This window comes from Camelus dromedarius, chromosome 20 (assembly GCF_036321535.1).
Source record: "Camelus dromedarius isolate mCamDro1 chromosome 20, mCamDro1.pat, whole genome shotgun sequence".
NCBI lineage: Eukaryota > Metazoa > Chordata > Mammalia > Artiodactyla > Camelidae > Camelus > Camelus dromedarius.
In genome coordinates this window covers 1,218,028-1,285,620 of record NC_087455.1, presented here as the reverse complement: position 1 = coordinate 1,285,620, position 67,593 = coordinate 1,218,028, and the positions used below count along the sequence as shown (strand labels likewise).

Here is a 67,593-nt window from a genome sequence, read left to right as displayed (position 1 = left end):
GATTTCCTGGCAAATTGTCATTGTTGGAGTTGAGGAGTTGAGGTGACATGTGGAGACTGGCGGACACAGCCCCCCCGAACGCACGTTCCTGGGAACTGCGTGAGTCGGAGCACCCATGGTTCCCAAGGAAACTGGAAGGCGGAGTCCCATCCTCAACCTGGGTGCCTACAGTCCATCCTGGTTCCTCCACCCAGGATCACAATGAGAATGACTTGCTGTCCCAAGCAGGGACACCAGAGGGAGGTCCCTTCCAGGAGACCGACCTTGGCAGGAAGTGAGCTTGGAAGACCAACAAAGGTAATGCACTAGTCAGGCGGTCACACCACCACCAGCCCTGGGGAAGCGCCGGCCGCCCCCCACTTGGGAGGGCTCTGCGCTTTCTCCTGTGGCACTGGTGCCTTTAAAGGTCAGGGGCCAGGTGGTGTTGGGGGGCACTTGCTGGACATCACTGGTCAGTGTGGCCTCTCTCCTTGTTCTCTGATGACCTGAGAACTGCCGTGTAAAGGAAATTCAACTCTGCTGTCCTTGAACCAGCCGGGGTGAGCAGTTATACCCGCGGGAAGGCAGGTGTCAATGTCCAGCATTGCCTAGGACACCTGGAGCCTGAATCTGCAAATATCTGTGCTACCACCTGGGAAATGGTTACGTCTACAAACCAGGCGGAGCACAGAACATGCTGAACAGCCTCCCACTGGCACCCAGCTACTAGGACCATGGGTATCATACGGGAAGGTCATTTCTGCTGCAGAGGAAGGAGACGAGGCTGTCGTTTTAAGTGTCCTGTAACAGATTTTTCAAAGGACTCTCCTGGGCTGCAGACAGTCGATTTTCATTATTCATAGAGGTTCTGTTCTATGAAGTCAGCAAGAACACAGAATTGCGGGGTACAGAGTCACTGCTCCCAGGGAAACACAGGGCTAGGTTCCTGGGAACCTGTGGCCTCCTTTCCACCAGCCGATCAACACATAAATGTCGGCCAATCACACATCTGAGTAAGGGTTAATATCCAAAATGTGGAGAGAACGCATACAACTCAAAAACAAAAACCAAATAATCCAATTTAAAAATGGGCAGAGGACCTGAACAGATTTGTCTCCCAAGGAGACATGCAGATAGCTAGCAGGTACGCGAGGAGACGCTCGGCATCACTAGCCATCGGGGAAAGGCAAGTCAAAACTACACTGAGACATCGCTTCACACCTGTCAGACTGGCTGTTGTCAAAAAGACAGCAAATGACAAGTGTTGACGAGGCTGTGGAGGAAAGGGACCCCTCACACACTGTTGCTGGGAATGTAGACTGGTGCAGCCACTGTGGAAAACAGTGTGGAGGTTCCTCAAGAATTTAAAAATAGAGCTGCCATACGATCCAACAATATGACTTCTGGGTGTTTATCCGAATGAAACAAGACCACTATGTTGAAGAGACACCTGCACCCCGGTGTTCGTGGCAGCGTTATTTACAATACTCAAGACAAGGAAGCGCCATAAGTATCTGAGGATGGATGAACAGATGAAGGTGTGAGACGCACACAGTGGAAAGTAACCCAGCCATGAGGAAGAAGGACGTCCTGACACTTGGGAAACATGGATGGGGTTTGATGGCTTCATGCAAAGTGAAGTAAGTTAGACAGAGAAAGACAAAGACTGCATGATCTCATTTACATGCGGAACAAAAAATAAACACTCATAGACACAGAGAACAGATTGGTGGCTGCCACAGGCAAGTGGTGGAGGGTGCAGGACACGGGTGAAGCTGATCAAAAGGTGCCAAGTTCCAGTTATCAGATAAACAAGTCCTGGGATGTAGCGCCCAGCGCAGCGACTGGAGTTAGCAACACTGTGCTGCATGCTTGAAAGTTGCCAGGAGAGTAGATCTCAAAATTCCTCATCCTTAGAAAAACACAACCTGTAACTGAGGTTATGGATGCTAAGCACACTCACTGAGGTGTACGTGTATCAGATCCCCACAATGTATACACACATCCAGTCACGATGCCACGCACCTTCAACGTAGTAACGCCGTATGTCAGTCGTAGCTCAGTTAAACTGGGAAAAACATAACTTTGTTTTGCATGTTTATTTAACATATACCATTGATTCATTAACGATGAACTCACGACCAGCAGCCCTGGAACCCACATCTGAACGAAGCCCATCTGACACGCGAGTTTTCTAAGGCACAGCCCCGCTTCCTTCTGCTCAGGACACTAGACAGCACCTCAGCTCCACCGCCAGGGGCCATTTTAAACAGCATAATCACCAACAAAAAGCACAAAAATGCAAAATAAAATGACACGGCACCAAACAGACCAGGAAATAAGAAGATAAAAGTTTCCCCTGTTCAGCCTCAGCAGGGAACGCACATTGATGGCTCTGACCTTTGCTGCTCGGGACACGTCCGTGAACAGCCGTGAACGTGCCACAGATGTTGGTTTGGGGTTACAAATAAATTTTAGAAAGTAGGCAAACTCACAAATATGGAATCTGAATAAGTGAGAATCGACTGTAAATAAATCTCAATGGGCATAAACGGTGGTCCCTTGGGACCCAAAGTGCTCTCCAAGAAAACCAACCACCGTGCACCGAAGTAGCTAAGATAATTGATGTCTGGAATTATCAGCCAAATCCAGGAAAAGATTAGGAACAAGTACCAAGAATAAATCTTAATTTTTGCTCATTTAGCCTCTAATCCTTCCTTCTGGCCCAGTCAGAAGCACTCAGTCACACCAGCTGTCCCCAGCTGCGACTTCTGAATCTAGATGCCAACCCTTTATTTTCATGTCCAGCTCCAAAGCACTTCTCACGCCCTCCCACAGGTCGCCCCTGCCACCAGCCCCCAGTCAGCACCTGCTCTCACCTGGACACCTGCACTGGCTCCCAGGGGCTCCTTTCCACCATGCTTACCCCTCCACCGCACCCTCAGTGCCGGATCCTGAGTGGGGTGGTCCAGGAGGGAGGCCGTTGGATGGGGCTGGAGGTGGGGGTCAAAACCCCTACTGGGTGAGTGGGAAAGGGGACTGAAGTGGAGGAAAACAGGGGTCCAGGGAGGGAGAGGCAGGAGGGCTAGGTGCTTGTGCCCCCCACTCCATGAGAAGGATGGTGTTCTGACCCTGAGGCTGTCCCAGGTGCATGGAGCCAGGTGTGTCCACTGGGCAGGGTGGACAGGACACAGCCGGTCGAGGGCTGAGCCCCCAGGTGCTGCTGCCCACATGGGGATGTCGTATGTGGGGGGGGGGGGGCGTTTATCGCTCTTGCATCCAGGGCGTGGCATGTCCCGCATGTGATGCAGGTGGTCAGAGACGAGCCCCCACTTCCTAGTGCACCTAGTGGCCCCCGACTCTCAAGATTGATCCTGGTTTGAAGGGTAGGGGCCAGAGTACACTTTCCAGACAGACAAGGGGTAAGGCTGTGACCGGGGCTGGTTCAGAGAAGGTGGGAGAAGAAGCTGGTTCTAGAGCAGACGGATCCCAGCTGTGGACGCTAGGGCATAGGGTGCAGGGTGCACTGAGGCCACAGCAGCCCCGTCACCCACACCCACACCCACACCCACACACAGCACCTGGCGAGCTCAGAGGGGCTCCCCACACCCTCACTTTGGAGCCATGTCTGCTCCCTGCTTCATCAGCGCCTTGGGGCTCCTAATTTGGCCCCTCTTTTCCCATCCTTTTGATGTTCCAGCTCTCTCAAGTTGTTGCTTACGGGAACTGTCAGCAGATCAGAGGGGTCAACCAGCTTGTGAGGCAGCATCTTCTCAAGCCGATGGAAGGATTCTGGAATGGTGGGGGGCCAGCCGGTGAGGGGGTTTGGAGTCCGTCCAAGACACCCACCCACCTCATCCCCGCTAACAACAGCACACTGTTAGAAGGATGGTGCCCTGAGCCACAAGAAAGAGGAGGGACGTACTTGGAAAACTCCAGGGGAAGAAATGTGGTTCAAGGGCTTGAATCCAGCAACCTCGAAAAACAGGGAATTTTGTTTTCATGAGCCATTCCTGAGGAATCTCCCAGAGGAAGAGCTCCAGACAATCGGATGGAGCGCAGACACAGCGAGGTGAGGACTGGGTGGCTGCCTGAAGACAAAGCACAGGGAGACCCACAGCCACGTGAGCGTCAGGGGCAGCCGGCGCGGCAGGTGGTGACTACGCGCCTGCAGCAGGGCCGAAGAAGACGTGAAGGGGACGCAAAACTCGATTTCAAATGTTCTCAGCAAAGGTCGCTGGTGATGGTTTTAGTGCTGTTATTCTGAGACTACTGTGTGGGGGTAGGGGATAAAATGAATGAGTAATTACAAAATATACTAATTCTAAAAATTTCTAACAATTTTATTTTCCTCTGTGTTCCAGAATGCTCAGTGTGGAAGATGAAATACGAAAAAAAGAAAAGAAAAGAAAAGAAAAGAAAACCCCAGGGTCCAGATCTGGGCTGGAGGAACCCGTATAAAAGCATGAGGTTTTACATCTCTAGAACTCAGACTGCGGTCCCGAAATGCCACTTCAAACTGAAAGAAGCCAGAGCTTTTCAGAGAAATGGCTGATTCTAGGTCTGGTGCAGAAAATGTAACAAGGGGGACTGAAACAGCCTGAGAATCTGTGACAACGGAAGAGGTAAAACGAGTCAGAAATACCCGTGTGAGAGAGTTTCTGATGCTTCAGGTGCATAAAATCAGATCTTACTCAAGACCTTTGGCCTGTGACACCCAATCATCACTGGTCCCTCGATTCTTTCTTTCTTCTTAATAATATAACAACCCTCCACGAACTCACCAACCAACAGGAAGACTAGCATTGCTGATAACCTGCTGCTCCCTGCAGGACCCTTCTCAGGCCCCCGTGGCACGCTGCAAGCCATACCTCCCTGTCCTGGGGCAGCAGCTGCAGGTTCTGGACTCTTGAGTTGACTGTTCTTGCTTTCTCCAGATGCATGACTGATAGATGATGATGAAGATGAAGACGAAGATGAAGACGGACAGGCAGGCAGGCAGATGATGATGAGGATGGTAATGAGGATAGTTGACAGCTGACACAGTTTTATTGTCTATAAAGCGATTTTTTGTCACATTTACGTAAACGACAGTATAAAGTAATGCATGTATGAGTATCAGCTTTGTGTAACCTGCTGGGACTTAGCTCCTCAACTTCGCGTTGCCAACGTGCATCCAAGTTGATCTGCGATGCTCGTTCACTCCTTGCAGCTGTTGTATAAATACCCATCGTGGCCACATCGCGCCTCACCAACACGTCCTCCCGTTGGTGGGCATTCGGCCCCAACACGTCCTCCCGTTGGTGGGCATTCGGCCTGCTTCAGGACGTCTGCTCTTGTGAACAGTGTGACCGTACGCATTCTCCTGGTGGACACGCTGGAGACATGGCACTGGGTGAAATGCCAGGAGATCACTTGATCACGGGGAGCAGGACATCCAGCCCCAGAGCCCAGCCACGCTATTCTCCCAGGCGGCCGTCCCCAAGCATCTCCAACCTGGGGTGCGCGTGGTCTTCCTCACACGGCTTGTCAGACCGCCGCCCGGGCGCCCAGGGGCCGCATCCCTGCGTCCGTGCCCGTGGTCGGCGCGTCCCCGCTGACCCGGACGCTGGGCCTTCGCCCCTGGGGCCTGTGCATGTCTGTGACCGTCACTGAGGACTTTCCTTGGCCTCATCAAACCTCCACAGGGTAGAAATGGAATGGCTGGCTTGAGCGGGAGGGCTCTGCCTGGAGACTCCGGGGATTTGGAAGCCCGGTAACCATGGTGATCACTGCAGTTAACACTGGGGGACATTTACCAAAAAATCGCTTGATTGTTGATTAGCTAATCTTTAAGTCTTTCTCCCAGCTGTGCTCCCTCAGAGGGAGCAGCCCTCCCCTTCAAGGCCTCCCTGGATCAAGACCCCGGGTCACCACAGGAAGGCAAATGCCTGTCTTTCTGTCCATCTTGAAGTCTGTCCATCTCATTGCCTGGCTGGGGCCACCTGCTGCCCTGGGTCCCAAGTTAGAGGACAAGGGCCCCATGCTCTGCAGGGGTGGAGCCGGGAGCCCCAGGTTTCCCCCTCAGCCCAGGGAGATGGGAGAAGCGGGGGGAGGGGGGATGCTGACCCTGGGGCTGCAGCCCTCGGGCGGGGCTCACTCCACCACCCACAGCCACTCCCCAGCGCTTCCAGGAAGGCCTCTTCTCATCAATTCCTGAGTTATCCAACTGTCACTCTTCATCCCTCAATCACTCATTTTTTATTTTACTCATTCATTCATTCATTCAGCAAAATTACTGACTGCTGGTCCAGGCATTGGCCTGGGAGGCCTGAGTTCCAGAAGTCTCTGTCCAGGGAAGAGGCTGGGGTCCCTGGTCCCAGAGTGCAGCCCACCTGATCGGGGTGGAGGGCAGGGAGGTGGGGTGCCAGCCTGGCCTCCAGTGCACACAAGCCAGACCAAAAGGCTAAGTGCTTCCTGGAACGGGCAGTGTAGAGACTAAGCCCCAAGCCCGCTCCCGCTGCTCGGGCTCCAAACCCTCCCGCGCCATCGCCAAGGCCGCCTGGCTGGGTGCTCAAGGGAGGGTTCCCAAATCCCTCGCTCTCCCCACACGCAGTGCCCTCTGGCGGCTTCTGGTCAGCCCAACTGGCGCCAAGGGAAAGAGCTGCTGTGAAATCAGGGGGACTTGGGCACAGCTGGGGCAGGGGTGAGGAGGCTTGGCTTTATTCTAGGAATTCGGAACTTCGCCCAGGAGAGCCCCTGGCAGAGACTAAGAGCAAGTGACACGACGCCGCCCCCACTCACAGGCTCTCAGCCCCAACCTCTATCTCCCTCGAGCTTGCCACCAGTTCCACCTGCCCCTGCTCCTCCCGTGTCCCTCTCCTGTGTGACCCATCCCCCAGGCCAGGCCCAGGCATCCTGAGCACCTCCAGGCCTTCGGTCAGCCCCCACTCCCTCCAACCCAGCTGCCCAGTGTCCCCTCCCGGTGTCTCCGCACCCCGCTGCCCTAGACGGTGCCACTATGCCTGATGCGCACCCCAGGTCCTGACCCTCCAGTCCACATGCCCCCCTCCACGTCACAACCAGCGGCCCTTCTAAGGACCCGAGACTTGGATACACGGTCACCTCTCCACTGCCCACAGGCTGGGGCTCAGAAATCCAGCCTCCTCGGGCTTGAACTTGGTCACTCATTGCCCATCCTGTCCCCTAGCAAGCCAGCAGGAAGGCCCACTCAACAAGCCCTCCCCAGTCCAGGGCGAGAGGCTTGTGGTCACCCTATAAGAGCCAGCGGGGAAGGGTGTGGCCCGCTCGGCCCAGCCCAGTCTGCGGGGGCTCTCAAAGGCGTCTTGGCCAGTGGTGGATTGAGGAAGATTCCTGTCCGGCTCTGCCAGGCACGGCCCCTCCCTCTCCTCACTCAGGTCACTTTATTGTAACTGTTCCTCTGTGCACGTCTCAGGGACACTTGCATAAACCACCAACAGGGAGGATGGATGAGTGAAGGCTCTCTGAAAGTATAAACACTGCCCTCGATCGCGGGGTCCAGCTGTTGGAGAGACCCTCTGGCGGCTGGAGCGTTGCTGGTGGGAGTGGGCCTGGCTCCACCCTTGGGCAGGTAAGACGGTGGCAGTGACAAAGGCCCAAGAAGGCCAGGTCCAGGGATTTGTTCCCCAGACGTGCTTGCTGGTGACACATCATAGCGCTGGGACAGGAGCACATGAGAGGCAGCCTCCATGTGTGCGTGAGCAGAGGCGGAGGACCAGAGCTGAGAGCTGGGTCCCTCCCGGGGGTCGTGGGGACACCTGCACAGCTCTTCAGGACCACGCATCAGAGGTGAACGTTGTGTGTGAAAACGAAGGGAGAACAAGACCCTGTATCTGCGTAAAAACACCTTGAAGGGACGCCCAGGAGGGCTGGGGGTGGGGGCGCACTTCTCCCCTGTTCCATTAGCTTTGAGGAAGCCCCAGGCCTCACTCTCAGGTGCCCCCTCGCCACCCCCTCCCCTTAGAAGGGGATTTGGTCCCCCCCAGCATCCTCCACGGGGACAGGACGGGTCACGTCACCTGTCCCGCCTCCTGCTCTATCCTCGCTACTCCCGGGGCCTAGAGCCTAGCCCTCGGCTCCCGAAAGGTAGTGCCATGAATAAGTAACACATAAAACCCTTAACTCCTCCTCCCTCCTCTGCTGACTGTGGGGTGTGGACAGAGCACATTCCTGGAGCAACACCAGGCACTTTGAATTGGGATTTCTGGGTACAGGGCCCAGACCTCTGCGTCAGAAACCTCACCTGAAGGAATTCTGCGGCGGTTTGAGAACCAGTGCCCTGAACGACGGCCGTGGGAGCTCACAGGGAGGAAGGTGGCTTCCTGCACACCACCTTGGGGTGGAGGTCTGGAGGGGTGGGAGAGAGATCCAGCCCGGATCAGACAGGGCAAAGGCGTCCTCCGGGGGCTGGGAGCACAGGCCAGGAGGGCCTTGCCTAAGAGCCCTGAAGTGCGAAAGGGGCTTGGGTGGAACAGGGGAGGGGTCAGGGAAGCCTCACACCCTGCGGAGGGAGCTGAGGGGCGTTCATCTTCTCAGACCCCCACACGTCCACCACGGTCATTCTGCCAGCCAAACAGAAGGGGTCAGAGGCCTGGATTCTAGCTCAGCCCTGTGAGCTGGGTGTGTCCCCACCTCACAGATACAGAAATCTGGCTCAGAGGGGAAACAGAACGTAGCCAAAATCACCCAGCAAGCAAGAGGCAGAAGAGACGCTTGAACGCGGGCATTTCCTGCAGGCCCAGTGGAGAGTCTGGTACGGCAGTGTCTCACCTCCAAGTCTGCTTCTTAGGTGTCGAGTGGGCGTAACAGGATGTAGAGTTGAGCTGCTCCCAGGTGCAAGCGGGGGCGAGACAGACAGATGCTCAGAAGGGCAGGCACAGCGCCCACCGGGCAGCGAGGGAGGGAGAGGGCGCAGAGCGCGGCCCCGCCCCGAGGGGGCACTGGAGAAGGTGACCTCCACGGACCCCGGGAGCAGACCGCTCCAGAGCGTGGGTGGTGGGAAATCGCCCACCTGTTCTGCGGAGCTGCCAAAATCTTGAGCTCTCCTCCAGCAAAGACACCCAAAAGCAAGCTAGAGACAAACCTCAATCAGGAATCTGATGCAACCGTCGCATGACATAAATGTCCTACCCAAATATTGGAGCCTTGAATCTGGCAGGGGTTTAAAAGTGTAGTCCCCCTGACCCACTGCAGTTGGGTTGTGTCCCAAACACCATCAGGACACGGAACAAGAGAATTCCCTGTATTAGCTAATTAAATGAGGGCCTTGTGGTTGTGTCAACAGACCGTGAAAGGGGATCTCCTTTAAGTTTATCAGCAATTCCTAATAAAAAAAATCTAATTGAAATATGAATAAATAAAGAAGCAAAGCTGAATAAAGACTGATTTCCAAATCCAAGAGCAAATATCAATTCAAGGTGCGACAGGAAAGACCTTCCATTAACACAGAGGCCCTGGATCGCTATCATCATTCAACGATGCTTTACAAGTCCTGGCTAACGCAACAGAAGCTGAAGTTAAATAAGCAATAGAAACGCTGGGAAAGCACAGTCAAAACCATCTGCATTCGTAGATCGCGGTACGCCCTGAACGTTGAAGAGCCTCTGCTAACGGGGGAACTAGGCAGACGCACAGAGGGAAGGAAGCGGCTTTCCCACAGTGTGCTTTGTGGCTGCTCTGAATCGCCCGGCACCCTGTACACATTGCTGATAGTCCCTGTGCTGTGAACCCCACTTTTCTAGGTCTCAGGAGCTACATTCTGCAGCTTCCCAGCCCCGAGGGTGTCGCCGCATGACCTCGGTTCTGCCAGGGAGATGCAGCGGGCAACACCCCAGAGAGGCTGGAGGGCCGAGGGCAGTGCCCAGCCCGCCAGCTCCGCCACCCGGAGTGGCTCCTCGCGCCCTCCCAGTGGAGTCCGTTCTGAGATGCTCTGCCAGCTCGGGCTCAGGGGTCAAGTGTGTGAGCACTGCCCCAACTTCAGGTCACCAGGGGGCATAACTAACCTTTCTTTGTCTCTTGAGACCCATCTACTGGATGGTGGAAGCCTGATTGTCTTGGCCACGTCTTCTTTCACAGGGCTGCATCCAATCAGTAGCAGCGGGCACATTTCCTGCAATGCCCCTTTGGTCCTCAAGCACCCGCCAAGACACACTGGCTGCCCCGAGTCGCCCACACCTTGTCTGCAGGCGTTGCCCCCAGCCTGTGCCCAGCTGACAGGCCCGAGGCTGTCTGTGGCCCACCTGCCGCCACCCTTGTCCATCCCACTCTGAGGCCTCACCCCTCAGGAGTCTCTCTCTGGGACCCACACCACCCTCCACTCCTTCCAACCCCCTCCATCCAGGGGCACCTCTTGCTTACTTTCGGGAGGCCCCCCTCCCTCCCACTCTGTGTCTGGAAGTGTTCTGAGGATCTTCTCAGCAGGCGTGCCTTCTCTGTCTCTAAGTTTGTCTCAGATAGGCCCGTGGCACAGTGGGTTGAAGATTTTGGAAACAGATGTCAGCCATCAAAGGGCCCCTGTGGCTCCCTCAACCCCTTCCCTGATCACCCTGCTGAAATGGGAACCCATGGGGACAGGTACTTCTGGAAAGAATGTCATGAAGAAAATGAAAAACATCAGTTCGCCACACCACAAATGACCTGCTTAAAGGAAGTGGGGGGAAGGGAGATCCAATCCTACTTACGACACCACAAAACTGTAAATTACCTGGCAATAAATCTACCAAGGTGGATACAAGACCCGCACAAGGAAAACAATGAACTTGTGCAGAGGGACTAAACACACGGTGAGACACACTGCGTCTCTGGGCGGGAAGAAGCCCAACAGTGAAGCCATCTTCCTCTCCAACTTCATACCCAAGTGAGCAAAATTCCAGTCGAAACCCTGAAGACTGCTGTGTGGAACTGGACACATGGGTTCTAAAGTTTATCTGTAAGAACAAACTGTGAGAAGCCCCCAGAATCTTTTAAAATGAAGAGCCAGGCAGACACGTGCCTTACCAGTTGCTGTATCTGTCTGCTGGAATCAAGCAGCTTGGTGGGGCCCAGAGGGGCTCCCAGTGGTGGCAGGCCCAAAGCGCACATGCGTGTGGGCACGCGCACGCGCACTCACACACACACACGTGAATTCATAGTTACCAAGTGGAGCTCAAGTCACTAGAGCAAGATGGCTTGTGTAACAAACGGCATTGAGAGACACTGCCCACGGGTGTGGAAGAAGTCTGCCTCCTGCCACGTCGTAAGGAAACCCCAGGCGGCTGGATGTCTGAATGCGTCAGGCAATCCGTGACAACGTTAGAAGAAAACACAGGGACTCTTCCTCAAGTAAGGGTAGAGGACATTCTCCTAAGACCTGAAACTCAGAAACCATAAAAGGACAATTAGATTTGACCACACAGAACTTGAGAACATGCGTAGGGACAGTAAAGACACCCAAAACAAAGATGCCGGGAAATATGTGCAAAACATACACCCTGGGGAAGACCGCGTCCTTAACACACAAAAGGGGCTTACGGATCATAGCAAAAGCAAATGCCACAGCGGAAGAATGGGCTAGGGGTAAGATCAGGCCATCAGAGAAGGAACAGAAGTGGCTGGGAAGCACATAGGACGTTCAACCTCACCAATAACTTCTTAAGCGGCAATCAGAGTAAGATTCTACTCACCAGACTGGAAAAAGTCCTTAAAGCTGGACAAGACCCACAGCGACTGACATGGAAGGACTGCAACTCGACCTTTACTGAGGCACCTGTTTCATTTTTAAGTAGATGTCCTCCCTGGCTCAGCTCCCCCATCTCAGAATCGACCCGACAGAAATAACTCCCCAATCCCATGAGGACATGAGGACCAGGACGGTCATGGCAGCGCTGCAGACGAAAACGCCTGAGTGGACCCCCGTGCCCACCGACAAGGGTGGCTGACTGAGCCCCAGCTCGTTGGTCCAGGGGGCACTCAGCAGACACTGAGCAAAAGGTCTGTCCAGACGTGCTGGCCTAGGAAGGCGCCCTTGCTGAACGGTTCAGAGAAGGAACCCGTGGCACCATGGCTTTCCAGTGCCACGCACGTGCCCAGGGGCCGAGCGCTTCACACAGAGGGCGGGCTTCGACCCTTCTGCCACAGCTCGCAAAGGTGAGGACTCCTCAGAGGGTTTTGGAGGTGGGGCACACACTCAGGTCCACAGCTGAGGTGTCGAGGCCGGGTTATCAGGGCCACGCTGCCCTCCCTGGAAGCCCCCATCCACTGCTAGTCGTGTCTTTCTTAAATAGCTGGAAGAACTTCACTCCTTTTTACGTTTTAAGCACTTCCCTTAAATAATCAATTCAGCAAAGATGGACGTAAAGGTTGGTGTGAACCCCAAGCCTGTGGGGTGGCAGGTCCACGTCCTCCCAGCACCACCAGGGTTTCCAGTGCTCCACATCTCCCGTGGCTTCAGCTCCCAGCCTCCTCCGAATCCCCAGGTTCTCTCCAAGTCTCCCCTGAGCCAGCTGCCACCTTCTACGCCACCCGCCAGCACCACCCCCTCCCCACGCTCTCGAAAGCAGCAGACACATGCGATGGGTAGAGCGCTTTACTGAGGCTTGGGGGGGTACATCGCAGAGCAGCAGAGCAAACTTAAAACGCAGCAAGAGGTGCCCCTCTGACAGGTCCCTCAGCCATTTCCACCAGCAGGAAATTGACACCAGTCTCCAGCAACCCCACTCTTCTCTCTGGTTCACTCACCCGGGACCCCCAGACCCCTCTCCATCCCTCACACAGAGAAGCCAGGGGACGGATGCCAAGGCCAGCTCATAGAGGAACTATCATTCTTTCCAAGGGGTCCAGGACCCAGGAGTGACCACAGGCCGGGCCAGCCACAGAGGAATGAAGAGGAAATGGCCAAGGACCAGATCCTAGAGAAAGCCTGGAGTGATCACTGGGTATCACGTGGTGAGCCTGGGCCACAGGACAAGCCACATGGCCAGATGGTGTGGAGTCTGGGCTGGACTCGGGGTACAGGGATGAACCGCAGACCCACTGCTGGAGCAGGAAGGGCCGGAGAAGCAACACCCTCAGGTTAACCTCCACTGGCCCTCCTCTGCTCCCTCCCACCATAAGTGCCCAGGCCATTTGTGCCATCCCACACAGGGGCGTGGGCTTCCTCAACCCTGGTCAGGGGACTGCCTTTGAGACCCTGCCCATGGCACCCAACTCAGGGCGGGGTGGGGGGATGTCTGGTTCCCAGGCCGAGGGAGGGCACACGAGGTCTGCAGGTGAGCCAAAAGCGGCCCGGAGAGCTCTCAGGGGAGCTGACACCCAGGGGCGGAGAGACCTACACACGGGGCATGTTTTGTTCCCGAGTGTGCACACGCACAGGGGGCGTGGCTGTGCCTGCGCTGGGGCGTGCTGGTTCAGGAGCTGGTGCGACGTGGACGTGTTAGTTTGTGCACACGGGGGCGCCTGTTGGCGTGAGCGTGTCGTGGGTGGGGAGCATGCCCTCTGCGGACATGGGTGTGAGTCTGCTCGTCCCATGTCCCTAACGTTTGCACACAGGGCTGCAAGGCCTCGCCCTCGGGCGCACCCTGTGATCCTGTTCACCTCAACTCCCACTGCCCCTCAGGCTGTTCCCAAACCTTACCAGGTGCATGTCCCCAGCAGCCCACCGCACACACAGCCTGCAGAGTACCAGCGCCTGCCCGCCCTGCCACTTGTGCTTTCTCCGCCAGGAAGCCCCCCAGCACCCCCACCCAGGCTCAGACCCAGGTCTCTGGACTCAAAAGTGACTTTATTTCTCCATAGAGGAGGCCCTCACAGCCAGGATATCGGGCTGGGCCTGGCTCAGCCTGGCTGCACTCACAGACCTAGGGTCCCAGCACCCTGCCGTCACCCCCAGTCTCCTGCTGGACGCCTGATTACTGAAGATGTCCTGCTGGCTGAGATTTGGAGCTGTTGGAGAGACAAGGAAGTCACGTCTGGGGAAGGGCGAGGGCCACAGACTGTGGAGCAGAGCCAAGGCTGCCCCCCCTGCCAGCCAGGCCAGGCTGGGGAGGGGGCAGCCACAGGCTCGGGGGATGCGGACAAGCTCAGAAGCCCTGCGGGAGAGAGGGGACCTCAGGGCCCAGCCCAGAGGAGGGCGGGCCCCAGGCTGAGCAGGAGCCCCCCGGCCAGGGCCCAGGGGCTGCGCCCCGCCCGGGCCACACCGTTGCACAAATCCTTCTCACAGCAGTCCACGTCTACTTTCAAGATCCCAGAGTTAATGAAGCCCATCAGGTAGTCTGAGAAAAAGTGCCGCTTCACAAAGTCGCAGGACGAGGCACACATCTTGTTCACGGAATGATCCTTCCTGCCTGGGGAAGAGGGAGGGGAGCCTGGGACTAGAATCCCACCCAGACCTCTCTGCCTTGGGCCCAGGACCCAGCCTAGGGCCCTTCCAGGTCAGCTCAGGACCCCAAAACAACAGAACCCAGGCTTCAACCCACCCACACTGTCCCCAGCTACATGGAAAGGGCCACAGAGGTGCCAGAAAGGGACAGGCACCTGCTCGCTATCACACAACAGGGCAGCGTCCTGCCACAACCCATGCTCTTGCCTAAGGGCAGAGGGGCTCCAATGATACCGCCGACCCTTCCCACCCCAGCCTGGAGCCTGACTTACTGCTGCTGGGGTCTGTGATCCGGACACTGGCACACACCGTGTCCGACGGCTGGCACTGCTTCGGGGTGCAGTGGCTGGAGTTGGTGGTCAGTGTGCAGTCCTGGCACCACAGACCGTGAGCTGGGCAGGGCACAGGGAGGAGGATGAACTGGGGCCAGGCCAGTCAGCCCCCCGCAACCCCTTCACTTGCCTGCTGCAGGCAGTCCTAGGAGAAGCATGCAGCCCTAGGAGGCCGGGCACCCCTGACCGGGAGTGACCAGGCCGAACTGGCACCGGGAAGTTGTGGAGCAGGGCTGGGAGAACCCGTGAGCCTTGGGCACCTTAGGGCGAAGGTCCCACCACTGGGACTCTGGAGGCCCCTAGTCCCCTTCCCTGGCCCCACACACGTGCATAGTGTGTGAACACGTAGCCACACGTATCACACCTATAGTGCCCTAATATCAGTTGCACACACACACACCCAGAATCCGATTGGCTCCAAGCTAGGAAGGACCCAACAGGTCCTGATGGGAGGCCAGGCGGTGCTGAGAAGAGATGAGCACAAGAACCCCCGCAACTAAGCCAGGGGCACCCGTGCAGGACGAGATGCTGGACCAAGGCCCAGAGGAAAAGCGCCCAGTGCCCCCAGGAGCCAGGAGAGACCAGACTAGCTCTGGGGCAACACAAGCTGGCGCAAAGCCGGAGGGAAACGGGCTAGGGTCGCAGGGATGGGGTGTGGGTTTGATGGGCACCTTCCTCTAGGAGCAGGGTGGCCCCACACTCGGCTCTCTCCAGAGCAGACTCGAACGCACAGGATCTCAGGCGACCTGGCCTATCCCCGCGGTCCGCCCCCAGACTCACCGGGCGCAGAGCACAGCAGGATGGCCAGCAGCACCAGGCCAAGGCCCTTCATGGCTGCAGGCAACATGCTCCAGGCGGGCCTTGGGAATGCGCTGGGGCTGCGGGCGGGGGTCGTCTGGGGCGCAGGCCTGGCAAGGAGAAGCCTCGGTCAAGAGATCCAGCCCCTGCCAAGCTCGAAGGACCCTCCCCTTTTCTGGCATCCTAACGCAACCTCCTCCTTGGAATCCAAGGCCGGGGGTCGTCCCAAAGCTCCCAAAGCCCCGCCCCCAGCCCATCCCCCAGAGCGTCCACCATCACTGCATCCCCTCCAGGGAGAATAGGTCTGTCCTCTCCAGCAGGGTGACAGCCCGAAATGCCCCCACCGCACGCCCAGCACCTGTGGGGTGGGGTGGGGGGGTCGGGAAGCGCGTCTTCTCCTTGGGGAGCGGTAGGTGCGTCCGGAGAGCAAAAGGCAGCACAAGGTGCGAGTGGACGGTACCTGCCGGTGGGGGAGGGGCGCGTGCCACGTCCCCACCCCCCCCACCCTTGGGCCGGGGAGCCGGGAACCCCGCGCCAGGCCCCCTCCCCTCCCCTCCCCGCGCGCGCTACAGCGCTCACCGCGGATAGGGGCGTGGAGCGTGGGCCACGGGTCGGGGGGCGCACTCACATCCCTGGGGTGTCGGGACTCCGCGGCTCCGGGTGGCGCGGGCGGCTCGGGGAGCGATGCCCTTCGGTCTCCCTGCGGACCGGAACCCGGGCGCAGCCTCGTCTTTCGGGGAACGCAGCCGCAGACGCGGACCCCGCGCGAGGGGCGGGGCGGAGCCGGGGCGGGGGACGCGCGGGGGGCGGGGGCGGCGGGAGACGCGCGGGCGGGGGCGCCCGGGGCCTGGGGCCCGCGCCGGGTCACCGTCCCGGGCGGTCCTGCGCTCCCTTGCTAGCCGGCGTCCCGCTCGCCCGCGCGCGCCCGCCCTCTCGCGTTCCCGCTCCCTGGGCCGCTACCCCGTGCGCCTTCCCACCTCCACCTCTCCCTGCCCAGGCGTGGGCAGGATCCCTTCCCCCTCTGCTTGGCTGCGATCCCCTTGGAATTTCTCGGAAGAACGTTTACTGCGAAAGGAAGCGAAACGCACAAAGACGCAGAGAGGGAGGGAGTAACGCGCGGCGAATGCTAGCACAGATCCCTGTTCACAGACTCGCAGCCCTTGGGCCCTCCGCTCTCCAACCCCACCCCGCTTCCACTCGAGGCCGGTCTCCATCCGAAAGCACGCAGAACCCCACCAGTAGCGCAACTCTACGGATGGTGCCTCCAACCACACCCACACCCGAAGGCAAGTCCCAAATCCTGGTCTGGGCATTCAAGGCCCTCCGCCGCCTGCTCCGACCAGTTTCTCAGCTTTGTCCCTCACCTTCCAGCCCCATCAGGTGACTTCGACGTGCTGTGCCTTTGCACCTGCCATCCCCCTACCCCGTGCCTGGATCCATATCTGCTAGGCATGAGTAAGCGACAACCACCTTGTGAATGCTGGGGTCGTTCCTTCAGTCCTGCCTTCGTTTGTCCATCGAATATTTATGGAGTACCCGCTATTGGCCTAGAGCTGCCCTGGACCATGGACAGCACAGTAAGAGGCTTTCTGCCCCTCTGAATCTTACTTTAGACAAATGAGTGTCGCTAATATGTCTTTTGAGACGTGCCAGTCGTAGCTAGTATTGATTGAGCACATGCTGTGTGTTCTAACTGTTCTAAACACTTGATACACATTATCTCATTACCTTCTCACAACAGTCCTACCAGCAGTTATCAGTCCCATCCTAACAAATGAGGGAAACAGCGCAGAGAGGCTGAGCTCCTTGCCCAAGGTCTCACAGCACCCAGATGGCACAGCCAGTATTGCAACTCTGGAGCCTGCACACCTCACCGTCCCACTGCTGCTTGGGAGGAGACATTAAAGCAACCCCAGCTTGAGGACTAGGTTTCCCTTGGATTAGGTAGAATTCAAATATGAGTTCAAAGTCAAAAATTAGCAAACATCCAAAGGAAATATGGCTCTAAAGTAATGCAGCAGAAACAGTGATGAGTGACAGATTTAAATCCCCACAAACTTTCTCAATCAAAGGGGTGTAGAATATAAAGTTAATCCATTTTGTAGGTTTAAGATACAGTAACAAGCACTGTCAAGCCATAGGAACAAGGTACCATCAAACCCGACCACACCTCATGGGAACAATAGAGCCTCTCTAAGTGAGACCCTTCATTGAAATTAAAAGGTCAGCAGAGATCTTGAAAGAATCATGCTCAGTGAAAATAAAAGTAATTTTAAAACATTTATTGTGTGCTTTCATTTATATGAAGTGTGCAGAACAGAAAAATCTGAAAGACAGAAAGTAGATTATAGTGGTTGCCTGGGACTGGAAGAGGGAAGGAATGGGTAGTTTCTGCCAACAGTCAAGGTTTTCTTTCAGAGTGATGAAAATGTTCTTATAATAGTAACAATAGTGGCACAACTTTGTGAATAAACTAAAAATTACTGAATTGTACACTTTAAAAAGGTGACTTTTATAGTATATGAATTATATTTCAATAAAGCTTGTTTAAAAAAAAACTCAGCCAATGCATTAGGCAACAAATTAGACACCGCTGAAGAGGGGATTTGTGAATAGGAAGATAAATCTAAAGAAATTTTCAGGAATGTAGCACAAGGGATAAGGAGGTGGAAAGTAGTGAAGGGGTGTGAAGACACGTGAAAGACAGTGTGCCAAGAGTTACCATGAGTCTGGTTGAATTCCCAAAGGAAGAGAGTCAATATTTGAAGAGCAGATGCCTGAGAATATTCCAGAACTGTGAGAGATAAGTACTTACAGAGAGCACAGTATACATAGACTAAGGAGAATAATTAAAGAAAATGTACACCTAGGTACACCGTAGTGAAAGGCAAAAGACCCTTGCGTTGTTTAGGAGACAGCTCTGCTCATGACGAACTTTAGATCGTGTTCAGACACTGAGGCTGTGCAGGAAAGTTTCAAGCACAACCAGCAGAAGCAGTTCACAGGGGAAGCCCACCCCCAGCACAGGTGAAAGCGGAGAGGAGGTCTGTGCGCCTGGCGCACGGTGACCCAGGGGGGCTGGGAGAAGAGGGGGCAAATATCAGATCTTCTGTAACTTTGAAATCCTGTTACAGGTGGTGGACTGTGTCTTAAGCACTTTAGTATACTAGCTGGGAAGTCTTTGGACTGCAGGTAGCAAAGTGCCCATCGAGAAGGGTGCTGGTTAGTTCCATATGTCAACTTAGCTGGGCCATGGTGCCCAGATATTTAGTCAAATGTTATTCTGGATGTTTCTGTGAGGATGTGAGATGAATGATGAACTTTGAGTAAATCAGACTGCCCCCATGGTGTGGGTGGGCCTCATCCAATCAGTTGATGGTCGGAGCAGCACAAAAGCCTGACCTCCCCTGAGCAAGAGGGAATTGTGCCAGAAGACAGCCTTTGAACTTGAACTGAAACATCAGCTCTTCCTGGCTTTCCTACCTGCTGGCCCACCTGCAGATTTTGGGCTTGCCAGCCTCTGTAATCACATGAGCCAAGTCCTTAAAATAAGTGCCTCTCTCTATATCTGTTTCTATATCTATAAACACACACACAAAAGCACACACACACACACACACACACATCCCATTGGTTCTACTTGTCTAGAAGATCCTGACTGACACAGGAGTGGCTTCCACCCCAGGCAAGTGTGCGCTAGCGGGGCTAAAAGCTCACCGAGGTCGAGGCTCTGGCCCCTTTCTGTTGATTCTCTTGGCCTACCCTTCATCATCAAAGGAAGATGAACAAAGGAAACAGAACTTGGGAATGGCTTTGAGGTCAGAGGTCAGTGATGAGGATGGAAAGACATCTCTGGCTTACAGTTCAGGAGATCCCTGTGGCTGCCGAATGGAGAATGGGCTGGAAGGTTCTAGAGGGGAACAGGGAGGCCCATGAGGAGGATGGTGACTCTTCTGGGGGTGGCAGTTGAAACAGAGGAGGTGGATGGGTCACAGACTTGGCACTGTCTGTCCGGGACTCCCGCCTCCCAGCCCTGGCTGGGGAGGCAGGCAGGTCTCAGCAGGACAGTAAGAGCAGCTCAAGCACATGCGGGCTCCGAGGAGGTCTGGGCGTGCCTGGTACAGAGAGCAGACGCCATCGCTGGGAAGAAAGTGCAGAGAGAGGCCCAGGACATGCAGGCCGTGGGGCCCAGCCTCGACAAGCGGACGCTAGGCCCTTCTTGCTAAGGTGCTGACCAGGTCCTGGCACAGCGGCTTGGCCATCCCCCAGCTGACGGGTACCCCCACGGCCCATCACTGCTGCCCAACTCCTTGAGTCGAGAGATGTCTGTCTGTCTGCCCTGCAGTCTGGCCAACAGGGCCCAATTCAGCTCGAGTCCCAGGAAGGGTACACACAGGGTCCCCCTTCCCTTCTCCAGTCCCACTGTACCCTCAGAGCCTCCCCCTTCCCCAGGCGGCTGCAGGCGCCTCCCCTGACCTCGCCCATAGGATCCAACCAGGCCCCACGCCATCGAAGGCGCTGTCCTCTGCTTGCCCTGCGCGCTCATGCACGGGGCGCACACGCCAGCCAGGCACGCACGCACTCACACTGCCGGGCATCTTCACCGCAGCGCTTGCGGGTACTTATACACGCTCACTGAGGACTCAGTCCCAGTAGCCCAGCCCATCGCTACAGCCTGAGTGCCGTTCGGGGCTCCCGTGGGCGTTCCTTGTCCCCAGGGCTGGCCTGGTCCAGGGCTTCTATTCTGCGAGGATGCAGACAGCCTGGGACCACACTCAGTGTGTGTGGCTTCAGGTACGCTGTGTGACCCCCAAGCCTCAGTTCCTTCGTCTGTAAAACGAGGGCACTGCTAGTAACCACAGAAAGCTAGTGAGGGTGACATGAGACCCACGAGGAGAGTGCTTCCCCAGTGCCAGGCAAGCGCCAGCAGTCACCCCTCCAGTGGGTAGCAGTCAGCCACCGGCCCCGTGCCAGGTGCAGCTGGCACCAGTGACAGCGTGGGGAGAGCTGGGTCCCAGCCCAGCAGAGCTCACATTGCAGCGAGGGGCTGGACAAATTGATAGGGGGCTGCAGTATGGGATGAGCGGCAAAGAGAGAATCCAGTGGGGCGTGGACAAGGCCTCCCTGAAGGAGCCACTGAGCCTGGAGGAGGAAGGCCAGCCAGCTCCAAGTCCCTGAGATAAGAGAGAGCAGGAGTGTTGGGGGGAGGAACCGCGTGAAATAGGAGGAGGAGGCAAGGGGAGGAGGGTGCTGGGGATGGCTCAGGCCATGACTCCAAAAAGGGTTGGATTTTATCCTAAAAGCTAAGGGGCCGGGCAAAAGCTTGAGCTGGGCAGTGTCTGGATCCAGCCGTCCTTGTCAGAACTGACACAAGCGTTTCAGATTTCACACCATGGCCTTTCCTTGGGGTGGGGAGGCAGAGTAGGTATTCCTGGGCGCCCTGCTACAGGACAGCCTCTACCCTTTTGGTTGGCTGGATTCTAGTTCCCTGCCCAGGCATGGGGTGACGGTGGGGTGGCACTCAGTGGGGGGGTCCCTGCTGACCAGCGCCAACCCACTCCTGGGGCATGAATCTCTAACAAATTTCTGATTGGAGACCTAGAAGGTTCCCGTCAGGCCCAGGGCCAGGTAGCCAGGCCCCAACATCTAGGACTGGAGGTGTGGGGGGCAGGCTCTTGGAGCCCCTGAGAGGCCACTGCTATTCTGTCCTGGTGCGTCCCCCTCCCCTTGGGCATGGCTGGACTTACTGACTCACTTCTAGTGAAGACAGTGGGGCACAGGTGACAGGATGTCACCTCTGGGATTAGCTTACAAAGACTATGGCTTCTGATGTGGGCTCTGTCTCCCGCTGTGTTTGCTCATCCTGGCAGAGGCCAACTGCCATATTGAGAGGCAGCCAGGTGGAGAGGGACCAAGGCTCGCCAACCGCCATGTAAGGGAGCTTGGAAGTGGGACCCCCCTCCAACTCAGCTGAGCCCTCAGATGAGATCACAGCCCCAGCCAACAGCTTAACAGCAGCCTCATGAGAGAATGTGAACCCCACCCAGGCCCCAGTACCTGGGTTCTAACTCCATGAACACTTTCGGAGCGTAAACAGTGTTGTTTTAGGCCCTTCTGTTTGGTGGTAATTTGTTACGCAACAAAAGCTAGTACAGGTGAGTAGGGCCTGGACTGGGTGTGACAGGGGCAGATGTTAGGTGTCCAGTCATGCCCAGGAGCCTGGAGCAGCCTCTAGGGGTGCAGCTCTGGGCCTGCTCCTCAGAGAGCAAAGACCCTGCTCTCCCCGTGCTGGGCTTGGTTGCCAGGGAGACAGAGATTCCTAACCCGGTTTCCAAGCTACTCTGCCTTCTTCCCAATGCACGTGGGATGGTGTCACCCTATCAGGATTTTTTGCAAACAAGAGTAACAATCAGTCATGATTAGCAGAAGAAAGGGCAGAATGTGTCCATGTTGGCCCTAGTCCTTTCAGTCTGGATGGCCCCTACATGGAGCTGGTGACAGCTGGCCTTGACCTCCCTCCTCCCAGCCTGACCTGGCCCAGAGGCCCAGATGCTGGTGAGGGCCTGGGGATCTCACCCTGCCCAGAGACACTCTAACAAGTACCCACAGCCTGGGTGACCTCATGGCCGTGGCCCAAGTTCAATGCTCTACTCAGGGTCAGGATGATTGGTGACCAACTGCCCCCACAGCAGAGCCAGCTCCCAGGTGGTCAGAACCAGGGACAGCGTCAGAGGCCACGGCTCTTCGGCCACTGGCTGCCGCTACATCTGGAGTCTCAAAGCCCACAGAAGCAGAGGACTGGCCCCTGGTCAGGCCCTGGCCAGAGAGGGGCGAGGTGGGGTCCTGCCTGAGCTGTGCTGCAGAGCTCCCTGTCTTGTATTTGGGGCCGACACCATCAGAATCCCTCCAAGCCATCGAGACTGTGGGGAACACAGACTCCAGGCCCTTGAGCCCGACGACACCGGATCTAGAATGTGAAACGTTCCACAGGGAACTGACCTGCTTTCTTCAAAGGCCAATGTTGTGATGCAAAACAAAACCCAGGAAATGGTCTTATGTAAAGAGGGACTTTAAGAAAACCTAAGATACACACAACCAAACACAGATGCCCTTGTTAGGATCAGGCTTCTGTCATACTAGACAGACACTTCCACAGCAGGGAAATACAAACACAGACAGGGCTTTGGACGATAGTAAGGGGTTATTTGACATTTTGGTGGGTGTGGGGAGACACTGTGATGATGTAAGAAGACATTCTCTTTAAGAGACTTGTGCTGTGGTGATACAGGTGAACTGACGGTTGGGGCTTGCTTTAAATATGCCATCAAGAAAGGACAGGACGGACGGAGTCAGAACAGCAAAGCCCTTGTGGTTGTGCTACAGGAGAGTAGGTTCTTGTTGCAGAAAGAATTCAGAGACGAAACCTGGAGGTCAGGAAAGCGAAACGAGGATTTATTTTTAGGTGAAGGTACACGCTCACAAGGTGAGCGGGCAGACTCAGGTGCACAGCTGCGCTGAGCTTCTTTGGCGAGCTGGTTATATGGGGTGTGAAAATGAATGGGCACAATATTCACTGGGGAGGGAGGGGTTTGGGGTCGTATTCCCGGATTTTCATCCCAGCTCCGCCTTCCTGAGGGGAGGAGGGATTTTGTCCTTATTTAGTCTGGATCGGAAGTGTCAGGTGTCAGTGCATGATGGGTACTTCTCATCTGCAAGGCTAATTTTACTGTAATGAGGGCACAATGAGCAAAAGTTTACATTCAGATGAGGGCGTGGAAGGTTACATTTGGACACGGGACATTCCTGCTTTTTCCCACCTTTCTTTGTCTGCCTCTGGGACACTTGTCACCCCAAAATGTGTGGTTTCTTATCAGTCCATAGGTGCCTGCTCTCCTCTGTCTTCTCACGGAGCACCGTTGTTCACAAGATGTGCGGTTTCCTGCCGTTTGGCCCAGGCCCTCTTTCTCTGCTCAGATCTAGCTACCTGCCTGCTCTGACAGTTGTACAAGCTGGGTGATGGAGTTGGGGTTCCCCTGACACTCAGTATTCTGACATCCAATCCCAGCATGTAGGGGTTCCCTCCACCACCAAGCAGCCCCCACACGCCAGCTGGGGGTCTTACAAATCAACTCCGCTCTAATACCACCTAGCTGGGGGTAACAGCAGCTCCCACAGGTTAAGGCCTCTGGCCCACAAGATTGCCCCCACTTCAGACGCCAATTTTAAGTTCAATTTTAAGTTAGGTCACCAGTCCCAAACGAAGGAGCTTCTGTCCCTGTGGAGCTTGGGGTGCAGCACAGCTGCACATGGAAGCACCCTGGCTCACCAGCCCACAGGGTCCCCACACCTCTTCCTCTTGGGGGTCTATGGAGGCTTCATTACAGAGACATGATTGATTAAAATCATTGGCCATTGACGACTGATTCAACCTCCAGCCCCGCTCCCCTCCTGGGAGGTCCTTGCGTGGGGCTGAAAGTTCCAACCCTCTAATCCTGTGGTTGGTTCTCCTGACAACCAGCCCCATCCGTGGTGGTGACCCCGGTGACCTAGGGGCTTTCCAAAGTGAACTCATCAACACAAAAAAGACACCTTTAAGACCCTTCACTTAAGACATTTCAAGAGTTACAAGAGCTCTGTGCCAGGACCAGGGATGACCAAATATATGTTTCCCGTTGTCAGTCACAGCCTCACAGTCCTCTACTGCTGTGGACATTCAGACATTTTCATAACAAGATTTTTACATTTTCCCTCCTGTGCAGGTGGCGAGGGGCTGGACCCTGTCCCCACCCAGCTCAGTGACTGCATGAAAATGGTAAAGAAAATTCCCCACATTTCTGCCGCTAGTTGGATTTACCTTCTTTTAAGCTGGCCCAGATCTCAGAGTCCCAGACACCAGGACAGGGACGCTGGGCCCCGTCGCAGGAGGGCACGGGGGTCTGGGGACAGAACGACCTGGGCTCCAGCCCCAACTCCGCTGCAGTGCAGGTTCGCTTTGCTTGTATGTCTTCGCATTTTCAGAAGGCTTCTTTTTTTCTTATCACATAACTGGTCATTTTTTTTTGTCGTCGGTGTAACACAGTGTTTTATTGTGCTGTCTTGACTGGGTTTTGAGGTCAGAATGTCTGAAGACATCTGGCTGGGGTGGGGGTGGGCACACATCCACTCCACCCTGAGGGCTGGGCCCCGGAGGAATTGGTGTCTGCTCACCCTCAGCCCCAGGCAGCCCCGAGAGCGCCGCCCACAGCTGGCAGGCGGGAAAGCTCAGACCAGAAAGTTAAGGGAGCGGCCCTGGCAAACGGCGGGGGGGGGGAGGGGGGGTGCTTGCATCCCTGCCTCCAGGTCCCAGGCCAGCCTCCTGCCCCTGCCCCGACCTCCCCATGGCCTCCCGGAAGGGGCTTCTTAGCACCCACCCTCCACAGTCTGGGCCCACAGAGGAGGAAGAGGTAACCCCAGGGAGAGGGCTGGAGGACAGCCCAGTCCTCACACACGGTCTCCGGGCAGGAGACCAGTGGCCAGAAAAGGGAGGCTCCCAGCAGCTCCCCAGGTGGCCCCCATGCAGCCCTGGACAGCCGGCGCCGGCTGCTCCGAGATCAGAGAGCAGACTCAAGGGAAGGAGAGGGTGTGAGATGGTTGTGGGGGGACGTGCTCTTCTAGGAGGTAACACCTGTGCAGGTGGGACGGCCTCGTGGCCATTGGCAGGAACAGCATTCTAGGCCAAGGGAACAGAGAGGACGAGGCCCTGAGGCAAGAGGGTGGGCAGCAGGCACACTGCTGGCTGAGGCAGGAGACCTAGTAGAAGGACCATGACTGTTTTTCTTTGAAATACTCTTAACGATGCTCTGGAATGTCAGTGAGGCTGTCTCACAGTTGAAGGTCCCTGGTCAGTGGTCTGCAGCTGGAGGGTCCTTGAGGCCAAACTCCTGTAGCTGTGTGGCCTGGGCCCAGGTCTGTGGGGTCAAGACACAGGGCAGGGGGCTGGCCGGCTACACTGCAAGGCTGAGGCACCGAGGCCAGGGCAAAGCCACACAGGTGGACAGGACGCCCAAGGCTGACCACAATGACTTCCCCTTCCCCCGGCCCCTGGAGTCAGGGAGGGAAATGGCCATCCCTGGCCCAATGCCTGGCCTGGGGAGCAGTGTGAGGCCCATTGTTTGAGGTTGGAGCTGGGGGGCCCAGGGCCTCCGGGACGCCCCAGCAATGCCCTTTGTCCCACTTCCCGCAGATCCAGAGGCTGGGCAGGGACCCAGGCAAGGGGACGCCACAGCCCCGGCAGGATGAAGGAGCTGGCAGCTGTCCTGCTCGCCCTGCTGTTGTGCGGACTGCAAGGTACTTGGGGCGAGGGGGGCCTGCAACAAGGGAGACCGCAGAGTCCAGGCCCATGGGACCCACAGGGACACCCAGCCTGGGGGCAAGACATGACTTGGGAGGGAAGGAGGAAGTGTGGCTAGAGGCCAAGGCCAGGGGGAGGTTGATGGGGCTCTTCTGGGCTCCCACAGGTCGCCAGGCCTCCCATGCTGGCCCCAGCCAGGCCCTGGGGGGACACGGGCTCCCTTCCCCACCCAGCCCTCAGCTTGGCCTCTCCCAGCCTCAGTTTCCTCTTCTGTAAAATGGACAGGCCAACCTGAGGGTTTATGGGGAGGGTGGGGGGCTACTGTAAAGCTGGTACCAGTAAAGCCACGGGTAAGGAAGCAAAGCCAGGGCTCTGAAACCCTGGCCGCGACCTCACCAGCTTGGGAGGTGGCCGGGTGGGAGAAGACAGAGGGACCAGGAAGTGGGGGCAGGATGGATCAAGGGGTGGGGGCGCGGCCTTGGGCCCCAAGCACATGTCCTCTGTGCCGGGTAGTAGAGGTTTACAGGCGTCCCTGCGCAACCAGGGAGAGGGCGCATGCAGGAAGACAAGGATGACGACGGGGACTTTGGGACGGCAGGCTACGACGAGGAGGATGAGGAGGAAGAGGAGGAAGAGGAGGCCATCATGATTGCAGGCAGCAGGGGCAGAGGTATGTGTCCCCTACCTGGACCCTAGGGCGAGGGCACTGTCTCTCCAGGGTCCATGGGGCTGACAGTGAGGAACTGGCAGGCAAAGGCTTCCAGCTGTGAGCTTGTCTTCCCTCAGGGCTGGGGGAGGAGGGAGGATGGGACTTGACATTCAGAACACCCTCACCTCTCACTTGACCATGACCCTCAACCGCCATCCAGAGTAGGGAGCCTGCAGAAGGAACCACTGCTGGGAGGGGCAATGATGTCTGGGTAGAGCAGTTGAATAGGAGTTCACCAAGCAGACAGGGCATAGCAGCCCCAGGATGGAGAGACCAGCGAATCAAAGGCCCTGTGTTGGAGCCCAGTTCAGAAAGACATAAGCACCCTGGCACCGGTGGGGCAGGGAGCAGGGAAGGAAAGGGGCCAGTCCTGAGGCAGGGGGCACAGGGAGGCTCCAGCAGGGCAGGGTTTGGGGGCATCAACTGAGAATGAGTGCAGTGGACAGGAATTGGGAGGAGATCTTGGAGGCGAAGAGGTTTGGAGGCGAGAAGCGTGGTGAGGTGGGGGCTCTGGGGGCTGGGCCCCTTCCCGGAGCCTGAGCCGCCTGGCCTCCCAGTGCTGCTGCAGTGCTACACCTGCCAGTCCCTGCACAGGAATGAGAGCTGCGAGCAGATGCAGAACTGCATCCCCTACCAGACCTGCAAAACCATCATCTACCACTGGAATACCGGTGAGCCGGCCACCCTGGGGCAGCCGCGCGGAAGGAGCCCGTCACCCACACCGGCGGGGAGGGGCCTCATCCCTGCCCCATGCCGTCCAGTGTAATGCCCTTTCTCCACCACCCCCTCCCACCCAGAGTCGGATCCTCAGACCACCTACTCGGGGTGGTGTGCAGACACATGTCAACCCATCACCAAGATGGTGGTTGGAACCCTGACGACCATAACCTGCTGCCAGTCCAGGCTGTGCAACGTACCACCCTGGCAGGGCCCCCCGGGTACCTGGGCAGGCAGCTCCCAGAGTAGCCCCAAAACTGTGGCCACCACCTTCCTGCTCAGCCTCCTTGCTGGCTTTCTGGCAACAGGGTTCTGAGTGGGTGGTCCCATCTCCACCCCTAGCCAGGCTTGTACCCTGGCTGGCCAGCACCCTGCCTGGTGTTGTCCCCTCCTGCCCCTCTCCCCACCCCAGCTTTGGAGAATAAACTTGGAGTGTCTGAAATGAGCTGGTTCCTCCCAGCCACGACTGTCTTTCCTCAGTGCCCTCTTCTGGCCTCCTTGGCCCTCTCTCCATGCCTATGAGTGGCGGTATGGCCAGCATGTGGGCCTGAGGTCCGGGCTTCAGCCGCTCTTAGGGTGGGTCCACACAGCCCACCCCCACCCCGCCCCATAGACAAAACACTCCCCATGTGCCAGGGGGATCCTGCCCCAAATCGCTCCCCAGCTTCCCGCCAAGACACCTCCATCTATGTGACAGGCATCTGGGGAGGCGGCTTTGGGAGGGAGGCTCCCACCCCAGGAGGCTGTGGGGGGCTGGGGGCGGAGTTAAAAGGGGGCAGCTGGAAGAGGCAAAAAGAGCAGGAGGCAGAGGGTTGGCTGCAATGGGACTTTGCAGCCAGACTCTCAGCCCGATAGGTGTGTGTGGGGCGTGGGGGTAAAGGGACGGTGGAGGGGGCAGCCAGACCACCCATATCAGGGAGGGGTGAAGTGGCCTCTGGGTTCCTGAGAAGAGGAACGGGCTAGTGGGAGGGGGCTGGATAGGAGAACCTCAGCTTCCCCAGTGTCTGCTCTGGCTGGGCTGCTGGACACTTGGCTTCTTGACTGGTGCCAGGAGAGAGCCCTGGGATGGGAGGAAGGAGGCCTGGGCCCAGGCCTCAGTTTCCCCATCAGGGTAGTATGGAACAAGGCTTAGAGGACCCCTGATCCTCACCAACTCAACATCCCCCATATTGGGAAGCCCAGAGCCCTGTGCTGCTTATCAAGTATCCCAGCAGGCAGAGCAGTCTCCCTCTCTGCATTCTCCCCTTTCCTTACTAATGAAAACCTCAAGGCCCAGTTTCGGGGGGCGAGGGTGGAGCAGATCCCCTAGATGGAGGTGGTGTAGCTTTCTCTTCCCCTTCTTCCTTTCTGTGGCTGGAATAATGGCTGAAGCTCAGCAGCCACCTTGCACCATGAGGCAGCATCCTGAGAATGGCAGGGCAGCATGGAGGAAGGTGCTTGGATCACAGATGACTGGGAACCATCATCCCAGCCCTGCACTGCTTAGTTCAGGACCCGTTTCCCTGGGAGGGAAATAAACTGCCATGTTGAAAATAGTTATTTTGGGCTTCTCTGTCTCTTGGATTTTCACACACTTTCAAGCATGTACATGTATTCACATGTGCTCCCTACTCGTGCACACGCTCATGGACACACGCGCTTGCAGACACAGTCCCTGCTAAAGCACGGCAGGTAAGAGCACAGCTCTGGGGTCACACTGCTTGGGTTCAGATGTTAGGCCCACACCCTCCAGCTCCACGCCCCAGGGGAGCCCCTTCCTCCCCAGCGGAGTTTCCTCGCGTGCTAAGAGGGAGAGTAGGAGACCCCTCCCCATGGGGCTGCCGTAAGAACGGACTGACACGTGGCTTAGCGGGCCGCTTGTCGCCCTCGCCTGGCGGAGACTAAGCGCTCAGCCGCGTGAGCTACTGCTGTCGACGCGACGCTGACGGCCCAGCCCCTGCGCACCGCGGGCTCGTGTGCTTTCATGGGAGATGCCCCATCCGAGTCCCTTACTGGCTCGAGCCTCCTTAACCACACCCACCTGCCGTAGAAACGCTGGGCACTGTCACCTGCATTCACAGAATTCTTCCTTCAACCCCCGCCTTAAACGCCCCTGAAGGTCTGAGTGCACAGACCCCCTCCATGCATCTGGAGCTGACTTCTTTCACGACCTTGGCAGCAGGTGGGAGCCAGGATGTAGGCTCAGTCTGAAGCCACTGGCTGCAGGGTCTGCCCTGGCCTCGGGCTCCTGCTTGGGCGACAGCTTCTTCTCTGGGGTCCTGTGTGCAGCTGGGCCCCGATTCCCACCCCAGGGAAGAGAAAGCACAGACCTGACTCCCCGCTGGGGCTTCCACCTGCCCTTGCCCGAGGGCACAGGAGGCAGGTGGCCCCACGTGTGCGCCGGCAGGTCCAGCTGTGGGTGGGGACCTGATGTGGGCAGAGAAGCCAGCCTGCTGGGCGCCCCAGCCCCAAACACTGCCCCTTCCCCCATCCAGCAAGGTCACTGTCCTGACACCGGCCGTCCACCTGAGCGAGGCAACCCTTCTGCTCAAGGTTAGGTAGCCGTGGTGGCAGGCCCAGGACCCAGCCCCAGGGCCTCCTGCCAACAGCAGCCGTCTTCCCAAGGAGGCTGCAGGCCAGACAGGCAGCAGTGCCACGGCACCTGAGCCAGAGGTTGGGAGCGGCTGGATGGCAGCCATGGGCCAGCTGGATCTCCAAGCCGAGTCCAGTCTGAGGTGCCAGTGGCCAGTCACAGCCTGGGTCTTCTCGCAGAGCCCAACGCACGAGGCCCGTCCAGAAAGGAGCAGCCAGGGGCCTCGGGAGGCTGTGTGGTCAGGCCCCTCCTTCCCTCCCAGCCCGGCAGGGCCCCCATGTCTACCCAGGAGGCTGGCGGGGACACAGCCATCCGGGTCCCTGCGTCCGTTCCCTCGACTGCAGTGGCCAACAACCACAAACTTAGTGGCTTCAGACCATACCTGTGGATCATCCGGCGGTCCTGGAGGGCAGGAGGCACCACCAGCTGCGCTCCTTTCAGAGTGTGTGATGGTCAATTTTATGCGACAGCTGGACTGGGCTAAGGGCTGCCCACGGAGCTTGCAAAACCTTATTTCTGGTGCGTCTGTAACAGTGTTCCCAGAAAAGCTTGACATTTGAATTGATGGCCTGAGAGAGGAAATCACCACCCCAACGTGGGTGGGCACCACCATGGCCCAGGCAAGAGAAAGGCAGGAAGGGCAAATTTATTCTCTCTTCTATTTTTTTAAATTTTTTTCATTGTTTTTTTGTTTTGTATACTTTGGTGTGGGAGTGGTAATTAGGTTTGTTTATTCATTTATTTATTTTGATAAAATTAAAAGATACTGAGGACTGAACCCAGGACCTCGTGGATGCTAAGCGCGCGCTCTACCACTGAGCTATACCCGCCGCTGTCCCATTCCTCTCTCTTCCTGAGCTGGGTCGTCCTTCCTCTCCTGGCTCCTGGGCCTCTGAACTCAGAGGGAATCACACCCCTGGCCTTCCTGTTCTCCAGCTCACAGAGAGCAGGCTGGGGGGCTTCTCGGCCTCCGTGACATGTGAACCTGCAGTCGGTCTCCTGCTCCATGTGTATCTCCGCGTGACCTTTTGCTCCTGTCTGCCGCCCTGGTACAGAAGCTCCGGGAGAGAATGTTTCCTTGTCTTTCCAGCTTCTGGAAGCAGGCTGCATTCCTGGCTCATGGCCCCCTCCTCCTTCGTCAAAGCGCATCTCTCCAACCTGTGATTTCCTCATCACTGTCTGTCTCAAATCTCCCTCCACCTGCTCCTATGAGGACCCTTGTGGTGACAATGGTCCCACCAGAGAATCAAGAGCGGTCTCCATCTCAAGAGCCGAGCTTCATCACATCTGCCGAGTCCCTTCTGCCATGTGAGGTCGTACATTCCAAGGTTCCGGCGATGAGGACCTGGATATTTGGGGGACCATCATTGAACTGAGCATATCCTCCAACATCAGACCCCACCAGACACCTGTGTGCTGGGCTTGGACCCAGTCCTGCGGCCCAGCAGGAGGGGTATTCCTAGACACTGGGGCCACAGCCTGGAAGTCAGGCATGGTCGTTGGCTGCTGCTTGGTTCCTAGCCACACTCCCACCATCCAGACAAGATTCAGACGCCAGGTCCTTCCCTGGTTACTAGATTCAGACTCCTGAAGATTTGGGATTTTCAATATTGAATATATGATCAGCCAGTGAAGGAAGGAGAGAAAGACAGACCATCTATGGTGGCCAGCCTCCCCCATGCTGCTGCTGTGGGCATGGCCGGCCTGTGTCCAGGACTCTCCAGTGACCCTCAGCCTGAGGCCACCGAGCTGCCTGGGCCATGAACATTCTCGAGGGAGGCACGCACACACACAGCCCTTTCCTCTGCCTGGTCTCGTCTGCTGACCACTGCTGTCACGGAGCCAACTGTGGTACCTGACCCCAACTCGTGGGACAAATTCTAAGCCCACTTCCCTCCCCCCGAGCTCTGAGCAGCTGAGGACACAGGCACAGAGACTCGTGGGATCCGACATCCCCACAGACAAGAAAAGTAAGGGTGTGGAGCCCAGGCCAGGGCAGGGACACAGTGAGGGAGGTGGAGGAGAACAGACTCTCCCCAGGGCCACCAGGTGCATCATCACTCCCCTCCTGGGGACCAGCGGCGGCAAAAGTCAGCCAGCACTCACCCTCGGAGGGCTGCCTTGGAAACGGGCGTCTGGGGAACCGGGCTTCTCCCTAGCGGGCTCTTACCCACTGGACTTACTGTGCCCTCTGTGAACCACCAGGAGGGGCAGATCAGAAACCCGCCCTCCTGGAGCCCGCATCCCTGCCTCTGTTCCTCGTCATCTCTTCTCCAGAAAGCTCTGAGATGGGCTGCAGGCCACAACACACCGCACCGCACCCTGGCAGAGTCTCGCTCCCTCCCAGCCGGCATCCCAGCAGCTCCCAGGAAGCACAGTGGTCCTGGTGCAGCCGTGGGCCCCTGCCCCCACAGAACCTCAGGCTCTCTCACTCCGACATTCAAGCCAGGGGCTCAGAAGCCTGTTGGAAAGCACCCACTGCCTCGTGCCCCTCCTCAAACCTTGCTTCTCCGAAGTATCCACCCTCAGGGCCTTGATCAGTCTCTGCCTGGGGACCACTAAAATCCGCATTCCTCCCCCAAAAGGCCCTGATGTCCGCTGGTGCCCAACTCCATCCAGCTGAGAAGTGCCCAAGCCCCACAGCCTGCGGGGTTAAACGACAGGAATGCAGCTTCTCCCAGTCCAGAGGCCGGAAGTCCGAGCCCCATGTGGGGGCAGGGCTGGTTGCTCCTGAGGCCTCTCTCCCGGGTGAGCGGACAGCCATCTCCTCCCCATGTCCTCAGGTGGTCGTCCCTCAGTGTGTGTCTGTGTCCTCATCTCCTCCTTGTATAAGGGCACAAATCAGACTGATTGGGGCCACCCTAACGTCCCTTAATCACCTCTTTAAAGACCCCACCTCCAAACATGGTCCCCTTCTGAGCTCCTGTGGTTAGGACTTCAGCCTACGAATCTGGGGGACACGATTCAGCCATCACGATGGGCTGAGACAGGGCTTGCTCTGTGGGGCACAGAGGTGGGCAGCAGCCCTGAACTGAGTGTAAAGGAGGTATTTGCCAGGATTCAGGAGGAGGGGCAGGGGCCTGGCGGAGAGGGCCTGGCCCTGGGGGGCTTTGCAGGCAGAAGTGGGAGGGCTGGAGCACGTGGAGCTCACCAGCGCCGGGCCCTGCCTGTGGCCCTCATGAGCACCTGCTCCTGCTGGCCTCCTCAAAACTCTGCCCACCTGTTTGACAGGGTGCCTGTGTCCCCCCCAAGTTCTGTGGCAGCGGCTGCCAAGCTCAGAGCACCAGATCCTGCATGCAGACCTTCCTGTAAGCGGAGACAGACCTCTGCCCACCTGAGATGGCCCCCACCCCTCCCGGCTGTCCCTGCCCCGCAGAGGGCATGGTTTCTGTGGTGACTTGGCTTAAGCTCACCTCCCACCAGTGAGATTGTACTGCCACTGCATCAGGTCCCACGTACACCCCCACTGAGAGTCCCCGCCCCCAACACGGAGGTCTGCGGCAGCCCCTCACCCCAACACTCCCCGCTCGTCCCTGCCCCAGCCCTGCACGCGGCCTTCACCTCGGGGACACTGTGGCATTCGTGAGTGACGGAGCCTGGCCCAACTTTCCATCATCAAAGTAGTGAATGTGCCATCCTCCGCAGGAGTCTGGAGATGGGCTTCAGATTGGCACAGCACTTGTGAGAGGTGCCTGCCCCTCAGAGGGCACTCCTCGAGGGTCTGATGCTGGAAACTGCTGGAGCCTGGTGGCCCGCGGTCAGCACTCTGCCCTGCGGCTCCAATGCTGTTGAGGCCCCTGGACCTTCCAGTATGACGTGGGGACCCAGAGACTAGAAAGGGACCTGAAAAATCACCCGGGCTGAGATGCCCAGTAGGCCTCCAGTTTGAAGTGGCCCCCTCCTGGCTGAGGGATCTGGGGAAGCCCTTAGCCTCTCTGTGTTCCATTCTCTCTCCCAGGAAACTGGAGAAACAGAGAGCCCATCTCCTAGGAGCCTGCAGAGGCTGGCTGGGTGCTGGGTGCTGGGTGCCAGTCACTGGTGCTCTGCCGATGCTGAGAGCGATGGTTCTTGTTCTGACCCCTGGAGCTGTCCCGGTGGGGTGTCCCTGGGCCCCTGCACTTGGTCTTTGGAGGCAGGCCTCTGTCTCTCTTCCCAGCACTGGTGGCCCCACATGCCCTGCTCCCTTCAATGTCCCTCTGCCCCCTCCCCCACCACCAGCCCCAGTGGGAAGGGGACAAACCAGCCCATCGGGTTGAGGGACCCTGTCCCCGGCTGCCACATCAACCCCACCAGGAAACCACCCCCCGGGGCTACCTCAGGCCCTGTGTCCCCACCCAGCCCTGGCACTGGCAGTAAACTCAGGGAGAATGCTGTGTCCCCTTCTCTCCTGGGCCCCCACGGCCTGCTGGCTGGGTGAGGGGCTGTGGGGGTCCCACTTCAGCCCATGAACCCCCCTGATCACCTCCCCACCCCAGGCTCCATTCGTCAGTGTTTCCCTGGGACTTCCTTTCTCCCAACGCAGGAAGCAGATGGCCCTGGTCCCATTTCCTGTCCTTGTTCTCGGCTACAAAGACTGGGTGAGGATGAGGAAGTGATCCCCAAAGCAGGACATTCCTGAGGACAGAGATTCCCAGAAAGGCCGAGTGGCACCCTTCAGTGGCCACCGGGATTTGCAGAAGCCAGTGAATGTGGGGACAGGTCAGTGAGCGAGGCCACCAATTCCTCAGCACCCAGTCTGACCAGGAACGCTTCGGAAGGGAGGCTATGTCACTGGAAGACCTCAGGCCTGAACACATCAAGGGCTCCCACCTGAGAGCGGGTGAAAGGGTGGAGGCCGCTCAGGGACACAGAAAGGCGTTTCAGTGTCAAGGATGCTCACCTGAGCAAAGCTCCCTTCACCCATGGGACCAGGGTAGCTGTCGGCTCCCGGCCTTAGAGCATTGGTGGGCAGGGGCTATGACTGGTGCCCCTTACTCAACCTCATAATCCTCCCAGAAAGAAACTGGGTACTTGGTACTGGGTAGAGGTATGAGCGCGCGGGACAGCCCAGCTGAGGCTGCGTCCTGGAGACAAGCTGTCCCATGAAGCTCCAACCTCAGAACAATTCTCCAGCAAGAACGCAGTGGCTACAGGAAATGAAGCTCCAGGCTGGGTGTTACCCTCCAGCCACAAGGAAAAAGAAGCCACACAGGCAGAACACAGCCTCAGCCCCAGTTGGACCTGAAGGACCACAGCAATGTCGGCTGCAGTGCGGCTTCCCTCACCCACCCTGCCCGGCTCAGGGGACGCCTAAAGATTTCTCTCCTAGTAAATCTGCAAGCGGATGAACACGGGAAAGGCTATGCAATTGGAGAACGAGTGTACTTACACCCACCTCTCGTCATCAGTTGTAAGCCTGAGGGGCAACATTCGTTTTTCTAAGTAAATTTGTGTGACACACAATCGAGGAACGTGCCCACAGGGCAGGAATCAGTGATTCTTGAAAGAATGACTAAACTGCTGTCCCGACTCCTGTGTGCCTCCTCTTGTGTGCGTAGTCCTGCACCCGCTCTCAAGAACAGCGGTTCCGGACCCCGGCCACCTGTGAGAATCATCTAGGAGAGCTTTTAAAAAATACCAATAATGGGTGCCAGGCTCCCTGCCTCCACCATCAAATCAGCACTCCTGGGAGGGGTCCCAGTGGCACTTTCTTTAAGCTCTTAGGTGTTCCAAAAGAGCAGCCCGGGCTGACTATCACTGGTCCGAGGGGATCTTGCCTTCAGGGGCTGCTCAAATCTGACTGACGGTCAGAATCACTGGACTATGAGGGGTTCCAACCCCATGGCATTCTGTTTCACCAGCTCTTGGACAGCACCGGACAAAACAGGGCTCTTCTGTTTAAGAATTCTGAGATGGGGGAGGGTGTTGCTAAAGTGGTAGAGCACGTGCTTAGCATACACAAGGTCCTGGGTTCAATTCCCAGTACCTCCTCTTGAGGTGGGAAGCCCCATAAAAAGACCGGCAGGACCCCCAGGCAGGGCCACTACTCTCCTGCCAGCACCATCCAGTTCCCTGGCCCAGAGGCTTTATCTCACTTTTTGCCTCTGAAACTGCTTACTTCTAGGAAAGTGGAACTTACCCCTAAAATTCTATTGAGTTCACTCCTGATTGGTCCATTTCCCTAACTTCTGATTGGTCCATTTGTAGTACTTTATTTGCATGAAGCTCACTCTTAATTGGTTATTTCTCTCCCACCTGATTGGTCCATTTCTACAAAGCTTGTTCCTAGTTAGTCAACTTTTGTTATATTTTATTTGCATATGATGTTGCAAAGTATAAACTGGCAGCCTTTAAAAGCCTGTGTAAACCTATAGATGGGGTCCAGAGATTGGAGTGTTAACTCCTCTGGACCCGCTGGCATCATACGCCTGAGTTCTCCAACTCTCCGAGTGCTGCTTGGTCTCCCGCCTGGATCCAGGTTGATGTCACAACTGAGCTGTAACACTGAGCTGTAATACATTTTTCTGCAACACTCTGAAAATAAATAAACAAGTAGACCTAATACTTCTCCCCTCAAAAAAATTTAAAAATTAAATTAAATTTAAAAAAAGAATTCTGAGATGATTCTGAAGAGCAGGTTTGGGAACAAATGACACAGAGGGATGGAATTAAGTAAGGAAACAGCAGTCCTGCCAAGCGAGGGTGAAACAGACCAGCGTCCATCAGCACCTGCGTTGCCCCGCAACCGCTGGCGCTTCCCACGGGGTCTCCCTGGGTCTCATGGAGAGACCCTGAGGTCGAGCTCCTCTCCCCAGTGTATAGGTGAAAAAAACTGAGACTGTGAGGGTGCAGGTGCTCATCCCCGACACGAGCCGTGGGTGTGAAGTTGGCATCCAGACCCAGCTCAGCCCTCCCACAGCCTGAGATGATCCGCCTGGTGGAGCTCCAGCATAAGACAGGCAGAAAACAGCCACTCTCGGGGCCCCACAATCTCATGGGGTCCAATCCCTGGAATGAATCAGATCACATACTTGTGAGAGAGAGAGAGAGAGAGAGTGTGTGTGTGTGTGTGTGTGTGTGTGTACATGTGTAGGACATGGGGGCCTGAAGCCCAGGCTGTGCAGATGCACACTCCTTGCTAGGGTCTCATGGAAGGGGAAGAGGCCGAAGAGGGAGGCCCGCAAGCCCCTAGAAGGTGGAGGTAGGAGGACCTCTTCAGCTGGTAGACGGAGTTCTCTCGCCCACCATCCATGGGACCAACTCCTCCCAAATCCCCCCTTTCTCCTATGAAAGCAATTCCTCTTCCTTCTTTTCTGGGTTTACCGATGGCCCACCATAGTTTGCATTTCCTGAATTGCAAGTCATCTGGCTATTCCTGAATAAACTCGCTTTTGCTGGTAAAATACCTGACTATTATTATATTATTGAAGTTGACAGTAGCAGCAAAGAGGGAGCAGAGCTGAGTTTGGTCTAGACTATATTGAGATCGAGGTCCCTGAAGCTTGTGTGAGGGTGAAGTCCAGGAGACAGCGGGACACCAAGGGCTGGAATCTGCGATATGTGGGGGAAGGCACTATCCAGGCGGTATCACGGCCCCCGGAGTGGGTAAGATAACCATCCATATGCCCATTCATCACACAGCACATGATGAGGGTGCACCACATGCCAGGCAACTGGAAGGACACATCAGTGAACAGAAAAAGTGAGGTCACGTGCCCCCAAAGACTTGATCCTCTGGCGTGGGAGGGGAAGATAAACATAAAAAACAGTTAGTTAATTACATAGTATAATAGAAAGTGGAAATTGCTATGAAAAATGGTAGGGAAGGATGGGGGCTGGGGGGGTGGAGACGAGGCAGAATGCTGTGGTGTTATCCCCAATAGCACAGGCAGCACCCACGAGCTCCTATCAAAATGCGGCAGAGGTGCCAGGAGGTCGCTCTCATTGTTCGGTTACATAAAACTCCATCTGAGCAGCCTGGGGAGAAAGGCTCTCTGCCAGCCCTGAAGGAGCAAGCAGCCTGCTGCGAACTGCCCATGGAGAGGGCCATGTGGCAGGGAATGGTGGGCGGTTCCCTAAGTTAACACCTAAGGTCAGGCTGCCAACAGCACAGAAGAAATCTCACAGCCACCAGGAAACGAATCCTGCCAACAACCACGTAAGTGTGGAAGCAGTTTCGCCCCCAACTGAGAACAAGGAACTGCCGACAACATGACTGCAGCCTTGCTGGACTGAACAGAGGTCCAGCCAAGCGTCTCCTAGATTTCTGTCCCGCAAGAACCGTGATATAACAAATAGCTGTTGTTTTAAGCTGCTGTTTGCGGTAACCAGGAGACTAACACACACAGGGCGGTCAGCTGTCGGGCGGGGGGCCCACTAGGGGGTGAGCTCTCCGCAGGCAGGAGGTGGGCTTGCGCCAAGCAGACAGCTGCAGACAGGTATCCCAGGCAGAGGGAGCGGCAAGACAGCGCCTGCTGTTTCCAAAGAAGTCAAACAGGTGGCTGGAGGGAAGGGCATGAGTGAGGGAGGGGTCCGGAGGGAGTTAGTGGGCCTCGGATGAGCGGCGGGGGCGCGTGGGCGAGAGGCCATGTGGGACCTGAGCGGAGTGGGAGGAGATGGCTGGGGGGCGGAGTCCGCGGCGCAACGCCGAGCCTGGGCCCTCGCCTCCTAGAGCGGCACCGGAAAGGGCGGGCCTGGGGGCGGGCTCTCCCTGCGGGCACCGGAAGCCGGCGAGAAGAGGGAAAACCAGCCGAGGGGCGGAGCGGGGGTGGGGGCGCCTCGCCTCCTAGAGCGGCACCGGAAAGGGCGGGCCCGAGGGCGGGCCCGGGGGCGGGCTCTTCGGCGGGCGCGTACGCCCGGCTTCTTCACTGGGCAGTGCCGGGAGGGTCAGCTCTGTAAGGAGGAGGTGCGGAGGGGCCCAGCGAGGGGGCGTCCTTTCCAGCCCGGAGACCCTGCCCTCCAGGCAGGGACTGACTGGGTCTCTCTGGGGTCTCGTGGGGCCCCTGCCCAGGACAGCGGGCTCGGCTCCCGGGCGCCGCGGGGAGGAGGGCGAGGCGCGCGAGGACAGTTCTGTGCGGATCGAGGTGAAGGAGTCCCCGGGCCCTGCACGCGCGGCTGGCGAGGCTCTGTCGTTGGCGGGCGCTCTCAGGGCCCCTCTCTCGGCTTCGACACCACTGCGGGGACGCTGGCAGGCCCGGCGCCCGCAGTCCGCTTGGGTGCGTGTTTGCCCTCGGATCTCAAACCTATTAGTAATCCAGTCTCTCCCTGAGACCCAGGCTTCTGAGGGAAACAGATTTCCAGGGAGTCCTGCTGCCGGTGGGTACCCATGGCTTCATGTTACAGGAGGCCTGGCCCAGAGAGTGGCTACTGAAGCCACACAGCAGGTGCCAACACCCCGGCCTTTGGGCCAGGGCCCCGTCTGGAAAGGCGGGTTGAGTTTCTGTGTGGCTGTAGCAGTCACCAGGTCTACAGGCCTGAGTAAGGAGAGGCCCAAGACTATGACCTGCGGTCTACTCCGTTTTTAATAATTATTTTATTCCTTGGTGTGCATGGGACTTAGAGAAGTGAGAATGTCTAATCTCTGCCATTAAGCACCTCCCAGCTTGAGTTGGGCAGACAAGACGATTATATGGAATGTTGCCTGAGCACCAGCACGTGCAGGCTTCAGCCCAGTAACTAGGGATTCAAGGATGAAAAAGGCATGATCCTTGCCCTGAAGAACCCTCACCTCGTTGGGAGACTGCCACATCAGTGACAAGCCACACATAGAGTGACCGGAGACCTGGTAGGGGGAACAGTGCTTGGAGCACAGCCGGCAGGTGTCCACCTCAGTGGATTCAAGAACCACTCCCCTCCATCAAGTGGGTCAGCACAGAGCCAAGATGAGTACATCTCCCCTGGGGAGCCACAGGCTAGAGGGTTGATGACACTTTTTCCTTTTGGTTCTTGGTTTACTACTAAAACTAGACCCCAGCTCAAACTCCAGCCTGGCTGAGACTCTGATCCTCTGCCCTTGTTCTTCCTATGAGAGTGGCCGCCTTATTTCTGCATGCTTCCCTCGGCCCCTATGGCCTTCCATCATCCTCAGTTCTGGCTCCCACCTGATGGTGAGAGCAGCCTCCTCCCAGAAGCTACCTCCAGTAGAGCCTTCAGAGAGTGATGCTGGCCTGAATCCAAATCGGGTGCATCTGAACACTTTCATTTAGAAGAAACCAGACTCTCAAACTCTTGTCAAGATGGGAAACCAGAACAGTCATTTTTTGTGTTGCCTCTCTGCATGGGAGAATGGACAAAAAGTACCCCCTTTGACCTAAAGAGAACTGGAAGGATTTAGACCTCAAAACACATGTCATTTGGAACATTATCGTGTAGAGCACCACATTTGGGGGTGAGACAGCCTGTCAGGATATGGACATCCTGGTGGACTCAGTAACCAACACAGGCCATGAGAAGTCTTCTCAAGGATAATTTGAGGACTCAGAACACAGTCTGAGAGGAAAGTGCTCTTTCTTCATCTGATGGAGCTTTCTTTTGCGAGCAATTAAAAAGCCTGAAGTTTGTCAAAGCTTCATCCTGGAATTCCACTAGTTAGCACTGACAGAAGAGGCAGATCAAGGAAGCTAAGAAGTAATTTTAAAAAAGAAGCAGATGAGGGTTCTTAATAGATGAGACATGAGCCATGCTGGCGATGCTCCTGCAAGCACAGCTGATGCCTGTTCGGGTTGGTGGTGACACTGGAATACATTTATGACCGGGATGTTGCACTGTGCACCAGAAACTGACACATTGTAGCTAATTCAATTAAGGAAAAAAAGTAACCAAAAAAAACTGGAATGCTTTCTCTGGGATTAGGGACAGAGAATATCACACTTTTTAGACAGTTGAGGCAAGATCCCAGTTGATGGTTACCTGGGGCTTTGGCCTTCAGTGGATGAATCAGCTTCAGTTAACTGCCACGCGGAAGACTAGAGCTGGGTAAGGGAACAGGGACTGGGGTCAGGGAGGCCTCTCGGAGAAGAACCCTGGGAGCAGAGTTCTGGATGTGTGGGGAGCCAGCACCAGGGACACCTGCTCCAGGGGCCTGTTTCTGGGAGCAGCCAGATGCTGAGACAGGAAGACTGGAAATGGGTGGTGAACCTGAAGATGGCTAGATTGGGGAGGAGGGTGCTGAGTGATGGGCCAGGGCCAGGAGGTGCAGGGGCAGCAGCGTGTGGGGCTTCTAAGTGTGGAAGAGCCACTGGGGACTTGGGCAGGGACATGGTAGGGCTGCTGCATGGAGGATGGCAGCGAAGGTGGGATAGTGGGCGCCCCGAGTTCCTCCAGCTCAGAGTCTGGGCTCCGGGTGATGGACGGTACCTTCCATGAGGGCCTGTAGCCTCAAAAGCCCATTGTCTGGTCCCAAATACAGGAAGTGGAGAACGAGCGAGTAAAGAACACGGAAAACTCCAGCTTAGGGATCACACAGCAGGCGCTGGTCCATGGAACGCGCCAGAGCCTACTGGACGCAGGTGCGAAGACACTGCCCCCTGTCAGAGGAAGAAGAATTCTTTGGTTAACAGCAGAGTAAACGATGATGCCATTTCCTGAGACAAGGAAACCTGGGAAGAGTGGTGCAGCGGGGGTTCAGGGAAATCCAGTGCTCGAGTCCACTCTGAGGTTCATTCGATGTCCAGGTGGGGTACACGAGCAGGGAAGGGAAGGGGCGAGTTCCCGCACCTCCTTTCCCCTTCCTCTGCCCATCCATCCATCTGTCTTTCCCTCTGGCTCAGTGCTTAGAGAGCTCATGGCTGTGTTCTGCACGGACATTCTTTTTTTTTTTCTTTCCTGAACACTTGTTTAATCTAACACTCATGGTCTTGTTCCTCTCCAGCCTCAGTATTGGTTACATTCTTCTGTCTGGTGCAGATTTTCTGTTTCAGGGCTGCAGTTGCAAGGTCGGAAAAATGAAGAGTTGTGTCTAAGGCAAGACCTTTCTGAAGAAGCAGAGTTACAAAGAAGTTCATAAGGCTGGAGCATTTTGCTGCCGGCCATCCTCCTTGGCCCTGGCTGCCTTCTAGTTGTCCTTCCTCTCTCCTGGGAACAAGAAGGATGGAAAGGCCCACAGGCAAAAAAGAGAAGACACAGACCCCACAGGAAGAAGCAGGCGTGCAGAAGGCCACTCCCAAAGAAGGGAGAATGTCTGGGAAAAAAAGGCCAAACCAGAGATCCACTTTGGCTAAAAAGCACAGTAAAGAGCCCAGCCTGAGTCCTGATGATGAGGAACACGTTTGAGGCCTTCGATGCTTCGTTTAAAGATGACTTGGAGGGGGTTCCCCTGTCCCTCCCTTCCAGAGGAAGAAGCCCCACGAATGCAGCGAGTGTGGGCGCATCTTTAAGCACAAGACCGACCACGTTCGCCACCAGAGAGTCCACACCGGAGAGAAGCCCTTCCAGTGCACTCAGTGTGGGAAGACGTTCAGACACAGCTCCGACGTGACCAAACACCAGAGAATTCACACAGGAGAAAAGCCCTTCAAGTTCGGTGAATGCGGCAAAGCCTTTAACTGCCGTTCAAATCTCCTAAAACATCAGAAGACCCACACTGGCGAGAAACCATACGAGTGTAAGGAGTGTGGGAAGACCTTTGCCTACAGCTCATGTCTCATTCGCCACCGGAAACGCCGTCCTTGGAGGAAGCACTGAGCATGGGGAAGCTGTCAGCCAGGCTGGAGCTCTGTGCCCGCGAGAACCTCCCTGGCTGGCCTGCCTGGGGTCCTCCCCCTTCCGGCGAGGGGGTCCCACTTTCTCCAGGAAAAGCCCTCAGCTAGGCAAGCGAGCTCCCAAGTGTGGCCAGAGACCCCTCTGCTCCAGAGAATCTCTGGGTCGAGACGCCACGATAACCAGGAAGCTCCTTGCAGCGGTGGGACCAGGGAGGCAAGCATGCAGACTGCTGCCAGAGGGCAGCTGCGTTCCTGAGCGCAGCCTGGCAGGGGAGGCCCGGACACCTGCGGCCGCCCAGCACCTCCAGCTGTGCCTCTGCCTGCAGTGTCCACTCTGGCTTCAGCTCTCCCACCTGCTCCTTTGAAGACTTTGGTCTGCAGACTTTGGCCCCCTGGGTCCTGAGTCCAACCCCACGCAGCCTGGCAGAAGGCCTGTGGCCCTGGGCCGGGGGGCAGTGCTTCCACGTGAGCACCAGGGCCCCGCTGTCCCCACCGGCCAGCTGTGGTGATGGTGCTGCCATTTGTCCTCTGGATTCTCTCCCCGGCTGGAACACCATTCCTTGAACTCAGCCCCCAACCCGGAACTGAACCCCCTTTGTGTCCTCCCAACCCCTGTCCAGATGAGCAGCCCCTCAGGACACTGAATGCTGTCACCGCAGGAGAGTCCTGCCCTGGCCATGTGGGGGCCCACGGGACACTGACAGCGGCTTCCATCTGGCCTTCACCTGCCACACAGCCCTGCAGACACGAGACAGTGGCCCGTCTGTGGGGCCAGCTCTCCGTCTGGCTTAGTTCCGTGTCCCTACGCCTGGCCCCAGGTCTGCCCTGCCCACCCTCATGTCCACGTCTGGACGGGCCTCCTCACTCTCCTGGGCGCTGGTGCGGTTTGTCCTGGAACTTGAACACCATACAAGAGGGGTGAGGTGCCTGCCACCCAGGAGGTAACGTGGCTTTTTATTAGGAAGACGTTGATGCCTATGTTTTCTGCTGTTTGGACCCAGAGAACTGATAACGGCCCCAGTCTTTGGGGCTCCCGCCCCCCTCGAGTTAGGGTGGAGACAGACCCCCATCAGGCACTCACTCACCACGGGGGAGAGGGCTCCCGGGGGAGCGTTGCTCCAGGTTAACAGAGTGTTACCCTGGTTCTTTCTGAGAGCTGTTCCGTCACAGCAGCTACACCTGAGCCCACGCCCCTGCTCCACGCTCAGCAGGCCCTCCTCCCACAGCAGCTCAGCCCAGCCCCACGTGTGGCGGGCGCAGCCTGCCACCTGCTTACACGGTCCCGGAAGTGGAGACGTGGTGAGGCAGAAGTGTTCAAAACCAGGCGCCAGGGGCTGGCTTGGGGGGAAGCCATGTGATCCTGGCTGGGAGAGGCTGTGGTGAAGGATGCTACCGGGACATTGGCAGACCTTGCATCTAGACTGTCCCGGGTTGGGGGGTTGGCACATCAGTGTCAGCTCTGGGTCTAAGGACCTGCGGCCACCCCAGACAGTGTCCTTGTCACAGAAGATGCTTGCTAAGGAAGGTCTTCAGGGCCACAGGGTCGTGATGTCTGCAGTTTACTCTCAGATATTGAGCAAAGAAGCAATGTTGGCAGTACACATCCGGACACTGAGAGGGACAGTGCCAAGTGGCTAATTGTCCGTCATTCCTGAGTCCAGAACGAGACTTGGCAGACTTTCTGTAAAGGGCCAGATAGTAATTGTCCTTGGCTCTGCAGCCGTAAGGTCTGTGTCACGGCTCGGCTCCGCTGTGACTGGCAGCAGCTGTTGCAGTACGGACACAGACAAGCGCGGCTCTGTGCCAGTAAAGCTTTATCTCCAGAAGCAAGCGGGGTCCGGACTTGGCCTGCCCTAGATGAAGGGTTTGTGAGAGTGCCCCAGTCGTGTGAGTCTTAAAGTCCTTCAGAACTAGTGTTGGCAGGGGAAAGGTGGTACAGAAGCTGAAAGAAACCCTGGGGAGGGGTCGGGAGATGCTCCGAGCAGGGCGCACTGCTGTTTGTCTGGATGTGCTGGGGCAGAGGGGTGTGGACACATGGACGTCGGCCGTGGCACTCCCATGTCCTGGGGGTGTCTGTGTCTCCTCTGTTTGGTTTGGTTTTGATTTATTACGTTGTAATATACCACAATGTATATATTGTTATATATAAAATATTGCTGTACAATGTGTATCATAGATTACAGGGCATCACATGCACCACAGAAGAGCTGCCACTTTCTGTGTTGTTTTATTCCCTTTTTATCACTGATGGGAAGCATTATTTTTGCGGCTGCATAATGATCCACTGAATTATTATATTGTTATTGTAAATAACGTAGTAAATATCTCTTCCACTTTTAGGATGGGTCCCCAGAAGTGGAGTGACAGGCGGCAGTCATTCTGGCAAACACCTCTGTCCAGGCTATGCCACGTGAGGGCCCCAGCAGCGCGCAGACAGCAGGTGGGTTTCAGCCCTTGCCAGTTGTGAGAAGAAAAGACATTCTAGTCCGGTATCTTCGATTTCTAGAGAGGAAGCAGGTGGCAGAGAGCACAGTCTCGGAGCAGGGGTTACCAACTTGATCCCCGTGCCTTGGACGTGTGGGACCTCGGGCCTGTCCCTCACCTCCTTGTGCCGTGGTTTCCCCGGATGTGAAATGGGGGCACTGGCGGTGCTTAACCTGATGCGTGACTTGTGTGTGACGTCCTCAGTGCTGTGCTGGCCCCTGACTGTTCCGCCAGTGTCGGCTCTGGTCATGTGTTAGTGTCCTTACTGAGGGGACATTTGCCCACAGGCACGAGAGCTGGCCGTGCAGGCTGATAGTCCTCAGTGCCTGTCTGAGGAGAATTAAACCAACCTGGAAAACACTAACAGAAAAATACTTCCTTAGAAAAAGAGAGACATGAGAAAAATCACACAAACTAAAATCAGTTCACGGCCTTTTTTGCCTCCCTCCGTTTTGGTGCCGACAGAAGGGCTCATTTCCCATTTCTCCTGACTTAACCATAGTGACACCACGCCACCACCAAGTACCTGGAAGCCACGTCTTTCCGATTAATCTATTTTGATGAGGGGGTTTTTTTGGTTATTGTTATGCAAATTAAACTCAAGTTCCAGGAAAGAGAAAACATAAGTAACCTGAGGCAAAGGGAAAAAAACATAGTGAAAGTTATAAAATACTTAAACCTCAATGATAGTGAAAATACATCCTGCAAGAACCTCCGGGCGCAGCTAGAGCCAAATGGAAACTTGTAGCCGTATGTGCTCGCCTTCTGATCAGCAGAGCTGGGAATCAGCGAGCTAAGCATCCAGCTTTAAAAGTTAAAATAGACCAACAGGATGAATTTGAAGTAGAAGGGAGGAAATAAATTACAGAAATTAATACGACGAATGGGAATGGATACCGCTGAGAGAATTTAAAAAGTAAAGGTTGGTTCTTTGCCAGGACCGTGAACACTGACCTTCCTGACCTTCCGTGCATCCAGGACTAGAGAAGGAGCACAGCTGCTGCGGACTGAGCGGGGCAGGCAGGTACACCGGAGACAAACACCAGCCAACAGAGGTGAGCGCTCAGATGATGTGGGTTCTCGCGAGAAAGATGAGTTACTGAAGCTGCCTCGAGAATCCTCTAACCATCAGACAGCATCCGTGGTTCGCAGCCTTCCCAGGAGACTCAGAGACAGAAAAGAGGAAACACTGCCCACCTTGTTTTACGAGGCCAGTGCAGTGTGACATCAAAACAACAGCTCAGGGAGGTGGGGGATGTCGCTCAGTGGTAGAGCACATGCTTAGCGTGCACAGGGTCCTGGGTTCCCAGTACCCAGTACCTCCTCTAAAAATAAATAAATAAACCTAATTACCTCCCTCCTAAAAAAATAAAATAATTTTTTTTAATTTAAAAGCAAAACAACAGCTTAGTGTCACATGCTCGTAGGGGCGGAAGTTCTAAACAAAATACTGGCAACCAAATCCAGAGACAGTTAGAAGATGGCAGAGCATGACAGACAAGGTTTATCCCAGGAAGGCAGGTTCAGCTCCAGATGGATGTGATTCCTAACAGTGACACATCTGTGGAGGAGGAGGTGCCATGTTACCATCTCAGCAGCTGCAAAGAAGTATGCTAAAATTCACCATCCACTCATGATTCACACCTCTTGATAAATAAGGAACATAATAGAATTTGTAAGCGTGATACAGAATATCTACCAAAACCTATAGCAAATTATACTTTAAAGTTGAATGGTAAACAGCATTCCCTGTGGAAACAAGAGCAGCGCTGGAGTGTCCCCCATCGCTGGTTCTGCTCAGTGCTGGGAGTCTGGCCAGTGCAGTGACACGAGGAATAAAACACACAAGTAGGATCAGAATGGAAACCTTCATCGTCACCATTAGCAGAGGACACTGTTGTCTGTGTAGAAATCTGAAAATAATCACAAACTATTGACATTATGAAATTACTTAGCAAAGTTGTCATGTAGATCAACATACAGAAGTCACCGAGGTGTGTATCCAGAAGAATTGAAAGCCAGGACTCAAACAGATGCCTTTACAGGAATGTTCCCAGCAGCATAATTCTCAGTAGCCATTGGTGGAGATGGCTGAAGCGACCATCCGCAGACGAACAGATAAACTGTGGCACCTCCACACAGTGAAATACTGTGCGGCCACAAAAAGAACTGAGTCCCAACACGCTGCAGCACGGATGAGCCTTGGAAACATGATACTTAGTGAAAGAAGCCAGACACAGAGGTCAGACACTATGAGTCCACCTGGACGAGGTTCCTAGAGCAGGCCCATGCATCACAGGGCCTAGCAGTTACCTGGGTGGCAGAGGGCGGGTGGCAGAGAGGGCGTTGGCGCGTTGATGGGAATGGAGCGGCTGTTAGGGTGAAGGGTTTTGGGTGTAGGTGGTGGTGATGGAAACAGCATGTAAACATGTAATGCCACTGAATGACTCACCTACAGACAGTTAAAACAAATACTATGTATGTTTCACCACAAGGAAAAAAAGTCAATTGAATTTAATAAACCATTAACAAATGCAGCCTTTAAAAGCTAGCATCTATTTTAGCAACAGAAACGGCCTTTTCCGGCAAGTTGAAGATGCGCTTACCCTATTAACCCAGAAACGTCACTTATGAATACACCTTAGGGGATCTTTGTACATGTGCCTGAAGAGATGCGGACAGTGATCATCACAGCCCATGTGCACAGCGGCGACGCGGGGAAACACACAGGGACATCTGCGGGCCTTGGACGCAGCCCTGAGCAGAGACGGGGAGACACGCAGTATGATTTAATCACCGTCACGTGCGAGCCAAGCAAGTGGAACAGCGTGTGTCCTTTGGGGGTGCGTTTGTCGTGCAGCCAGGGAGAGAAGACTAGTCCCCCACCCGGCCAGGCGTAGCGTCTGGTGGCCTCTGGGTGCTGAGCTGGGTGGAGGGTGGGCGGGGTTGGATGCACTACTGTTAATGTCATCACATCGCAGACACCCCGGGTTTACGTGGGCTTGATGTGTCTGCCAACTTTCTTAAGTATTTTTAAAAAGAAAAGCACTTTCCCCACAGTCCTGTTGCCACTCAGGCCTGGGGTCCCCAGGCGGAGCCACACCCCCTCGCTGTCCCAGAGACCCCAGTGGCCATTCCCTCAGCAAGGACAGTGTCCACATATCCCCAAGCTCAGAGCACTTCCTTACTCACATGGTTGGCTTTTCCCAAGAAAGGAACCAGGTAACGATTGCACGTCTTTATTTATTCGAAAGGTGTTTCCCACCCTTTTCAGGCTGTGAGGGCAGATCAGCCCTAAAGCAGGGAGTTCCTGATGGCTACGCGTGGAGGGGAACCGCAGAACTGCCAGAGCGCCCACGTTCCTGAGCCCCAGGGAGGCACGGACCCAGGAGGAAGGAACGGGAAAGGCCATGGTGAGAAGGAAGGACACCTGGCAGTCCACGGCCTGGGCTGCAGGAACGGCGTGCGCGGTGCAGGGTGGGCTGAGGTGGAGGGAAGTGTTCGACCTGAGAGGCCCCAGGAAGCCTGAGATGAAAATGGGCAGGACCTGCAGGGAGCCTTCGGAGGGTTGCAGACCTTTTCAAAGGTTTAGAAGTTCACAGTGCAGACTTCTAGGAATGTCCTTCGTCCCACCTGACCCCGCCGGGCTGTCCTGACAGGGCAGCACTCAGCTCCTCTCCCTCAGCCCGGAGGGGGAGAGCGGGCTCCAGGCAGACACCTGCCAGCAAAGTCAGACCCTTCTCCACGGGAGGCCGCCCGGGAGATGCCCTTCAGAACCGCCGCCCCTCAGGATGTCCCCTCCCTGCTGAGCATGGGTTCTTGTTGCAGGAAAACTGTTACAGCAGCGACCACAGAAATACCTCAGGGCACCTCATGTCCACATGTCAGGGCGAAGGCCACAGAGGACCATGGGTGGACTCAGGGATGCCTGTGGATGTCCAGGGGACATGACGTCTGTGGTCCTTCATGCTGGCTTCCTGTGAGCCGTGCCAGGCCCGTCCTGGGTGCCCGGAGGGAAGGTGGGAGCTGGGAGAGCCAGCAGTGTGGCTGGGGGCAGGCGGGTCTGGCCGGCTTCAGCCTGGGTCACCCTCGCCGGGCCCACTGCATTCCTGAGGAGACTCTGGGCACCAGGGTGTCACCTGGGCTTTATTTCTAGTGGCCTTTCATGTCTGTCCCCAATTTGGGCACCAAGATGTGATTGTTCCTCCCCTCTGCAAGTGAGCTAGAGGCCAAAGTACACTACAGAGCAAGGCCGGGGTGGGCCAGGGAGGAAGGCCAGGGCTCCGGGTCACGGGGTTCACAGAGGTGCTGGTGGCGGGGCACTTGGACAGTTGCTCTGGAGCAGCACAGGGAGGTCACAGAGAGGTCGGGGTTCTCAGTGAGCCAGGATGGAGGGGTGAAGGGGTGTCTCTGAGGCCCAAGGAAGCAGTGTTGGGACCAGAGCAGGGTCAGGCTGGGGATCAGGTTGGGAGCAGTGCAGAGGTTGGGGCTGTGGCTCTGAGCAGCAGCCTATGCCTTGAAGGGCCACTGCGCCCAGCTCCGGAGTTCACCATTTGCTGGTTCTTCCCTCACCAACTCCAGCCACCTGTTCAGCAAACCACGGAGCCAGGGCCCCTCCCTTTGACCGGAGTCCCGGCGGGGTGCAGGCATGGCCACGGGCCCGGGCTGCTGCTGCCCACAGTTGCCTGCAAGCTCCACAGATGGGGAGGTTTCCAGACCCTGAGGACGGTGCACAGCTCGATCCGGAACTGGGCGGCCCCAGCGTCGGCACGCGCAGCACAGCCCACGAGCTCCCTGTGGCCCCAGGCGTGACCTGTGTCACTGCAGCCTTGCCCACTCGGCACCCTGGGCTTGTGTGCTTTTAGTGTCCCCGCTTCCTGGTGTTGCTACGCGCTTGTTTCCTGCAGAACTTGTGCACTCAGGATACCAGTCTCCTCTTCATGGTCCCCTGGCAACGCGAGGGGGCCGTGGGCTGTAGACACCCGCGTGCAGCTGGTGGTCTTGGGCCTGTGCTAGGGCAGACACTTTACGCAGTTTAGTGTTTCCTGCTGTTATTTTTATTGTCTGGAAACAACTTTCCAATGAGTCAGATTTGTTCAACTACTTTCTTATATCTTCATTTCCTGCAGTCCCTAGTAAGTGTGCTCTGCATTTGGGCCAGATGTCCTCAGCTGCTCTCTCCTAGCTTTCCCGGGCTCACGCGTAACGTGGCGTTCCCCCAGCCCAGGTGGGCTGCACTGGCCCCCATGTCTCCCCCCAGCCCCCCGGCACCTGTCAGCATGCCCTTGTCCTGCTGCTGGCTGGCAATCTTGTTTTCTCCCACAATAAACATCTGTTCTGACCTGTTCACCACTCAGTTGCTCTCCCTGCAGTCAAGATTCCCCGGGAAGGTGCCACTGCCTCCCAGGGAGAGACCATTGGTGCCGTCTCCCGGCCCAGGGTCTGGCCCCAGTACTGCAGAGCCAGAGGCCCAACCGGTCACTGCCTCTGGATGCGTCCCTTGGGGGCCGCCTCCTATTAACCAAATGTGTAAGAGACCAACACACAAGTCAGAAAAGGAATTTGCTAACTCAGGGTGGGCATGAGCCCTTGCACAAAGTACCGTGTCCCTCCACAGATGCCACCTTTCTGACCCTGAAGACAGGATCCCCTGCCTCCAAAGCAGAGTAGGAGTGATGCCTGCAAAAGCAGAAATGGCACAAGGTGAAGGGGCAGTTACCTTGGGACACACCTTGCTCACAGCGGGTCACCGCGCTGGGGGCTCCGTGCTGAGTGCAGTTCTGGGAAGGAGCCTGGCGGGGGCTCTCGCTGCCTCTGTAACAGCTGCTGCAGAATGAACGCTGAGCCCTGTTTCCACTTTTCACCTGTGTTCCCAAAGCTAAAATCCTCTTTAGATTTGTCGGAAAATGGGTACTAACATAGGTTGTTTGTAAACACAAAATGGCGTAAACTCTCCAAAAGCCGGGGACACCTGTCCCTGGGAGACTAGGTTAGGCGTGCGGGCTGCTTGGTGCCTGCAGCACACTGTGACCCTGCCCACTTCCTGAGCCCCTGGGGTCACCGCCCTCAGGTCCTGAGTCCTGATGGGCTCCCGTCTGTCCCTCTCTCTGCGCACCTGCTCACGTGGCCTTCGTTCGAGCAGCTGTTCTCACAAGGGGGGATTCTGCCCTCAGAAGGGACGCTGGCATACCTGGGAACATTTTTGGTTGTCAGCTGAGGGCAGGTGCTACTGGCATCTGGTGGGTGGGGGCAGGGAAGTTGCTCAGCTTCCTATAAAGTGAGGGTGGGGACCCGCTAGACCGTGACGATAGGTAAAGGCTAAAGTGATTCAAGGGCAAGAGAGGGTACAAGCTGTTGGCAAGGTTTTAGAAGCTGGAAAACGAGAGGCAGCTTTCAGCAGAAGCCTGAGCACTTGGCAAGGTGCCCATTCGTTCTGAAGCCTGGCAGGGCCTGGGGACAGCGTCTAGGTCCCCCCAAAGGTGGGGCAGAGGCAGGCGGACAAGTGGTGATTGGCTAGAAGATTCCATAGGAGTGATTAGAACCCCTCAGGTCTCCCCACCTCATGGGAAACAGAAGGTGCCCCCAGCCCTCTGAAACTGAAGCGGCCGGACAGACTGAAGAGAACAGATGAAGGTCCAGGCCACAGCTACCTGTCTCCTCCATGGGGAGGACATGGCCTCCATCCCAAGCCCCCTCCTCTACCCTGCCGTCTCCCCATCTCCAAAAGCAGCCATCAGCCACACTCCAGCCTAAATACTGAGTCCTCATGCCCCATGTCCCAGCCAGCAGCCAGTCCTGTCAGTTCTGTCCCCGTATGGGGCCCTACTGAGCCTCCTCCATTCAGCCCATCTCTCCTGCCACCTCAAATTGACCTTAACTGCAAATTGAACTTAATGGATCCTAACTCCCCTGCTCAGGACCTTCAGTGGCTCCTGGTGCAAGCAGAGTGAAACCCAGGTTCTGAATTGGCTTCAAGCCACGGTCCAGCTCGTTTCACCCTCCCCTTGTCACCACGCACCAGCTTGCCTGGTCTTCCACATCAGAGATGACAGTCCATGATGCCTTGGGACCTTTGCACACACTCTTTCTGACTTGAATACTCTCACCTCCAGCCTTTGTGTGACTAGCCTGCCCTCCTCCCTCCCCTTCCTCCTGGATGTCACCTCCTTAGAGAGCCCTTTGAGGCAGGGGCCTGTCCTATTCCACACTGTCCCCCAGATCGTGGCCCAGAGCCTGGCCCGAGGTCAGGCAGAGGGGAGCAGGGGTGACTATAGAACCAGCGGGGCTGGTGGAGCAGGCGGTTCCACTACCACTGCAGCCTCTAGCCATTGGCGGGAATCTGCTGCCCCAGGTGCAGGCTCTTTTTCTCCAGCTCTCAGCGTGCTTCAGCCTCTTCCCCAGCTCTCTCCCTGGTCTCACCACCCACCAAGGACAGCGCCTTCCCACACCCTTGGTCCTTCACATGTCCTTGATCCTCCAGTTTCTCTGCTGCCTAGGACCCACCTTGGGGCCAGAGGTCGCTCGCTCCCTGATGAGATCCTCGGGAGTGGGGCCGCTGGCGGTGGTTCCTCCCTTGCTGTCTCCTTGCTGTCTGCCTGCCCGGGCTCAGGGGTAGCGCCTGTGGGCGTTTTTCCCTGCTGGATCGCCTCATGGAATCCTTCTCCAGCTGTTTGCTCTTCCCCACAAGAGGGGGTGACGCTTAAACCCTCCTTCCGGTTGTAAGAAGTGGGCTGAGAAAGAGGCTTTGGATGAAAATCAGGAAATTCAGGAAGAATTCCACAAAAAGATTTTGGCAAAATCTGTAACACACTCCTAAGCCCCTAGATTTTGGAACACATTTCAATGACAGGGCTGTTTAGGAGGCATTCGAGACACCCTCAAAAAAGGCAGAAAGAATCTGCTTTCAGCAAGTTCCCCAGCAAATGATGGCCCTTCGTAGAAACACTCCGAAAAAAGCAAGAGCCCTCCGAGGATGATTCGGGCGGAACTTTTAATATTACCGACGGGAGAATTCCAGGGGGTAGAAGACCTTTGCTGTGGTATACAATCCAGCCCTCGCTGCGCAAGGAGGGATCCTGCCACACGAGCGCTGCCCTGAAACCGCGTGGACAGGGAACCGCGAGCCCAGGGGACGAACCAGGGGTGGCCGGCCTCCACAGGCCCCGCCCACCTCCCGGGGAGCCCCGCCTCGCGCGGCCACCGAGGCGGCAGTCCTCCGGGCGCCCAGAGCGTCCAGGAAGTGCGCGGGGCGGGGCGCGGGTGCATTTCCGGCCGGCGCGCGGGCGGCCACCTCCCTCTCGGAAGGTGAGTGGGATCCGGGCGGGGGCGCTGGCTACTGCCGGGGCGCCCGGCTCAGCACGCGCTCGCGCATCGCCCCGGCGGGCCGGGCCCCGCCCCCGCTGCGCCATCCCCGCAGCCGCCGCGACCCTGGCCCTCGCCGGGCCGAGGGGGCGCGGGCGGCTGGCCGCAGCGGGTGCCCTGGCCCCTGACGGTCGCGGGTGTCCGTTTGCGGGGCGCCTCCCCACGCGCCCGGAACCCCGGGGACGCGAGCTGTCGTGATGCCCACTTTGCAGTTGGGAAGCTGAGGCCCAAGAGCTGCCCCTGGCCCGAGGGCCGCTGCTGGACTCAGCCGGCCAGCCTGCTCTCTGCTGCCAAGCGCCCCGAGATTGGGCCCTCTCCCACGGGGTGCAGGCTTCAAGCTGGGAAAGAGGGGGTGAGGAAGGTTTGCTCTTGGGCCCGTGGCGTTTGTGTCCCCTCTGCCTTCAACCTGTTGCAGCGGCGTGAGCATGGAGCCTGCACTCAAGAGTTTGCCCTGGCGTCCCTGTGTGACCGCCACCTCCCCTCAGACAGCCAGGGTAGGGGTGAACCTGCCCTTTCACAGATAAGTCTCCCGGAAACTAACCGAGTAACAAGTTCTGACATGGTGGGGGCGGTAAGGACCTGCACCTGGATGTCATGACTGCAGCCCCACCCCGTGTCCACTTACCTGGCTGCCAGTGACCCTTCCCGTCACTAGGAGGTGAGGTCGGACGAGGGCTGACCCCAGAGGCCTCAGCACTGTTGAGGAACCCTGTTGGGGCTGCTTGCCTGCTTCAAGGAAGCAGGGACTGTCTGTGCTGTTGCTGGATGCACTTTACGTTTTCCTTCCTCTGCCCCTTTTTTGCCCCAGATAAGGAATCCTACTTCATCACAGCGTGAAAGACAAATCCTTCTCACTTTGGACCCAGCTGTCTTGGCAAACCTGAGTAAAGAAAAGTGTCTTTGACCCCAAAAGAGGCTGAGGGCGCCGTGGGCGGGGCGGGCGTGTGGTGGGTCATGGCCGCAGCCTCTGAGGGCTCTGAGGAGGGTTTTCCTACCTGGAAATGTCCCATTAAGATTTATCCTAGAACGGTCACGCTCCAGCAGGCAGGGTTCAATGTTTTTGTCCTCCTCAGGGCCAGCGGCCCCCAGCTATGATATGGGGGGTTTTTCTGGAAGAACCAGCTTGCTTCTGTCTGTGGACAAGGCCGTGGGTTGGGAGGACACTCCAGACCTCTGCTGGGACGAGAGCTTCCATTCAGTTCCTGCAGGTGTGCTGGTGCTGTCCACGTGGTTATTAACATGCCAGGGATCCCAGTCACCTTTGAGCACTTTGTTCCTCTCACCCAGTGAAGGAGCCTCCAGCTCACCTGTGGCTGATTGACAGCTGACGTTGCCACGCTCATCCCCACCCCGCACATCCCTCTGACCCCCTCATCCTGCCATGGTTTTCATTTCCCCAGGTGTGCATATCTTCAGCAGGCCTTGGGGGAAGATGGCGGCCCTGGGGGACAGTCAGAAGCCCCTTCATGTCCTGTCCCCCATCGGTCTCGAGTCACCGGGGACACCTGGAGCCCACCACCACCACGAGGCCCAGCTTCACCTCCACAGTCATCAACATGGTACTTGTCCTGCCACCACGCTCCCTCTGTGTCACTGCACTGTCACCGTGGGCAGGAACTGAGGCAGCTCACTGGGTGCTAGGGCTCCTGCACCCCAGCGCTCAGCTCGGGACTCGGGCAGTGGTGGCTGAGGCTAGGGGTCAAGCAGTGTGAGCAGTGGCTCCCTGGGGAACAGTCCCCTAGATTGTGGTTCTTTGAGGGGATCAGAAAACAGCAGCCTCAGCGGCCAGGTCCTGTGTGACGGGAGCAAGTTATCTCAGTCTCCTCTCTGAGCTCTGCTCCCACACCAGGAAAAGAGTGTCCAGAGTTCTGGGCAAGCTGGTCTGGGTGGGGACCCCCAGGGACCTGCAGGGATGGAGCTGCCAACCTTGCTCCCCCCCACCCCAACCCTGGCAGGATCTGGGGGTGTCGAAGTGGAAGTAGCCGACAGCTGGTTGGGGGATGACATCCAAGCTCTGTGGTGCATGGTGCCCCTCAACCCTGCTGGCACTCAGATGTCAGGGAGTCCCCAGGCTTCCTGCCATGGCCCACGTTCCACAAGAGGCCTGGCCTCACCCCTCTCACAGTCACTCTAGTCTCACACCACAGTAAGCTGGTGATAGCTAGGGTGAGGGCCCAGATGTGTCCCAGCCCTTCAGGGCAGGTCCCCACAGCCTGCACCACTGCCCTGAAGAGCCAGCACTGGGCCAGGAGCAGGGCCCACTCTGCCCAGTGTTCTCGCTCTTGGTTTGCCGTGGCTTTGCAGTGAGTGATGTGATGGCATCTGAGATCTGTTGAACAGCAGCTCTTCTGGGTGCCAGCTCTGTGCCACGGGCTCTGTGTGGATGGTCTTGAAACCCAGGGACAGTTGTCCCAGGTGGGCAAGGACAGATGAGGACAGCGAGGCCCAAAGAGGTCAAGGGGGTGGCGCAAGGTCATACACACCTGGATATACTGGGTCAGCCTGGGACTGGGCTGGGATTTCCTAGCGTGCCCTGTGCTGCTCCTGACTCCAGGAACCCTCCCGCCCCCCTGCGTGGCCTTGTGGGCCGGCTGCGGCGTGTGGGTGGGCGTGGGTGGGGTGGAGCTGGGTGCCACTGCGAGGAGCCCCGACACCCTCCCCATGTACAATGTGTGGGCCTATGCTGAGTCAGCTGCTTCTCTCTCCACGGTAGTGTCAGGACTGACCCAAGGCTCCCAGCACCATGCCCTTCTGGGCCCTGCTGCCCGCCCCTTAAGCAGTCAGAGTTTGGGGGCCTACACTTTACCTCCAGTTTCTCAAGTCACCGTCACACCAGCCTGGAAGTAGGAACTCCTGTTTCCATGTTTCTGATGGGGCCCAGGAAGCCCAGATATGAGCCAGTGGAGACTAGCAGGATTCAGACCACGTCAGTCTGACTCAGGCCCACACTGGGCCCAGCAAGCTGTGGCTCCTTCTCTTGGGGAGGCGAACCAGTAGGACGGAGGACTAGGGAGGGGCTGTTCTGCAGGATAAGAAGGCTGGTCCCCGGCATGCAAGCCCCCAACCCATGCAGAGGCTGCTGCCCCTGACCCGGTCTCCACTGACCACAGGCAGCAGGGGCCCAGAAGGCTGGTCTTTGGTCCTCTGAACCATATGTCCAGTTACCTGGGGGTTGCCCAGTGGGAGGGAATGTTGGCTATGGCCAGCAGCTTCAGCCCTCCCTGTGCTGTGCCAGAAACGAGAGGGCCCTGCTGGGAAGGGAAGCAGCCAGGGCTGACCCTAAGAGTGACATGGGGCCACTGGGCAGGCTTTGGAGAGGGCACCGGTGTAGAGGAGGAGGAGGGATGGAGTCAGGCAGGCCAGAGTGGGAGTCGGGGCTTCACGCCTCCCCATGAACACAGGCCTGGCCAACGTCTGTCCAAGCTGTTATCCAGGGCAGAGACCACCCCTCTCTTCCTCTGCTGCTGGTTTCTGCATTGTACTGGGGTCCACAGAGGCCTTTGCAGAAAAGACCCCAGGTTTCAAGTACCTGCCCAGGGCCCTCCAGCCAGGCAGGCCAGGATGTCTGGAACCCCAACCTCTCGACTTCCACCCCAGAGTCAGTGAGATGGGCCAGAAAGAGAGTTCGGGGACATTTACCCCAAGAAGCCCGGGGTCCCTCAGGCCTATCCGAGATCTGGATCCCAGTGATCTCCCACATCCACCCCACACACGTGGTCATTTCGAGAACCAGTTTCTAAACCCCTGTGGCTAAGCACAGTGCTAGATGCCAGGACTAGAAGGGTGTTGGGGAGCAGAGGGAATCCTTAGAAGGGGAGCCCTTTGTTGGCTGGAGGGGTGGAGGGAACAGCATGGGCAGAGGGGACTTGGCCTCGGCCCTGGGGTCGGGGCGGCACTGGGCATGAAGCTGGGGTCGTGCAGCGAAGAGCTGGAGGCCACCCCCTCCCTCAGCCTCCGGAGCAGGGAGGTCAGGCAGGTGGGGGTATGTGGAGGGCGCAGCCCCTCTTCTGGCACCTTTCAGAGACGCAGATGAGTGGAGTAGCCTGGCACAACTCCTTAGGGCCTGGTACCCAGCACTGCACCCACCAGAGCCAATGCTTCCAGAGTGCTGGAAAGTTTGGTCTGGAGTCCTGCAGCAGAAGGGGCAGTCTGTGGGCAAGAGCAAACGATGGAGGAGGGCTGGACCCTGGGGGCACACAGCCTGGAGGTGGGGAGGAGCCGCTGGCTGGGGGGCAGCCTTTCCAGGTGGATGCCTGCCCTGAGACCTGAACGCCACCTGTCCCCTGGCCGTCCCCTACCCCGGCTTGCCCCGGCTTACTCCTCCCCATGGCCAGGCCCAGCGACGCACTTTCTGTGCCCTTTTACAAACAAGGCAAACCGCTTCCAGCCAATACAGTGCCCACTGCCCACCCTGGAATGCCAGCCTCGGCAGCATGGCATCCACTTGAGCCCTGGGCCTGGGGACCTTGGCCACGGTGGAGCAAGCCTGTCACTGTAGCTAGTGAGGGCGGCCTTCCGAGTCCAGGCCAAGCTGCCCCTCCTCGTAGCCACCCTGGAGGCGCCCAGCATCTGGAGGCGCAGCCTGCGCTCTGTGAGAGGGCGTTTCAGGGCGGGGCCGCACAGGCAGGCAGAGTCACGGCCTCGGGCCGCTGGTGGCTGAGTGAGGGGGGGAGGGCCGCAGGCCAGAGAGGCCGGTGCTTCCAGGCCTGCCCACACTGAGGGGCTGGGAGGGCACTTGAAAAGCCCACAGGTGGCTATTCTAGGACACCCCCCCCCCTCCGCTGCAGTGCAGCCAGGCAGTGTTTCAGGGGTCCTCACACTCAGGGAGACAGTGTCATGGTTCCCCATCTGCGGAACACTGCACCCCTTCCTGGCTCTCTGCCTCCGAAAGGCAAGGAAGTGTGTTGTGTGTTGGGGGTACAACTGATTCTAGAGGAGGGGGAGATGAGCCCAGCCGCCCTGTGCCTCCAGGCTTCCCCAGCTGCAGCCTTGAGGTGCTTTCCCAGCCACCCCAGGAGGAGGAGCTGTCGGACCTGGATCTCCAGAACGTGGAGGAGGTCCAGACTGGCAGAGACACCTGCTGGCCGGGTGAGTGGACAGAACCTGCCCTGCGGCCCTGCCCAGGAAGGTATGCATCCTTGGCTACCGCCCACCAGGCTCTGCACAGTGCCCTCCACTTTGGGCACCACCGCCGCCGGGCCCCAAGGCCCTACTTGTGCTTGACCCAGAGTTCACTTCTCTGCCCCACAGCCCTCCCCCTATTCAGTCCCAGTCTCATTGCTGACACACTCCGAGGCTGTGAATGCAGTCCAGGCCCCCACAGCTGCCTGCCTGTCTGGAGTGTCCAACTTGGCACCATTGCGACCCCAGGCTAGCAGCTGGGGAGTCATCTTGGCCCCGCTGTGTGGTGCCCTCAGCGTCCACTTGTCCTCTAAATCAAACTGTGGTCCCCTTCTCACTGAGGCCCAGCTGGGGCTTCACTAATCCAGGCCCACTCATTGTGTCCCTCCCCACCCACCCCTGCCTCTCTCCCCCAGAGAGGCCCTTGGGATCTCCCCTCGGGGTCTCCACCCACCTGGGAGATCCTGGAGGTGTCTGCAGTCCAGTCCCTGGGAAGTAGACACTCCCAGGTGGGCAGGGAAGGTGGGCTGGTCCCTGGAGGAGTCTACAGTGGCATGGGCCAGCAGAGCTGCAGGAGAGGCGTCTCCTTGGCTTTGAGGGGCGAATGGAGTGGGAGCACCCTGGGAACTGGAGCCTCCCTCCCGTGGGGTTCTGGACAGCATCCTTGGGAACAGGGGGCCTCGCTGCTCGGCTCTGAGTCTGAATCTCCTTCAGGCCTCCCCCCACTCTGGTCCCCGGCACAGTGGTGCTCCCTGCTGGTCACCTAGAATGGGACAGCGGGGTCCCTGTGGAGGGACGGTCTGGTGGGTGGCCAGGTGCTATCTGCCTCTTCCGTTTCCCATTTCAGATTCCGAGTCAGAGCCCGCGCAGGCTCTGTCGTCCCCCCACCCACACGGTCCTGAAGACAAGGTGGACCAGGACGGGGGGGTGCTGAGGACCCTTCTGCAGAGCCTTCCCCATAGACCCAAGTGTGGGGACAGCTTTGGGCCAGAGTCCAGCTTGGAGCAGCCAACAGGCCAGCCGCCTGGGGCCGGGCCCTGCACCCAGAAGAGAGGCACCTGGCGCCGGCCGCAGGGAGCCTCCGGGACGGATGGCGTCCTAGACCGGGCTGCTGAGCTGGGGGACAGCTTCGGTCTGGGTGTGGGCCCCGGGGCCCGGCCGGCCGGCCCGCAGGGCGGGAAGCCGCACAGGTGTGAGGCCTGCGGCAAGAGCTTCAAGTACAACTCGCTGCTGCTGAAGCACCAGCGCATCCACACCGGTGAGAAGCCCTACGCCTGCCACGAGTGCGGCAAGCGCTTCCGTGGCTGGTCGGGCTTCATCCAGCACCACCGCATCCACACAGGCGAGAAGCCCTATGAGTGCGGCCAGTGCGGCCGCGCCTTCAGCCACAGCTCACACTTCACGCAGCACCTGCGCATCCACAACGGTGAGAAGCCGTACGAGTGCGGCGAGTGCGGCCAGGCCTTCAGCCAGAGCTCCAACCTGGTGCGGCACCAGCGGCTGCACACGGGCGAGAAGCCGTACGCCTGCAGCCAGTGCGGCAAGGCCTTCATCTGGAGCTCCGTGCTCATCGAGCACCAGCGCATCCACACGGGCGAGAAGCCCTATGAGTGCCCCGACTGCGGCAAGGCCTTCCGCGGCCGCTCCCACTTCTTCCGGCACCTGCGGACCCACACGGGCGAAAAGCCCTTTGCCTGTGGCGCCTGCGGCAAGGCCTTCAGCCAGAGTTCCCAGCTCATCCAGCACCAGAGGGTCCACTACCGGGAGTAGCGGGCGCAGGGGCCGTGGCTGGGCCACAGAGGGACGTGGGGCAGCGGCCTTGGATGGCGGGGAGGGCTCCTGCCTTCTCATCCTTACTGGCTGGCACAACCAGCACCACGTGCCATGTCCCGAATAAATTCTTTTTACTCGATGGAAACAGGAGGAAGGCCACAGGGTCGCTTCTCATCCCTGAGGGCTTGTCTCAGCAGAGGAGTGACAGGCCTAAGGGAGAGCCCACCGAGCTCACTGGGGACCGAGGCTTGGAGGCGTCAGGACTTACCCGGAGCCTAGCCAGGGATGGTCGGGCACCCCAAGATGGGTGTTTCCAGATGCAGAGACCCAGAGCGGGTCAGGCAAAGACAGGGCTGGCCCAGACCACCGGCTTTCACCCTGGGCTGCGATCTCTGATAATTCCGTTCCCTCCCATGTCTGGGAAGATGCGTGTAGTGTGTTCTCCGTGCAGCAAGCCCTCAAACCTGCTCTGTGCCTTCTCGCCCTGCCTCTTCACTTACTGTGGCTGCCTGAGGCCCACGAGCTTCAGGGGAGGGCGCCCCTGCCCAGCCTTAACAGCTGCCTGGGGAAGCTGGAGGCCCAGGAGGTTCCCCTCTTGACAGGTGTAGGCAGCTGCAGCTGGGTGGGGCTTTGGCCGTCTTCAGATCTGCCCTGACTGCCCTGTAGCTCTCAGACCTCCAGCCCCTGTGGTAAAGGGAAGAGCTCAGCAGGGTGAGGTGCCTTCTCCCTGCCCCCCTGCTCCCCCCTGGACAGTTTTGAGACTCCCCCGGCTGAGGAGTTACTGGCACCTCGGGAGGCTGCAACTCTGAGTCCCGCATCCCCATTCTTCCTGTCCCTGTGATTCCGACCAGCGGGCCCTGCGGTTGGGCTGCTCGCCTCCCCGGGCTACACTCCCACGGCCCTGAGGCCACCGAGTGCTTTGGACTCCCCCACCAGGGTCAAGGCACCTTAAATTTTTGCTGGTGCACTATGACGCCCTAGAAGACGAGGGAAGCCCGCCTTCTCCCGACTCCCCTCTGTCCCTAATACTGCGCGGGTAAAGTGAGGCTTCGGCCTTGGGGCAGCCAGGCCCCAAGCGGAGCGGGCAGGGAGCGGCAGGGGCAGCCTGTGCTCCAGAAAGGTCGTCCCGCAGCCTCAGCGCCGAGGCTGGACTCGGATGCCTGCACCACGGCACCCGAGAGCAGAGACCGGCAGTCCTCCACGCCATCTTGGGCCATCCAGAAGGTGGCGCACCTGAGCCAGAGCGCGGCGGCCGGGCTGGACCAAGCTGGAGGTGGGGCGGGAGCTCCCGGCGCGTAGAGCTGGCCGCCCCAAGCCTCAACGCCTAGGCGCCGGGCTGTCCTCCCTTTGCAGGCAATGCCGCGGACATGGCCTGGACGGCATGTGTGTTTGCGGGCTTGGGACGGATTCTTGGATTCTCGAGCGTTGTGTCTGATCCACTTAGCACTTCCCGAGAACCCCTAGCGACTGGCAGGACCCAGATGAGGACTCCTCAGGGCACCCTCTCTACCTGTTGTGCCCGCCCGGGTTTGTCAGCATGTGGCTGAACAAGACATTATCTTTCTCGTCCCCTGACCGCTTCTGGGTCCGTAGGTACAGCCGGGAGTCTGTGCGCTGTCCCGCTACCTCGTGACTCGGGCACAGGGGTCACGCCCCACCTCCCACCCATCCTCCGGGCCGTTGTCACCCTCCTGTTCCTCCTCTGCGCTCTAGGCCTGCTCCTGAGCCTCTGTCCAGCCTTAGGCGAGAGTGTGTCTAGCTCAACCGCCACTCTCCTGCACCTCCCGCTGACCCTATTATCACCCGGGGCTGCTGCTCTCCCTCCTCCCACCCAGGCCTGGATCCTTGGCTCCAGCCTCGTGCTCTTCCCTGAAGTGACCCAGTGGTCTCTGGGAGACCAGGTTCAGGGTCTGCTGGATCTGATGCCAGCCCAGGCACTTACTGGCCGTCATGGTGCCTGTTTGCTCCTCTGGGAACAGGGACAGCAGTCTGTTGGCACTGCATAGGATAGTTGGCAGGACGGCTATAGAATCCTTTGCATGCCACCAAGAACACAGCAAATCTCCATAAGAGGAGCTCCTGGAAAGGCTCTGTCAACAACCAAGGACAGGCCAGGGACACTGGTAGTGGACAGTCTCAGCAGAAAGCCACCTGGGGCCAGGGCTGGCCACAGAGTGGGGGGGGGGGGCACTGAGTGAGAAGTAGCAAGGCACCAGGGAAGCGGTCCCTGTGAATGTCAGAGTCCAGGAAGTGACCACTTGTGTAGGAGAAGTATCTGCTTCGGGTCCCAGAAGGAAATAAAGGCCCTAAAGAAAGGTGGTCCTCTGAGGAGCTTCTAGACCCCACACAAGGGCCCAGGAGCTGACTTAATCACCATCTTGGACTCTGAATACAAAGTATGGAGCAGGCTGCACGTGCCCGTGGGTCAGTAAATGATGGACAAAAATGAACCTTGATGTGGAGACTTTTCAGTTGGATAGAAGGGTTTTTATTTTTATATGAATATAAACAGTGTGGCATAGTGGTTAAGAAAATCTTCTTTGGAACTTAAAGCCCAACTCTACACTTAACCGTAAGGTTGAACAAGTTATTAATCTCTCCAAATCTGTTTCCTAATTAGAAAAAAGATACATTGGTCAGGCTCTCCAGAGAAACAGAAGCAATTGGAGAGGGAGGGAGGTAGATGCACAAGTCTTACTAGGAATTGACTCAGGAGACGCAGGATGTTGGAGTGGGCAGACAGAACCATAAGGTCCTCTACACACGTTTTCAATACCAGTGTTGTCCATGTGCTTGTCTTTTTCAGTTGCTATGCAACATTCCATTTGGGGCTCTCTCCATATCCCCAGGGTTTCAGTCTTTGAGAGACCCTAGATTAGTGATGGCCCAGAGTGGAGAGCCAACACATGGTCTATGGGCTCATCTGCTGTGTGCCATGTGCCCCTAAGCAAGCAGGCATGTGGGCAGGCAGGAAGGCTCTCCCAGCATCCTGGGACATTCACTCTACTTTGTAGCCCAGCTCTGCCACTCATTTCTCTGTCATCTTGGACAAGATACATATCCTCTCTGAGCCACATCAGTAAGTTGGCAACAATAATTCTATATCACAAGGTTTCTGTGAGCACCAAATTAGATCATTATGTGGAGAACCAGCAGAGCACAGGCCAGAATCAGAAGTTCACAGGTAGGAGTTTCTAACCCCCACCTTCCAACTGGAAAATAATACATCCTCCCTCGTGATAATGTACTACATTTATTTATTTCCATATCATTCAGTCGATAAACCTTTCTTGAGCACCCACTCTGGGCTGAGCATGTGCCCACCTAGGCAGCTGCTTTCCACACAGCACAACTCACCCAACTCTGTTCCCGGCATGCAGCGTGGTGGTGGCCTGTGCACTGTTTTAGGATTAAACAGTCACTGGGGTCACTCAGTGTATCAGTGGTCAGATCCCCTGAGTTTATCTTTTACACCCAAGGCTCCAGACTAAACCAGATCTGGCAGGATTTTTCCAACTCCACTAGGGAAAGCTACACAAACTGTTCTTCCCAGATCCCCTCAGAAGGTGTCTCTGACTGGCTTTCTGAGCTAGAGGGGCCCAGGCTATATCTAGACCTCAGGAATGGGGTCTCTGTGTTGGAGGAGGGGCTGGGCTGGACCCAGACTGCTGAGGAAGGAGGATCTCCCAGGCTGGTGTCAGGGCTTGCTGAAAAACATAAATTCCCACACCAGGGCAGACAGATTCAGTAGGCCTGGGGTGCAGCCAGGGAATCACCCCCAGTGATGCTGACAGTGTGCCAGGGTTGGGAACTTCTCTGGTCTCATCTGGCCCCTCGAAGCAGGTGCACTTGCATAGGCAGTTGTCCAAGCCCTACTCAGACACCACCTGGACAGGCAACTGGAACCGCTGGACAACTCTGAATCTGTCCTTTAACCCCTAGCTGCTCCCAGCTCTGCCCTCCCGGCCTGTCATAGCCTGGCTGCACTCACTGGTAGGAAGAGCCCCCAGGATTTGAAGGTAGTGGTCACGCCAGTGTCCATCTCCTCCCCCTTGCGGTTCTTTTCTAAGCACTCAGTTCTTTCAGCTGGCCGCAGAGTTCATAGACTTCCCTTAGCAGTGGACGGTAATGTTCTCACCCCGGTCCAAACCAGCATGCACTATTCCTCCCCTAGACCCCTCCAACAAACCAGAACTCCCCTCCCCGCCCCCACCCCCATCGACTAGAGAGTCTTCTAGAGCCGTAAGTTGAAATAGTGTCCCTCGCTTGCTTTCCAAAGCCCTTCCTACGACATTCAGGCCCCACACGCCTGGTCCCCTTGCTCGTTCCCTTCCAAAGTCTCTGTCTCACCGACACCTCCGAGGCCCCATCGCCAGTCCAACCCAGCACCTCGGACAGCTCCAGGGACAGCCCGCCCCGCCCGGCGCGCAGGGCCACAGCTCGGAGGCACTCCGGGTCCCTGAGCCACTCCCCCGAGCCGGTTCCCTGGGCCGCTCCCCCGAGCCCCTCCCCTGAACCCGTCCCCCGGGCCAGTCCCCCGCCCGGTCCCGGGAGCGGGTCCTTCGAGCATCCTAGGGCTCCCGGAAGTGCCAGCGGCGCGGGGCGGGGCTTACTGTGGGCCCGGCACGCGCTGCCGGCTCCGGCTCCGGCTCTGGCTCCGGTTCCCGCGGGGTCTCAGTGGCCGGCGGGTGGGTGGTCCCGCGGTGCCGGTCGCTGGACCCTGCAGCCGGGCCGCCTGTGGACGCGGCGTCGTGCCCGGCCCTCGGGCCTTCTCTTCCGCCGCCTGCTCGCCACCTGGCAGCGCCCTCCGCACGACCAGCCAGCCGCGACCCCCGCCGCTCTCAGACCGCTCGGCCCCGGAGCTGTGTCCGCTGGGGAGGAGGGCGCCCCCCGCTCGCTGGGCACAGTGACCAGTTGGCCGTAGGCCAGGTTCCCGAAGCATGCTTTTCCCACCTCCTATTTTAAGGGGGTCCACCTGAAGATTTGAAAATCTCGGGAAAGGCCGAATTTCCCTTTGGAAGACTCTGAGCCTGGAGTGTCGGGACAGACCTGGCTAAGGCCAGGCCATGAGCCCCTGGGGAGAGTATCTGGCTCTCGGCCCGGCCCCACCTGCACAACTGAACCTCTCCAGGGATCGGCACGAAGTCTCGTCTCGCTGATGGCAGCGCTGTCATCCGCTGTGACCTTACCTCCCACTCTGCCCTCCAAGGGGACACAGCCAGGCTCTCCTCTTCCGGAGGCGGGGATCCAGGGACACGGTACTCCCTTCTCGAGCCCCAATCTTTGTCCCTTGGGCCACGGGCTCTGATTTTGACATCTCCTATCACTTGGTGTGCAGCCTCCTCTGGCTCTGCCCAGACCCCTACCCTCTGCCCGGCTGCCTCGCCCAGGAATCAGCCAGGCCCCAGATCTCAAGCGAAACTGAAGGGATATTGAATTCAAGGAGCACAGAATTCAACAGAATTATTTCTGTTGTTGTTGCTTATTTTAACTTTAAGAGTTCGTTTGAGCAAAACTCATTTGGAATCAGGCAGCAGCGAACCGGAAATGGTTAGGAGCGCCCCCAGATTTCTTTTCCTTAAACAGCGTTTGGGGAGTTCGTGCACCTGACCTTGATGTCTGTGTAACCCCATCCCAGACAGAGGGCCTGCTTTCCTTTATCCCTTGCCACTGATTTAAATGAGATGATGTTGCCTTCCCCAAAGTCTCTCCGTGCTCTGGCTGAGCCTGGTGTCTTTTGCTGCCTCCCTTTCTGGTATCAGACAATGAGGACGGAGTTCAGAGTGAGGAGCATATTCCCAGGCAGGAAACCCTGGAGGAGGCAGAACCCCAGGGTGTCTGGCGGACAAAGCTCCAAAGGCCCCGGCCACAAGGTCAGGGACGTGCTGGTCCCTGCAGAAGCCATCGGGGCTCACAGGGACCGGCAGGGCTGCCACACAAGACCAGCACGCACCAGGCGATTCCAGAGGAGGAGAGGAACCGCGAACACGAGCCCAGAAGCAGAACCAGCCTCACCGCCAGTCTGGTGACCTGTCAGGAAGACTGTGCAGGAGGGAGCCCAGGTAGCAGTGACTCCAGCTGGCAGAGGCACTCAGCATCCAGCAGGTGTGGGAGACCCAGCTGGGAGAACAAGCAGTTCAGCCAGCTGTGCGCCACCAGGCCTCCCCACGCGGGGCCCACGTCCTGGAGCAGCGAAAGCCTCCTAGCGGAGAGAAGCCTCAGGAGTGCAGCGAGTGCGGGAGGGCTTTGGGGCGGAAATCCGACGTGGTGAAGCACCAGAGAATCCACACCGGCGGGAAGCCTTACGCGTGCGGGGAGTGTGGGAGGGCCTTCGTGCGCAGCTCATACTTTGCGCAGCACCTGCGCTTCCACAACGGTGAGAAGCCCTTTGTGTGTCCGGAGTGTGGCCAGGCCTTCAGCCACAGCTCCAACCTCATCCAGCACCAGCAGGTCCACACTGGCGAGAAGACTTTCCGCTGCCCCGAGTGCTGCAGGGCCTTCCGCCTGAGCTGGCACCTGATCCAGCACCAGTGGGTTCACAGCACCAAGTGAATTGAGGTGGCGGGAGGAGGGGGAGGTCCCCAGGGGTGCACTGAGCGCCTCTGCTGCACCGAGTGGACCAAGCGCTAGAGGGCGCTGTGGACGCCTTCTGCCCCCTGCTGGGGCTTGGGGGGAGCATCTGAAACTGGCCGGCACACCGTCTCCACCACCCCACCCCGGTCATCATGCCTGCGCCTGTCCCCTCGCCCCCACCCTCAGTGCGGCCTGTGCTGCCCTCTGGGCTTCCACGCGGAACAAGTGCGAGCAGAGTCCTGATCGGGGGCGGGACTGAAGATCGAGGCGGGAGAGCTGTGCCCTCTCTCTCTCTGGGAGACCTTGCTGTTGACAGGACATGCAGGGGAATGTAGGGCCTGAGGGTGCCGTGGTCCCTTGATGCGAGCCCTGGCCGAGGCCTAGACCAGGGCTGAGACATCAGGGACCAGCGCCTGTGGCCTGATTGTGAACAACTATCAGGCAGTCGATGGTATTTGCATTTTGAGGATTATTTTTAAAATAGGGCTACTGCGGGCAAGACACATGTACTGTCCAGCCCTTTACAAAAAAGTCGGCTTGTGCTCAGGTTACTTATTCCCCAAGACAGTCACCTCCCTTTTATAGCCATTGCCCAGCCACTTGGCGCGCACTTAGCTATCTGGAGGGGGGGCGCGGGGCGCCGTGAGGGGCGGGGCGGAGCGCCGTGAGGGGCGGAGCGCCGTGAGGGGCGGAGCGCCGTGAGGGGCGGAGCGCCGTGAGGGGCGGAGCGCCGTGAGGGGCGGAGCGCCGTGAGGGGCGGAGCGCCGTGAGGGGCGGAGCGCCGTGAGGGGCG

General features: G+C 57.5%; 4 protein-coding genes across 19 annotated transcripts; 3 read left to right on the top strand and 1 right to left on the bottom strand.

The window, feature by feature from the left end:
- Window positions 1–12,546: 12,546 nt before the first annotated feature.
- On the bottom strand, window positions 12,547–30,354 carry LY6H (lymphocyte antigen 6 family member H). 4 transcript variants are annotated; one of them, XM_031439749.2, is made up of 5 exons: window positions 30,194–30,353; window positions 16,112–16,183; window positions 15,466–15,593; window positions 14,626–14,745; window positions 12,547–14,318 (listed from the first exon to the last, which is right to left on the bottom strand). In XM_031439749.2, the coding sequence occupies exons 1-5, from the start codon at window positions 30,202–30,204 to the stop codon at window positions 14,083–14,085; spliced, it is 567 nt and encodes a 188-aa protein (XP_031295609.2). In that variant the 5' UTR covers window positions 30,205–30,353; the 3' UTR covers window positions 12,547–14,082. The 4 variants fall into 4 exon arrangements, with proteins under 4 accessions (XP_031295609.2, XP_031295614.1, XP_031295612.1 ...); XM_031439754.2 differs by lacking the exon at window positions 30,194–30,353 and adding an exon at window positions 16,461–16,525 and having other exon boundaries at window positions 16,063–16,183; XM_031439752.2 differs by lacking the exon at window positions 16,112–16,183 and having other exon boundaries at window positions 30,194–30,354.
- On the top strand, window positions 25,723–28,774 carry GPIHBP1 (glycosylphosphatidylinositol anchored high density lipoprotein binding protein 1). Of its 4 annotated transcripts, none has more exons than XM_031439757.2 (4): window positions 25,723–25,809; window positions 26,358–26,483; window positions 27,080–27,193; window positions 28,611–28,774. In XM_031439757.2, the coding sequence occupies exons 1-4, from the start codon at window positions 25,758–25,760 to the stop codon at window positions 28,754–28,756; spliced, it is 438 nt and encodes a 145-aa protein (XP_031295617.1). In that variant the 5' UTR covers window positions 25,723–25,757; the 3' UTR covers window positions 28,757–28,774. The 4 variants fall into 4 exon arrangements, with proteins under 4 accessions (XP_031295617.1, XP_010995846.1, XP_010995847.1 ...); XM_010997544.3 differs by lacking the exon at window positions 28,611–28,774 and adding an exon at window positions 27,320–27,681 and having other exon boundaries at window positions 25,727–25,809; XM_010997545.3 differs by lacking the exon at window positions 28,611–28,774 and adding an exon at window positions 27,320–27,681 and having other exon boundaries at window positions 25,747–25,809; window positions 26,330–26,483.
- Window positions 30,355–39,017: 8,663 nt separating the features above from the next.
- Window positions 39,018–42,701, top strand: ZFP41 (ZFP41 zinc finger protein). The gene is given in 3 exon segments (XM_064476769.1): window positions 39,018–42,053; window positions 42,055–42,107; window positions 42,110–42,701. Coding segments are annotated over 3 exon segments (591 nt in total). The 5' UTR covers window positions 39,018–41,877; the 3' UTR covers window positions 42,472–42,701.
- Window positions 42,702–53,232: 10,531 nt separating this feature from the next.
- Window positions 53,233–60,372, top strand: GLI4 (GLI family zinc finger 4). 10 transcript variants are annotated; one of them, XM_031439761.2, is made up of 6 exons: window positions 53,448–53,991; window positions 54,142–54,217; window positions 54,407–54,543; window positions 54,734–54,892; window positions 58,305–58,461; window positions 59,302–60,372. In XM_031439761.2, the coding sequence occupies exons 3-6, from the start codon at window positions 54,430–54,432 to the stop codon at window positions 60,222–60,224; spliced, it is 1,353 nt and encodes a 450-aa protein (XP_031295621.1). In that variant the 5' UTR covers window positions 53,448–53,991; window positions 54,142–54,217; window positions 54,407–54,429; the 3' UTR covers window positions 60,225–60,372. The 10 variants fall into 10 exon arrangements, with proteins under 10 accessions (XP_031295625.1, XP_031295621.1, XP_031295620.1 ...); XM_031439760.2 differs by having other exon boundaries at window positions 53,448–54,217; XM_064476767.1 differs by having other exon boundaries at window positions 53,449–53,991; window positions 54,142–54,543.
- Window positions 60,373–67,593: the final 7,221 nt, after the last annotated feature.

What these genes read in the sequence shown, in the direction of transcription:
- GPIHBP1 (XM_010997544.3), top strand. Translation starts at nt 25,758, where the DNA reads ATGAAGGAGCTGGCAGCTGTCCTGCTCGCCCTGCTGTTGTGCGGACTG. An exon ending in GCTGTTGTGCGGACTGCAAG is followed by an intron (nt 25,810 to 26,357) that starts GTACTTGGGGCG and finishes CTGCGCAACCAG; the next exon opens with GGAGAGGGCGCATGCAGGAA. An exon ending in CATCTACCACTGGAATACCG is followed by an intron (nt 27,194 to 27,319) that starts GTGAGCCGGCCA and finishes CCTCCCACCCAG; the next exon opens with AGTCGGATCCTCAGACCACC.
- LY6H (XM_031439749.2), bottom strand. An exon ending in CCTGCTGTGCTCTGCGCCCG is followed by an intron (nt 14,746 to 15,465) that starts GTGAGTCTGGGG and finishes TGCCCTGCCCAG; the next exon opens with CTCACGGTCTGTGGTGCCAG. An exon ending in GATCACAGACCCCAGCAGCA is followed by an intron (nt 14,319 to 14,625) that starts GTAAGTCAGGCT and finishes CCTCTTCCCCAG; the next exon opens with GCAGGAAGGATCATTCCGTG.
- GLI4 (XM_064476767.1), top strand. Translation starts at nt 54,388, where the DNA reads ATGTTTTTGTCCTCCTCAGGGCCAGCGGCCCCCAGCTATGATATGGGG. An exon ending in TCCATTCAGTTCCTGCAGGT is followed by an intron (nt 54,544 to 54,733) that starts GTGCTGGTGCTG and finishes TCATTTCCCCAG; the next exon opens with GTGTGCATATCTTCAGCAGG. An exon ending in CCTCCACAGTCATCAACATG is followed by an intron (nt 54,893 to 58,304) that starts GTACTTGTCCTG and finishes CTGTGCCTCCAG; the next exon opens with GCTTCCCCAGCTGCAGCCTT.